A 72,089-nucleotide genomic window follows, 5' to 3' on the forward strand; every position below is an offset into this window, starting at 1 on the left:
ATGCTCTCCTGCAGAGCTGGTATATGTTGCCTATGGTGCAGGGCGTTTTGCAGGATGAATGCTCGGCGGGTTGTTTCACAGCACCGAGTTTCACTCTGTCCTGGGAGGTGCTCTTGCAGATGCTTTTTGTTCCCTGTGATTGCTCTGCTTCATTAGGGAGTGAGTTAGCTCAGGACGCCCCCAGTTGTACTTCCTGTTTACATTTGTTCTGTTGGCTCCCGTGGTGTTCAGTTTTCAGATCTTGGTCTCTCGACTCCGGACTGCTGTTTACCCGTCTCTTCCTGTCCTCTCCTGTTTCTGTTGTGACTTCCCGGCTTCTGACCTCGGACATCCTCCTGATCGCATCCTCGCCTGCTCTCTGTATCTTGTCTGTACTCTCCTGGAACCCTGACCTTCGGCTTCTCTCTCAACCTCATCTCTTTCTGCCCTCCATGTACTGTCATGCCCTTCTGGTTTATGATCTCGGCTTGCCTGACTACCTCTCCACACACTATAGTGTCTAGCGCCACCTTATGACAGTCATCACAAATATTAAGTTGGATTCATACTATTTATAATAGTCATGTGAAAAAGAATCAGCAACCCAAAATTTAGGTACATATTATAATAGATGAACTTTAAGAGCCAAGAATTCAAATGATTGTGGAATCATGGAAGCAATGTTGACAATGTCTGAAACTTGTTGGGTAAAATAGTGAAGCAAATAAATGAAATAACATTGCATATGTTCATTATTTCAAAGGAATTCTTCCTACTGTTTCCATATAAAATAACTGTATTGTCTTATTTATTTTCAGTCTTTTCCTATAACTGTTATTCGTGTTCCTCCCGCAATTCTACAACATGTAACGATACTGAGACAGAATGCCTTGGAGATCGATGTATGACCGCCTACCAATACGTTAACCTTTGTGAGTATAACTCAGTTCTTCCTTTTAACCAACATAATGTATCACGATCAGTTCTAGTTTTGTGATGTCCACTTACTATTTAACAGATGAAAAGAAGGTTAATTCAATATATAATGGTTGCGCCAATGAATCTTTGTGTGGAGCCAAGGGATCAGGAATGGTAGAACATGTGAAATTTAAGTTTTTTGCACATTGCTGCACTGGAAACTTGTGCAACAATCAAACATATGAACGTAAGTATCAGATTGATAATTATAAGGGATTAATTGTCTCGTTACCAAAAATTCATAATAAAGCCTCAGTCAGACAGTAGGGATTTTTATCGTAAGCAAAAGTTTTTACCAATTTTCATCAGTGTTTTGGATCAGCTTTGTATTAGTGTTCCGATAATGCGTCAGTTTTTACATCTTTATCCAGACTCCAAAGCATACCGTGTTTTTCCAAAAAATAAGACACAGTCTTGTATTGTTTTTGCCCCCCCAAAAAGCACTAGGGTTTATTTTTGGAGGAGGTCTTAATTTTAGAGAACCATGGTTGGGGTAAGTTTACCCCCCAAAAAAGCAGACACTCCCCCCAGGAGACTCATGCTTACCAGACCTGGACGTCTGTTTGGCTCCCAGGTCCTCCCTGTGATCTCCGGTGGGTGCTGCACACTGTCCTCCCCTGGTTCTGGCTGACTGACACACACACACACACACACACTCATTACATCCCACATTACAGAATACTTCTGGCCACAATTAATGATGGGAGAAAGTCACGTGTCCGACCTGCAGGTCCTGTAAGCTAGCATTGCAGCAGGTCCTTGCGCTCCAGTGCACAGCCTCTCAGGATTCTGCCAGCCAGAAGAAATCGGTGTCGCTGGATGTGGTGAGGATGTGTGTGATGCAATGTGTGTGTGATCCGATGTTTGTGTGTGCGATCTGATTGTGTGTGTGAGATCGGATGCGTGTGGGGAAGCGATCTGTTTGTGTGTGTGTGATATCGGATGTTTGTGTGTGCGATCTGATTGTGTGTGATCGGATGTGTGTGTGAGATCGGATGTGTGTGTGTGTGTGTGTGAGATCCGATGTTTGTGTGTGCAATCTGATTGTGTGTGTGAGATCCGATGTGTGTGTGAGATCCGATGTGTGTGGGGGTGCGATCACTGCAGGTCCTGCTGCTCGGTGTCTGGTGAGTGTGATTGCGGGGTGCCCGATGTCTATAATGAAGTGTCCTGCAGTATCTGTAACTTTTTTAGCTGCACGGACACTTCATTATTGAACCGCGACTAGGGCTTATTTTCGGGGGAGGGCTTATATTTAAGCCTTGTTCTGAAAATGCTGAAAATCCCTGCTAGGGCTCAGTTTTGGGGGAGGGCATATTTTTGGAAAAACACAGTAATTAAGATAGGGTTATATTCACCTCTTCCATACTCTGACATGATTCTACTCCTCAGCCCTCCATTCTTGTCTTTGGTTCTTACAGCTCTGTAGGCAGATTGCCCTCATGTGATCATGGGTTGGGTGTTATGGGAATGTACATCATTTATGTCTATATTTAAAGGGAACATGTCAGATCCTGTATGCACCCAGAACCAGGAACAGTTCTGGGTGCAAATTGCTAATTGCTGCCTAACTGCCCCAGCATCTAGTAGCATAGTTAAAGAGATCTTTAGAAAAAGTATTTCTAAAGATCTTTTATAATATTCTAATGTGTAAAGCGACTAGGGCGTTAGTTCCCTTGGCTAGTCGGCCCCCTTAGCATGTAATCACGTCCCTGTGGGCATGCTAACATGCTAATGAATGTGCAGTGTCAAAGCTATGGTTGCTCTCACCTCAGCTGACACCGCTGATTTTTGGTTCAGTGCACATGATCAGAACATCCCTGGACTTCTGGTCATGCGCACTATACCAGTTTGAAGCCAGGATGCGTACACCCGACTACATAGTAGGATGACCAAAAGTCTGGGACTTCTGATCATGTGCACTGACTCAAAATCCAGTGTCGGGTGCAGTGACAGCAGAGAGCGGTGAGATCGACCATGCATCTGACACTACACATTCATTAGCATGTAAGCATGCCCACAGGGGCGTTCTTATATGATAAGAGGGCCAACTAGCCAAAGGAACTAACCCCCTTGTGACTAGTCCCTGGCCTCATTATCAAATTATAAAGGATCTTTAGAAATACTTTTTCTAAGTATCTCTTTATCTATGCTACTAGATACAGGGACAGTTAGGCAGGGATTAGCAATATGCACCCAGAACTGCTCGTGGCTCTGAATGCATATTGCACCTGACAGGTTCTCTTTAAAACAATAATTATGCTTATTTCTCCAGCTCCTGAAGATGATTTAACACCAAATGGTCTAAAGTGTCCATATTCCTTCTGTATTGGCACGTTGAAGGAATGTAAGAGTGACAAGGAGATAAACTGTACTGGATCCATGAACCAATGTTTAGAGTATAGAGCAACATTGAGGAACCCAGGTGAGAAAATCTTTCTTAAACAGGTTTTCCACTACTTTTACATTGATGGCCTGTAATGTTTGGTGCAGGGGAGGATCCACGGGAGACTATCAGTAGCGAATCCCTAAATAGGGAATTGTCTGGCGGCCACCCCAGAGGGCCTAGATGCACAGCAGCCGGGACACGAGAGGAATATGGTTAGCGTCCTTAAGATATCCGTCCAGGATATGGAGGCTGGTCCAACGGTAGATGTGAGCTGAAGGAAATCAGGATGGAGGAGTGGAACCGGGTACAGGTGCCAACTGGTGGTAACAGATGGAGTCTGGGATTAGCGAGCGTACAGACTGATGATACCGGATGATTTCCAGAACCGGCGACAGGTACAGGCTGGCGGAAGATGATGGGATCCACAGCAGACTGTCACTGGGGAATCTCCTGGGAAACCGGTGGGCTGGACACACTCAAACTGGCAGTCGGGATCTGACAGGGTTAGCCTGGGTATGATACACAGGGGGACCTGAACACCTAGCGCAAGAAACAAAGCTACAAGTACACATTGAACAGGCACCGCCCACATGTAAAGGAAGTCTTATATACCCTGTACCTGTTATTAGCCATATCCTGTTTCTGGGAGGCTGATCCTTTAAGACAAGGTGAGAGAGCGCGCTCGCTCCCTAGTGCGCATTAACGGAGCCCGGGAGCCGGAGATCAGTACAGAATGCAGAGGAGGAGACGCAGGAGAGCCAGAGGCAGAGTCCTGTGCTGCAGCAAGATGGTGGGGTCGACAAGCAGGGAGCACAGAGGAGGCTGAGGAGGGAGAGCAGGAGCAGCGGCCTCGGTCAGAGCACACGGGGACCGGGTCGGTGAGTGAGAAGCGGCGCCCTGACAAGCGGCACCATGACAAGCGGCGCCGTTGCCCCGGCGGCATGACTTGGCCTTTCCTTACGATAGGTCATTAATGTCTGATTGGCTGGGGTCCGACACCACACACTCCTCCGATCAGCTGTTCCAGTTGCTGGCGGCAGCAGATGGCCAGAAAAACTGAGCCCAGTCTTCTGATAGTGACCGTTGCTGGCCTTTGCACATCCGGCTCTTATTGATATGAATTGGAGGCAGATGTTGAGTACCTGGCCATAGCCTTTTTCAGTTGATGGAGCAGCTAAACATTTCCAGCTGCCGGCTACCACCGTTGATCGGTGGGGATGTCGACTGTCGGACCCCGGCCAATCAGACTGTAATACTATTGTATGAACTGAGGATTTCGATTGCGTTAGGGCAATGACAACCAGAGACGGGTTCTTGGTGCAAAGACGTTTATAATATGCAACCAACAATATGTACACAGAAAAGAACATAAACACAGTAGAACATAAACACAGTAAATACCTGCCAGGTTCAGAGCAAAGGAGAATTCCCGGGACCGCGCACCGGACTTCCCCAGGGAGACCACCAGGAGCCAACCCCTATACAGGGACTTTCTGGCGATCACCCCAGAAGGCCTAAATGCGCAGCAGCCGGGACACAGAAGGGCAACAGGTATAGTCCAAAAATGTCCGTACATGATGTGAGTCCTAGGGTGGATATGAACGGAAGGAACCGGGCAGAAGTGCCGACCAGAGACAGCAGACGGAGTCCGGGCACAGCTTGATGAAACCAGGTGAAGTCCAGAGCCGGTGTCGGGTGTTTCAACAGGATCCAAATAGCAATCAGGAAGCAAGAGCAGCAGGGCAGGAGTAGACAGGAAGCAGTATACTCAAGCAACTAGACTAAGCTTAGGGGCGGGCTTTTAAACACATGAACAGGAAGTAGGGCAACAGAACAGAAAACTCCATGTTAACAAAGGGCAAGATCCTTCAGAAGAAAACTGGAAATCCCGGAACTCTGACACAGACATTGATAACGCATCCTAAGGATAGTCCGTCAGTGTAAAAGTAGTAGACAACTTCTTTAAATTTGCATAAATATTTTGTAACTAAATATTATTTTGCTCCCATGCACATAAAGCCAATTAATACTGTACTAAACAAAGCCTAGATACGTGCAGATTTTTTTTTTTGCCTAATGATATCATTTTTATGTCTACAGATGGTACAATTGCAAATTATTCTGCCAAAGGTTGTACTAATTCTGATGCCTGCCAATACAACTTTGACAGTAAGATTGCCTTTCAAGAAATACACAGGGCCTTACTGAAGTGTTGGTAACAGTTTCATCCATGCATCATCAATATATAAATAAATAAACACATTATCAATTCAAAATGATCATCTGGTCTGTCTTAGTTGTAAATATTATAGAAGATACAAAGTAAGTGCTGTGAAATCGCGAAACGGCCGTCGTCCGGCATGCCCACTCACCACTCTCTCCCCACATGCTTTAGCCTGCAACTCACAACAATTAATGCCGAAAAATCCCTATCTGAGTGCCACCAATCATTCCTTCCACTTGATGCTATCTGAAGATACAAAGTTTAATTCCTTGAATTGAGGGAATCTTATTAATTCTTGGCTTTTTTGTTATTTATGAGTTGTCACATTTAGACTTCACAATATTTTTTATTTAGTGGAAGATGTTTCATCCTAACTGCCAAAAAATGATGCACAGTTTTCTAGAGAAATATGTATCAACATATGGACTAATCATCAAAATGCTGGAAAGGAAAACAAATTTGATAATTTAGGATTGAAATTAATGTTTGACACTCTGAACAGTTCAATATTCATTAAGAAATGTCTTGTCTTGTTATGATACTATGATAAGTTAATAATTAGTGAATTCTGTTTGAAACATATCAGGTTTTCTGTACTTTTAACTTCACTATGTTTTAAATAATTGAACATAAAGACAAATGTTTGTGTTCCAATGCTGGATCCCACCTTCTTCTTCTTTGTTTAAAATCTAAGTCCCCCTGTCTTATACTTACCCTCCGGTGCCTTCATTCTTTTTCGGCGTCACTCCAGTCCATCTTATGCCCATGAATTCTGACTGGATGCAAGTCATAAGTTACATCACAAGAACTAAGTGCAACTTTTTAAGAGCCAGAACAAAGCTCTCATTGAGTTGAAATGATTTGTGACCTCCGCCACACTCCAAATAATGCAGGAGCATCCAGCAGGTCACAACTCATAGGAGACCAACCATAGAAACACTAGAAAAGATGAAGATGGGAGTCAGTTGATTATAAGACAAGGGTCAGGGGAAATTTTGCTCTGTATAATGATGGTCTTGACTATAAGAAGAGTCATATACCCTGAAACTGAAATGCAACATGGTGGCCAAGACCATAGAGAAGTTTAACAAGACAGGTTTCATTCAGATCAGACATTGGCATGGTTGACTAAAGAAGACAAGTGCATGTTATGAGTGTCATATTCAAAGGTTGTCTTCTCAAAATAGAAGTATGAGTTCTGCCAGCATTGCTGCAGAGGTTACAAGGCTGGTGGGTTAGCCAGTCAGTGCTCAGATGATAGGCTGCACACTGCATCATATTGGGCTGCTTGGCTATCATCCCAGAAGAAAGCCGCTTCTAAAGAGGATGCACAATTATGCCTTCAAACAGTTTGCTGCAGACAAGCAGACTAAATACATGGATTACTGGAACCTTCCTGTGGTCTGATGAGACCAAGATAAACTTATTTGGTTCACATGGTATCAGGCATGTGTGGCGGCAATTACAAAGATAAGTGCATCTTGCCTACAGTTAATCATGGTGGAGGGAATGATATGATTTGGGGCTGCATGAGTGCTGCCGGCTGTGAAGTGTAAAGGGGGCTTTACACGCTGCGACATCGCTAATGCGGAGTCATTGGGGTCACGGAATTTGTGACGCACATCCGGCCGTATTAGCGATGTTGCTGCGTGTGACACTGATGAGCGATTTTGCATCGTTGCAAAAACGTGCAAAATCGCTCATCGGTGACATGGGGGTCCATTCTCGATTATCGTTACTGCACCAGTAACGATGTAGTTCGTCGCTCCTGCGGCAGCACACATCGCTATGTGTGACGCCGCAGGAACGAGGAACCTCTCCTTACCTGCCTCCCGGCCGCTATGAGGAAGGAAGGAGGTGGGCGGGATGTTCCGGCCACTCCTCTCCGCCCCTCCGCTTTTATTGGGCGGCCACTCAGTGACGTCGCTGTGACGCCGCACATGAAGCAGAGCATGATCCCCTTCCTTCGTATTGCAACGACTTTAAACATACCTTTGGCCACTGCCTTGCTAGGGAAACTGAGGATAAAGGTGCTGGACTGCCCAACCAGGTCTCCATACTTAAACCCTTTTGAGCATCTTTGAGGCCTCCTCAAATAGAAGGTGATGGATAGCAAGGTCTGTAAGAATCCACCAGCTCCGTGATGTCGTCATGTAGGAGGCTGGAAAATCCAGCGGTTCCTGTTTAGCTCTAGTGCACTCCATACTCAAGAGATTTAAGTCAGTCCCTGAAAATAATGGTGGTCACATAAAATATTGACACTTTAAGCACAATTTGTCCATTTTTACATAGGGGTGTACTCACTTTTGTTGACAGCAGTTCATATGATAAAGGACTGGTTTTTATTTTCTGTCCAAAACGTGCAAGGAGCCCTTATGCGTATCCTTATCTTATGGATCTTTTTGAAGTTTTAGATGTCCAATAAAATTTTGATATTTTAAATTTGGATTTTTGATGCTGAGTCCAATTCTCCTAACCTTTCAGCCACAGGAGGCAGAAGCTGTGCTGGCAGTGGCGGCGGGTCAGTGGTGGCGGGTCAGTGGTGGCCGCAGTGGCAGCAGGTCAGTGGTAGCAGCGGCGGTGGTGGGTCAGTGGTGGTAGCGGTGGTCGTGGGTCAGTGGTAGCAGCAGAAGCTGCGGTGGTTGTGTGGTGGAGCAACCCGGTGCGGCAAGTATCCCAGTCTGTCCTTGGTCCAAGCTTCAAAGAAATGGTGCATGGAGCAGCGCGTGCACAGCTGAAGCTCTCATCCAAGAGCTCAATTTGCGCATGTGCTGTCTTCCAGCGCCATCATTTGAAGCCGGGACAGCGGACAGACTAGGATACCCACAGCACAGCCACCGCAGTCCGGACAGCCACCCTGCCACCCGCCCGGCTGCAAAGAGTGACCACCAGCAGGTCGCTTGCCCACCTGCACAGAGAGACAGCTGGCCCCTGGCACCGACAGGCACCCGACCGCCCGCACGCACCGACAGGCACCCGACCACACGCACCGACAGGCACCCGGCCAGCCCATGCACCAGGCCACCTGCACACAGAGTCGCACGGACAGCCCCCCCACTAATTTACCTCCTGGTAAGCTATATTCAGATTTTAAGACGCATCCCTCATTTTCCTCCCAAATTTTTGGGAGGAAAAGTACGTCTTATAATCTGAAAAATATGACAAATGAATTTTCTTGAGATATTGTTAGATGGTTACACATTCTCTTTCATACAATAACAAACTGACAGAATCATTCCTTGTAATTTATGGCATCTCAAGTCATCATTGTTTATATTGCCCCAGATTCTTCCTGGAAAAAATATAACATGATGCGGAGAAGAAAATGTCCTGCCTGAAAAAGTTGTGTGCCCTAGGATTATTGGAGAGATCTCATCCATCTCACGATTCAATGGTTTATTTAACCTTTTGAGAGTATTTTTAGGATCCCTATGTAGAGACAACAGGACGAGCAGAAGAGAATCCGAGAAGACGCCCAATCATCCACAATGAAGAACCTGATGGCTTTACTTTGCATGATCTCTTCTCTTGCCGGCTCAGGTAAGACGGGTGCCGTCACAAAGTATAACGAGGAACGTTGGCAACCTTTATTGCATTGTTTCTTCATAATTTTCAATAGAACTATGCAAATTCTAGTAAATGAGATGACATGAGGAGAGTCTGTAACTTTACTAAAATGTTGCTCAATCATTTTAATCAGTTTTAATTCAAATTCTTGTACTTTGCACTTTTTTGGTAAATGTGGTGACGTAAAACAGCATTTTCTAATGGGATAATGGGATATGCTATAACTGTGCTTTAAAACCCTACATAGACTAACCTACTATATAGGACAGAGATTAGTTCTTATGAACCCAGTTATTTCCTCTCCAGCTTGCTGACATACAAGCTGGAGAGGAATATTGTGCAGAATTATTAGGCAAGTTGTATTTTAGAGGATTATTTATTATTGATCAACACGTATGTTCTCAATCAACCCAAAAGACTCATAAATATCACAGCTTAATATTTTTGGCAGTTGGAGGTTTTTTTTTTAGATTTGGCTATCTTAGAAGGATATCTGTTTGTGCAGGTAACTATTACTGTGCAGAATTATTGGGCAACTTAATAAAAACCAAATCTATTCCCATCTCACTTGATTATTTTCACCAGGTAAACCAATATAACTGCACAAAATTTAGAAATAAACATTTCTGACATGCAAAAACAAAACCCAAAAAAATGAGTGCCCAATATAGCTCCCTTTCTTTCTAATGACACTCAGCAGCCGACCATCCATAGATTCTGTTATTGCTTGATCTGTTTACGATCAACATTGCGTGCAGCAGCCACCACAGCCTCCAGACACTGTTTCGAGAGGTGTACTGTTTTCCCTCCCTTTAGATCTCACATTTTATGAGGGACCACAGGTTCTCTATGGGGTTCAGGTCAGGTGAACAAGGGGGCCATGTCATTATTTTTTCATTTTTAGACCTTTACTGGCCAGCCACGCTGTGGAGTAGTTGGATGCATGTGATGGACCATTGTCCTTAATGAAAATCATGTTTTTCTGAAACAATACCGACTTCTTCCTTTACAACTGCTTAAAGAAGTTGTCTTCCAGAAACTGGCAGTAGGTCTAAGAGTTGAGCTTCACTCCATCCTCAACCCGAAAAGGTCCCACAAGTTGATATTTGATGATACCAGCCCATACCAGTACCCCACCTCCACCTTGCTGGCGTCTGAGTCGGAGTGGAGCTCTCTGCCCTTTACTGATCCAGCCTCTGGCCCATCCATCTGGCCCATCAAGAGTCACTCTCATTTCATTAGTCCATAAAACCTTTGAAGAATCAGTCTTAAGATATTTCTTGGCCCAGTCTTGACGTTTTATGTTATGTTTCTTGTTCAGAGGTGGTGGTTTTTCGGCCTTCCTTACCTTGGCCATATCCCTGAGTATGACACACCTCGTGCTTTTTGATACTCCAGTAACGTTACAGCTCTGAAATATGGCCAAACTGGTGGCAAATGGCATCTTGGCAGCTTCACACTTGATTTTCCTCAATTCATGGGCAGTTATTTTGCGCCTTTTTTGCCCAACACACTTCTTGTTACCCTGTTGGCTATTTGCCATGAAACACTTGATTGTTCGGTGATCATGCTTCAAAAGTTTGGCAATTTCAAGACTGCTGCGTCCATCTGCAAGACATTTCACAATTCTGGACTTTTCAGAGCCCGTCAAATCTCTCTTCTGACCCATTTTACCAAACAAAAGGAAGTTGCCTAATAATTAAGCACACCTTATATAGGGTGTTGATGTCATTATACCGCACCCCTCCTCATTACAGAGATGCACATCACCTGATTTACTTAATTGGTAGTTGGCGCTTTTTATACAACATGTATAAAAAGTATCATGTGTCATGATTCGCCTCCCTATCCACATGGCTAGGGGGCAGAGCCTTCTCTCGGGCCTCACTTCCGGCCCCTGGATGCCTTAAAAGATGACACTTCCAGTGAACTAGCGCCGGCTATAAGCTTAGCTCTGCTTTGCCTGTGATTGCTGGTCCTGTGAGTGATATCCTGATTCTTTCTGTTCCTGTGCCCCCGTGCCCTTGTCTGTGTTCTGTCCCCTGGTCGTCCCTCCTGTCCTGTGTCCCCCCTCCTATTCCCCACTCGGTTGCTTCCTCCGGTACTGACCTTAGCCTGACTTTGACTTCGCTTCTGCTTGCTCCTCCGGTCCTGCTTCTGCCCGTACGGTGTTTGACCCAGCCTGTGTGACTATTCCTCACATACCCTGCAGTTCTGCCTCTCAGCTGTGCTGATTAGGCAGTGCATGAGAACGCTGTGCATTTCCTTCCTGGTTCTCATTGCTCTGTGTAGTGTCGTCTGCTGCAGAGCTCTGGCTCCCCCTGGTGGCAGCATTACATCATGTGATCAAAATGCTCATTTGCCTAATAATTCTGCACACAGTGTATATTTTTGTCAGTATCATTCTTTATCCAGCAATATGCAAAGAAACAACCTTAAAATCGAAATGGTACAAATTTTGAATAGAAACCAATAGTAATTTTATTTTTTAGCAAAAACCCATTCAATATGTCTATTAAAATGAAAGACTAAAGGCCACTTTACACAATGCGACATAGCTAGCGATGTTGCTGGTGAAAGCACCCGCCCCCGTCGGTTGTGCGTCACAGGCAAATTGCTGCCTGTGGCGCACAATATCGTTAGGAGCCGTCACACTATACTTACCTGCCTAGCGACGTCATTATGGCCGGTGAACCGCCTCCTTTCTAAGGGGGCGGTTAGTTCGGCGTCACAGCGGTGTCACTAAGCGGCCGCCTAATAGAAGCAGAGGGGCAATGAGCGGGCCGAACATCCCGCCCACCTCCTTCCTTCCGCATTGCCGGCGGCCGCAGGTAAGCTTTAGATCGTCGTTCCCGAGGTGTCATACATAGCGATGTGTGTTGCCTCAGGAATGACGAACAACCTGCGTAATCAACAATCAATGATTTTTTTAAAAGGAACGGTGTGTCAACGATGGACGATTTGGTGACTATTTTCCATCATTAACAGTCGCTTGTTGGTGTCACACGCAGCGACGTCGCTAACGATGCCATTTGTGCGTCGCGGAATCTGTGAGCCCGGCGATATATCGTTAGATACGTCGTTGAGTGTAACGGGGCCTTAAGTTTTGTCAACATAATGAGCTTGGATAATATTGTTCATAATGGTCAAGTGTAAAATGAGTTAATGAACAAAAATGAGACACTTATCTTATGACAGAAGACACTGATGACCCAAGATGTTCAGTTTCTTCAGAATCAATGCAGCAGTGTTGGTAATGTTGGAATTGACCAATGTTCAACTCATTGTGGCTATAAATATGAAAAAATATAATGTAATCTTTTTGCTTATTTCCTTATATTATTATACCGTATTTTCTTTTTTTTAAGTCTTCTCCTACAAATGTTGTTCGTGTTGGTCCCGAAATTCTACAACATGTCAGCAGTCTGAGATTGAATGCCTTGGAGATCGATGCATGGTCGCCTGCCAATACGGTAATCTTAGTGGGTATAGCTCAGTTCTTCCCTTTCACAAACATAAGGGATCAGCATCTCTTTTCTGATCTTATTTTAGAGACGGAAACCTAAGTAAATCAATATATAAAGGTTGTGCCAATGAAACTATGTGCGGAACCAGGGGATCAGCAATAGCGGGAAATACAACATTAGAGATCTTTGCTCACTGTTGTACTGGAGACTTATGCAACAATGAATCATATGAACGTAAGTTTCACAATGGTAATGTTCAAATTGTCTCTTCGGGGAGGAAGGAGACAAACTCTGTTGCCACCTATTGGAAGTAGCAATCCTTAAAGTCAAAAGTGGCCCTTTAACAAGCCTTTTCATATAACCTAGGATTTATGCCAGATCAGAAACTAAATTTGCAGACATGGTGTTTTGGGATGGTTGTCCCTCGTCAATGCAAAGTATGAGATCTGATCTGGCTGAATGAGAAGCTCTACTGGGGTGTCAGGGGAAAACTTCTTCTTGCAGACACTGACAAACTAATCTGGCTGTCAGTGGTGAGGAGTCTTAAGGCCCAGTCACACAGAGAGATACATTTTTAGCAGATCTGTGGTTGCAGTGAAATCATGGACATATTGTTCCATTTGTACACAGCCACAAACCTGGCAATGATTGTCCACAATTTCACTGCAACCACAGATCTGCCGCAGATTTATCTCTGTGTGTGACAGGGCCTTTAGAGCTGCAATGCTCCTCTGGGTAATATTCAGATTGTCACTTCAGGGACGAAGGCGACAAACTCTAGTGCCACCTATTGGAAGTAACAATCCTTAAAGTCAAAAGTGGCCCTTTAACAAGCCTTTTCATATGACCTAGGATTTATGCCAGATCAAAAACTCAATTTGCAATGGTGTTTTGGGATGATTGTCCCTCGTCAGTGCAAAGTATGAGATCTGATCTGGCTGAATGAGAAGCTCTACTGGGGTCTCAGGGAAAAACTTCTCCTTGCAGTGACTGACAAACCAATCTGGCTGTCAGTTGTGAGGAGTCATACAGCTGCAATGCTCCTCTGGGTAATATTCAAATTGTCACTTCAGGGAGGAAGGACACAAACTCTAGTGCCACCTATTGGAAGTAGCAATCTAAAAGTGGCCCTTTAACAAGACTTTTCATATGACCTAGCATTTATACGAGATCAGAACCTCAATTTGCAGATGCAGTGTTTCGGGATGCTTGTCCCTCGTCCGTGCAAAGTATGAGATCTGATCTGGCTGTATGAGACAATGGTAATGGTAAGGGATTAACTGACTAATGACCAAAATTTCAGTCTCACGTACATGCAGATAAATAATGTACATTTCATCATTTGGGTTTTTTCTAAGTCACTTTTCTTTTTTGTGTTGTGTAGAGAGGAGCAAACCTTAGACTCGAGGTTCGGAAAATGACGTGAAAATCACACTGGTGAGTATCACACTGTGCTGGTGTCTGAGTGATGTGCAGAATTGTGCCTGCTGCGGGATGTGTGTGATCGGCTCAAATGTGGCTTACATGCAGCATTCTCAGATGTTTTCTTCATGTAGAATATGAAAAAGCAAACACTGCCCACCCACCTCCCGAAATGTTTTGCTTTTGGCTCATAGCAAAACATTTCTGGAGGTGGGTAGTGCCATATATCACTCAGACACCAGCAAAGCTCGATACTCACCAGCGTAATGTTCATGTCATTTTCCGAGCCCGAACCCCGAGCCTCGAACCTGAGGTTTACTCAGTTCTGGTTTTTGCATCAAATTCTTCAAAATGGTGCATGTAATTAATACATTTTGTGCTAAGGACAACATTATCTTTTGTTCTGTTTTTAACTGTTTTTTTCAACTATTTTAGCAAGAAAAGTCACAAGTCCTGTAAAATGCACTAAATTACTATTGAAGTTTGAAGCTTTGATTAATTTTCACAATTGCAGCTAATGGATCCACCATTAATTGTCATGGCTTTCAATACTATAAAGTCTTTCATTGCTTTGAAATAAGTACAGTTGCATCTCAATAAATTAGAATATCATCAAAATGTTAATTTATTTCAGTAATTCAATACAAAAATGGAAACACATTTATTATATAGAGTCATTACACACAGAGTGATCTGTTCCTATATATTATATAGAGTCATTACACACAGAGGGATCTATGCCTATATATTATATAGAGTCATTACACACAGAGTAATCTATTCCTATATATAATATAGAGTAATTACACACAAAGGGATCTATTCCTATATATTATATGGAGTCATTACACACAGAGGGATGTATTCCTATATATTATATAGAGTCATTACACACAGAGGTATCTATTCCTATATATTATATAGAGTCATTACACACAGAGGGAGCTATTCCTATATATTATATAGTCATTACACACAGAGGGAGCTATTCCTATATATTATATAGAGTCATTACACACAGAGGGATCTATTCCTATATATTATATAGAGTCCTTACACACAGAGGGATCTATTCCTATATATTATATAGAGTCATTATACACAGAGGGATCTATTCATATACATTATATAGAGTCATTACACACAGAGGTATCTATTTTTATATATTATATAGAGCCATTACACACAGAGGTATCTAGTCCTATATATTATATAGAGTCATTACACACAGAGGGATCTATTCCTATATATTATATAGAGTCATTAGACACAGAGGGATCTATTCCTATATATTATATAAAGTCATTAAACACAGAGTGATCTATTCCTATATATTATATAAAGTCATTACACACAGAGGGATCTATTCCTATATATTATATAAAGTCATTATACACAGAGTGATCTATTCCTATATATTATATAGAGTCATTACACACAGAGGGATCTATTCCTATATATTATATAGAGTTATTACACACATCATCCCTAGTATTAATCTCTTGCCAACCAAACGATCTTTTTCTCTAAAGTTTCTAACCTCTTCCCAACCTATGATGTACTTGTATGTCATATGTTGGGTTCTTCTCTTTTGAGTGGGCTTGCATGCATTGCTGAATATTTCCCTGCACATATCAGCTGTTCTGATGAGCTAACATGTGCCTCCAACAGCTGTGGGTGGATCCGAGGTTCACCTACCTCTTTTAACTAGTTAAATCCGGCTGTTAACCTCTGACAACGGGATTGAACATGCGCAAGGGGGAGTGCATCATTACTGGCTCCCATAAGCGGCCCTGTGACGTGATTGTGGGGTGCTGATGGGTTGTCATGACAGCCAGCGGTCAGTTGATGACCCCTTTCTCTGTCAATGCAAACGTTCTGAGAACCCCAGCTGAGAATCATAAAAAGCAAAAAAAGTTGTTAAAAATATGATAAAAAGAAAAAAAGAGCAATTCAAATCACCCCCCATTTTGCCCCATAGAAATTAAAATAATAAGAACCAAAAAAAAACACATACCCTATTTTTTGGATTATGACACACTTTTCCTCCCAAAAATTTGGGAGGAAAATGAGGGGTGCATCTTCAAATCCAAATATAGCTTACTGGGAGGTGGATTATTGGCGGAGGGCTGTCTGTGCATCTCTGTGTCAGTGATCAGGTGCATGTTGGCGCATGCTGGCGGCTGCCTCACTGTGCCGGTGGGCAGCTGCCTCTGTGTGCCAGCAGCCGGCTGCCTCTCTGTGCGGGTGGGCAGGCGGTCTGCTGGCTGCTACTCTGTGTGGGCGGCCGGCTAGCTCTGTGGACTGCGGTGGCTGAGCTGGCAGCGAAAGGTGCGGTGGTTGTGCAGCGAGTATCCCAAATGGTCTGTCCATGGTCCGGGCTTCAAATGATGGCGCCTGGAGTCAGCATATGTGCAGATCATGGATGAGAGCTCCATCTGCGCACGCGTGGCTCCAGGCCCCATTTCTTTGACACTCGCCGCACCGGGCTGCTCCACCACACAACCACCGCAGTTTCTGCTGCCAGCACTGACCCAACACTGCAGCCAGCACTGACCTGCCACCACTACCGCCAGTACTGACCCACTGCCGCTACTGCCAGCACTGACTCGACATCACTGCCATACAAACCCACCACCACTGCCAGCACAGCCTCTGCCTTCTGTGACCCTGCACCACTACCGCTGCCACCCCCCTCTGGTAAGACAACACCAGAGGATAAGAGAGTATAAGATGGACCCCATTTTTTTTTACCTATTTATCTCTAAATTTGGAGTGTGTCTTATAATCTGGTGCGTCTTATAAAACGAAAAATATGGTACTTAGTCTTGCTATATTTAGAAATAATAGTTTCATTCAAAAGTATAACTTGTTCTGCAAAAGAGAATCCCTCATTATGGCCAAGTTGAGAGAAAAATAAAAATAGTTATGGCTCTTGCCAACAAGGTAGGCAAAAAAATTGAAAAACGGAAACTCGCCGGGTGGTGAAGGGGTTCAAATAAATAACACTTTAGCATCTTGAGATGTAGTCTGGAACTAACTATGTTACTGTCTTGTGCTCATGTATATACTTTATCAATTTTAACCTTTCAGGGCACATTAAAGAAGTGGTTCACCCATATTTATTATTTTCTAGATCAATATTATGTTGAGAAACTATGTTTCTTTCGAATACCTTATGTTGACAATAGTGCCTGTGAGCGGCACTATTGCGGTCCGCTCTTCCCCATTGCTTGAAATTCGGGCTTCGTGTCCTTGGGGGTCCAGTGATGTCACGTCAAGTTCCTGATCACGTTACATCACTGCAGCCGATACCATTCTTATTGAGTCACTGGGCTGTGGGCGGTGTTTCACCTCTCGTCACTGCCCAGCTTTCTCCTGCTTGCAGCTCTTTGCTGTGAGGTAGGAGGGAGCAGGGAGCTGATGGGCTGTCACGCTGGGCTGTACTGAGCGATGAAACAGTGCCCACAGCCAATCACCCACGGAGACTGCGGCTGACCGCAGTGATGTCACATGATCAGGAAGTTGATGTGACATCACCGGATCCCAGAGGTCACGGAGCCCAGGGGTTAGGCAATGGGGAAAAGCGATCTGCAATAGCGCCTCTCACAGGCACCATTGCCAGCATAAGCTATTTGAGAGAAACATTATCGATCTAGCAAATAATAAATATGGGTGAACCACCCCTTTAATATTGTTTTGAATTAATGTAAAATACATATGTTTCCTGTCTAGTGATATCTGTTATTTCTGTCTACAGATGTGACATATAGAAATTATTCTGTCAAAGGTTGTATTAATTATGACCACTGCCATAACAACTTTGACTGCAAGATTGCCTTTGAAGAAATCCACAGGGCGTACTTAAAGTGTTAGATGTTACAGTAATACAACTTTAAATATACTAATGAATTATCAATTTAATTTCAATGGTCTTCTTCTGATGTGTCATAATTACAAAAAATAAAAAGGATACAATGAATAACACTTTCCATTTGTGCATTCTATTGTCTTCTCAGCTTTTCTGTTGGGATCTATGACTTTTTCTGTGCAGTTACACCAGAACATGGAAATGTTGTTGCCAACCTCAAAGGTGTAGGATCCCAGCAGCCATAAATTACTAATTAGTGATGAAGATACCCGGGATCAGCAGGTCCAACTGGATTTAAAAAAAGCCCCGATTCAGTCCAGGAATTGATCCTGGATATCTGCCCGGAGATGATCCCTATATACATCTATGGGGACCTGAATCAGGTGCTTAAAAATGGTGGGGGAAGGGATAGGGGGATTAGAGCAGGCGCATAATATTTACTAGTCTCCACGAGGCAATAAAACTTCTTCTAGTTAACCTCATGCATATGTGCTGCTTCCTCCACCCACTGGCAGTGTGACTAGTTTTAGTCAGAATGCACCGCCACCCTGTGTGACAGCATATCTGACTTCTTCAAATCGCAAATGCTGTGTGTGTCTCTATTGTGGTGTAAAAATAACTAAGTGTCCCCCATATTATGATACCTAGCACAGATAAAGCATATGGCTATAGGCTGCAGCCCGCAGCCCTGTGCTTATCTTGGCTGTGTATCAAAAAAATAACGGCCCCATGAGGCTTATTAAAAAAATATTTAAATAAATTTAATAACACATGTGGCTCCCCTCAAATTTTGATACCCAGCCATGATAAAGCTAACAGCTTGGGACTGGTATTCTTAGACTGGGAAGATCCATGCTTATTGACCCCCGCAGCCTAATTATAGCAGTTTGCAGCCGCCCAGAATTGTTTCATCTGGCGACAATCACAGCACTTTACCCGGCTCATCTCAATTGCACTGGTGCAGTTGAAATTGAGGTACTAAGGGGTTAATGACAGCTCACAGCAGCTACTAAGCCCTGGATTAGTATAGGGAGGCATCTATGAGACCCCCCCATTACTTATCTGTAATTAAATCTCTGGTAAGGTGCAGTATCTTGTGGCGCTACACATGTGAGAGTAGAGGTGTATTGTTACTAGCAAACGAATGGAAGAATATTTGATAGCCATGCTTTTAGTCTCTCGATTTAAAAATAAAAAGAGGGAACTTTTTTCGGTTTCAAAAAGGGAGTCGAAATGGCCATATTTTTAGAAAAATCTCTGTTATCTTCGCTATGAAATTTTTGATATGCGGATGCCTGTCTGCCCACACAACTTAGGGGTACTTTGCACGCTGCGACATCGCTAGCCGATTGTAGCGATGCCGAGCGCAATAGTCCCCGCCCCTGTCGCAGATTCGATATCTTGTGATAGCTGCCGTAGCGATCATTATCGCTACAGCAGCTTCACACGCACTTACCTGCCCTTCAATGTCACTGTGGCCGGCAACCCGCCTCCTTCCTAAGGGGGTGGGTCATGCGGCTTCACAGCGACATCACACGGCTGGTGGCCAATAGAAGCGGAGGGGCGGAGATGAGCGGGACGTAAACATCTCGACCACCTCCTTCATTCCTCATTGCAGGTGGGACGCAGGTAAGGAGATGTTCCTCGCTCCTGTTGCTTCATACACAGCGATGTGTGCTGCCGCAGGAATGAGGAACAACATTGTACCTGTCGCTGCAGCGAAATTATGGAAATGACCGACACTACACAGATCACCGATTTTCGCCGCTTTTGCGATTATTTATCGGTGCATCTAGGCTTTACACGTTGCGACGTCGTTACCGGTGCCAGATGTGCGTCACTTTCGATTTGACCCAGACGATATCGCAGTAGCAATGTCGCAACGTGCAAAGTACCCCTTACTCTGCAGTCCCCACAGATCTAATGCTTCCTTACTTTTGCAAGTGTCAGAGATTCGTCTCGAAGCCAAGGCATCTGCACAAATATCAGCTACATTATAATTAACATGATGGACCAGTTGATTTATCTGTCAGTTAAAAAACACCTGATGCACTTTAGCAAACATAGACACAACCACTAAACAAACAGATTTAATCATTCTTAGACTGTAAACTTGCTTGTGCTCCTGAAATAAGGCAAAAACTTTTGAATAACCTCTGAAAAGATATAGCTTCTTCATTTTGAAAAGAAAAAAACTCTTAATACTCCCAAAAGAGGACTAATTATTGCACTGCTCTTTCTGAAAAAGCCATGGTTTGTATGTACGGCATCAAAGCAGGCATCTGCTACTAAAATGGGTAATTTTTGGACCATTTTTACAATTTAAGTAGCCTTTACAGTTTGATACTGCAGTGTATTGGTAAATTGGCTGTTGATCTACTAGTTACATTTTCCCGCAGCCAGATCATTAGAGATTGCTTGAGCTCAAAAGGGGTTCAATACAGTTCTAGGAAACATGAAAGTTTTACATACACAGTAATGAGCAAAAGAGTAACAATGTTTTGAACTTTTGACTTTACGGCTCCATATCTCACCATGCTCTACAGCTTTGACCTTGAGATTTCCTTCATATCAAAGTCAATCATCTTGGCTATCTCATACATGAATTTGACTTGCAGCTATTTAGAATATGAATAATTAATTATGCAGATTCTTGTCATGTCACTGCATTATTGCATTGGTTTGGTCCTGGTGTTTGAAAAAATGTTTTCTTCCTGTATACTACAAATTAAGATGCAAAGGTCAATTAAAAGGTCACTGATTTGAATCAAGAAACAGCCATGAACAAGATTTCCCAAGGAAAGAGAAACAGCATTATACAGCTTAATGGTGTTTTCGCAAAAAAAAGTTGCCAAATTGCATCATGTGAGTGCCATGACAGTTGGAAAAATACAAAATGGAGTCCATGCATCTATTTAAAAGCCAAAAAGTGGATATTCAGGCCAAATATCAGAGACAACAAGTTGGATCATCACAAGTTCTATCAGGTCTGGAGCAACAAACACAGAAGTGGTAGTGGCTTGTATGCTTCGTAACAGTGAGATCACAGACGTCCATGAAGCACCATGCAACACATGTTACACAAGTCGGGAATGGTGGTCTGAAAAAGGTGAAGAAACCTCGACTTTAAGATCACCATAAGAAGCATCAGTTTGAGTTTAAAAAGAAGTACAAAAAGTAGAAATGGGCAATTTAAAGTCATGAGATGAATAGGCTCTGGGTGCAAATGCATCCAGAACAAACAACGGAAAAAGGGGCTAACGGATCGAGAAACTAAAGGAAGTCTCAAGTTTGGTTGAATAAGCCTGATTATATAGGGGTGTTACTCAGCCAAAGGCATTTGATACTTGACCAGGATCAATAGTGAACTCAGTGTGAGTATCTTCCAAGATGAGTTACTTTGTATTCTTGAGTACTATGGATATGGAAAGGATGATAAAGTGTTCCAGCTGGATAATGAACAGAAGCGTATGCCAAGATTGACAAAGAAATTGTTCAATCACAATGAAGTAGAGGTGCTGGATTGGCCATTTCACAAAATTCAGATGTCCCAGTGAATTAAAACAAATTGTAATTTCCCTCTTTGCAGCCTCTGGAGCAAAGCTGAGGATCATCGTGGACCTTAGTGGGGATTATGTCAGATCTGCAAAGATGTTTTTGGAGTTAATAAAGGGGTGAAAGAGGGTATGTTCATGTTATTTAAAATAAAGGACTTTTTTTAAGTGTTTGTGTTTTATTACTTTTCACCTATAGGATTAGTAATGAGAGTGTCTCATAGACACCTCCCATTAGTAATTCAGGGATTATGACAACTGTTTTTGACAAATTACAGCTGTTATTAATCCCTTATATTACCCCAATTGCCACCGCACCAGGGCAATCGGGATGAGCCAGGTGAAGGGCCAGAATTGCACATCTAATGTGATGTGCAATTCCAGGCAGCTGTGGGCTGGTATTTTAAGGCTTGGGGGGGGCAATATCCTTGACTCCTCCCATCCAATAATACCAGCCCCTTCCTGTCTGCTTTACTGTGTCTGGTTATCAAAATGGGGGGACCCTACTTTCTTTTTTTTAATTATCAGTTTAAATAATTTAAAAAAATGGCTTCTGATTCCCCCCTATTTTGATATCCAGCCATGGTAAAGCTGACCGGTGGGGGGTGCAGCCAGTAGCTGTTGTTTTACCCATGCTGGCTATCAAAATATGGCAGGAGCCCTAATCATTTTTTAAATTTATTTATTTATTTCCTTTTACACTACCATACAGCAAATCAACTGCAACCATCACAGATATGGGCACACTTTAGGGGCATGTATAGCAGTCTGCAACCAATCACATAGGAAGAGGAGGAAAGAAAGGATTAATTGCGCTGCCATGGTTATAAGCAGGAGATGAATCCAAGGGTTAATATTTGTGATTTTTAGTATTCAATGCGTTTCAGAGTCCAAATGACTCCTTCATCAGGAAACAAAAAATGTTTTTTGATTCCTGATGAATGAGTCATTTGGACTCTGAAACGCGATGAATAATAAAAATCATGAAGATTAACCCTTGATTCATCTCCTGCTTATAACCACGGCAGCATTAGTAACCCTTTCTTTCCTTCTATTACTATTTTAATCTACTGGGTTCTCGGCAGCCAACGTGGTTTGTCATCATGCTCTAACGGCAGTTGTGACTCTCACAACCTCCCAAGGTGCGTTTTTCCAAATCTCCTTTTTCCCGCTTCACTAGATATTACACCATTTGCGTCATTTTGTCTCCTCCAGATTTTATTCTACAGTTGCAACCAATCACAGACACTGGCACAGAGCGTGGGTAGGAAAAGCAGTGAATATTGATGAACCTTAATAAGCGGGCCCGGAAAAGAGTCTGACTGCAATTTTATACTCCAGGAAACATGGTATGTATAACTATCCTGCTCTTACTACCTTTTAAGTTCCACTTGTAACCACCAAATGCTTTCTACATCCATTTTATAGCCCACAAAATCTTGTTCCCATTGACTTTTATGGGGTTTGTTGTCCAGGGGGGAAGTTCGGCTGCCAAACCCGATTTTATTTTTAGTTTGTGCTGGTTCAGCGAAGCCAAATAAACCCGGGTTCGCTCATCACTAATTTTAACATACTTGTCTTTTTTTCCCCATGCTTTTCCCATTGCTTTCTTATGCGCCACATTATAAAATGAATAGTGCCATTCAAAAGTACAACTTGTCCTGCAAAAAAACAAACCCCATATGGCTATGTGTACTAAAAAATTAAAAAGTAATGGCTTTTGGAAAGAGAGGAGGAAACAATAAATGGAAAGTATCCATGTTGTAGAGGGGTAAAGTAAGTAATTAAGAAAATAAGTGGAAAACTAAGGATAAAGTCGCAGGTAGGGTTCAAAGTGCGTTGGTTGATAATAAAGCTTGTTTTACTATTTTATTTTGGATTTTAATATTTCATAAAGAGGTTGTTTAAAAACAAAACTTTAAAATTGGAAAAACACAATTTTTCTCTTCAACAGTTGAACATGTCAAGCAACGTTAAAGTGTCGGGATCTCCCGGTTTGAAAATATTAAAGTCGGTGAGCTGGTGTGTTTTTGCCATATATTCTATATTTTTTCTATATTTATTTAGTACTTTATCAGAAATACAGAAATTCAACCAACCCAAATAAATTTGATAAATTAATTGGATCAGGAATTAGATCATAAATTTGTATACACGTTGCATCAAGTGTTATAAAAGTTACAGGGTAAAAAAACAAGAATAAGCTTGTGCCCTCCAACTATATGAAGCCACCAAAATTCCTCAGGGATCGTAAATACATATTTTAAAGGTATTTTGAGATAATTAAACATTTTCTTGTAGACATGAACAAATTGCCAAATATGATGGACTCATTGTACTGCCCTAGGACCTTATCTGGACGTAACCGTCAATTTTGGAGAGAAGAGAATGTACTGCCAGGGATACTTGGAAACTGTCATGCATCACGTTGCTATAAAGTGATAACATCTATCCCATAATACAACAGTTTCTTTACATTCGAAAATAGTATTTATTTGGTCCCTGTGTACAGACGAGGACAAGCAGAAGAGAATCTGAGAAGGCACCCATCATCTAAGATGAAGAACCTGGTTGTTTTGCTTTGCACGATCTCTACTCTTGCCATCTCAGGTAAGAACACTGCAGTCAATTGTCAGTATATGTATTTTTTTTTCAGCACGTTTACAAATATTGAAATTAAATTGAAGAAAATGAAAGTCACTCACCGGTCTTGCATTGAAAAAGGAATTTATTCTGACATCAAAAATGCGGGTGCAGGTAGAGAAGGAGGGGCAGCACACAACATGCTGGACTACAGCTGTTTCGTGTCTCACACAGCCCCCACCACAGCCAGCAAAGCACCCACGACAGCCAGCACAGTGCCCATTCTCCACCCAACAGTAAACTAGATTTGCATTATAAGACGCACCCCACTGCAGCCAGCACAGCACCCACCACAGCCAGCAAAGCACCAACCAAAGCCAGCACAACCCCCACCACAGCCAGCAAAGCGCCCACTACATCCAGCACAGCTCCCACCGCAGCCAGTACAGCACCCACCACAGCCAGCAAAGCCCCCACCACAGCCAGTACACAACACCCACCACAGCCAGCACAGCCTCCACTGCAGTCAGCACAGTGCCCATTCTCCACCTAACAGTAAACTACATTTGCATTATAAGACGCACCCCACTGCAGCCAGCACAGCACCCACCACAGCCAGCAAAGCACCCACCAAAGCCAGCACAGCCCCCACCACAGTCAGCAAAGCACCCACCACAGCCAGTAGAGCACCCACCACAGCCAGCACAGCCTCCACCACAGCCAGCATAGCTCCACCGCAGCCATCAAAGCACCCACCAAAGCTAGCACAGCCCCCACCACAGCCAGCACAGCCCCCTCCACAGCCAGCACAGCCCCCACCACAGCCAGCAAAGCCCCCACCACAGCCAGCACAGCCCCCACCACAGCCAGCACAGCCCCCACCACAGCCAGCACAGCACCCACCAAAGCCAGCACATCCCCCACCACAGCCAGCACAGCCCCAACCACAGCCAGCACAGCACCCACCACAGCCAGCACAGCCCCCACCACAGCCAGCAAAGCCCCCACCACAGCCAGTACAGCCCCCTCCACAGCCAGTACAGCATCCATTACTGCCAACACAGCCTCCACTGCAGTCAGCACAGTGCCCATTCTCCACCTAACAGTAAACTACATTTGTATTATAAGACGCACTCCTCATTTTCCTCCCAAACTTTTGGGAGTAAAAGTGTGTTTTATTATCCAAAAAATACAGGTAAATTAGTTTTTTTGTAAGAATTCTCATTCACTATCATCTCCCAGTGTAAATGTAGCTTAGCTTTCTTATGAGTCTTTCATTGAGCTTCTCTAATCTGATTTATGATCACTTGAAAGTTCAGCTCTGCTTTGTTGTGATCATAAAACAACCTAAAAGATATACAAACTCCCAGTTGGGACAATTTTTAGTCAACCTCATTCTGCAGTCAGCAATGTGAAAGGAAACACTCAGCCTTAAAAGCCAAGTGGTGCAAAATTTTTAATGAAACCCAATTGCAAATATATTTTTTAGTCCCAAATAAATGTAATGTGCTTTTTGAAGCCCACATCAAGTTACTGATCTTGGATAATGATCTTAGTAATAGTTTTGTGAACAAGGAATTTATGAACCAAAAAATTAAGCACTTTTCATGAGAAAAGATTTTAATAAAGAATTCAAGTTGATAAATTCAAATTCAAAATTCAAATTCCAAAATAACTTTATTGTAGATGAGAAACTGTGGAAAGAAAAGCGGAATAGGGTCTTACCCCAAAAAGGGAGGAAGATATGTAATAAAAACACACTCACCTATAATGGTTGTGCCAGTCACAACCACTATACAGGCATATATAAGATCCAGGTCCAGGCAGCAGTCCCAAAGTTGGCTGATAACAGAGAGTGATAGAAGAAGGGTCTTAATTCCGCGCCAAGGACTCAATGGATCCAGGAAGAGATTAATGCTTCTTTAATAGCATGCACAAGTCTACGCGTTTCTGGAGACACAGCTCCCTTCATCAGGACATTGGCAAGAGAACATCAAATCTTTATTGACAGAAACAAGTACATGTTGACACTGCCAAAGCAAGTGGTAAAATGGGGTTGGGGATAGGGGTATAAAGGCCCTTTCAGGGTGAGGTTTAGAGGTCCTTTTAGGGTGGGGTTTGGAGGCCCATTCAGAGTGGGGTATAGAGGCTTATCCATGGTGGGGTATAGAGACTCTTCCAGGGTGGGGGATAGAGGCTTATCCAGGGTGGGATATGGAAGTCCATGACACAGCAAGCTCCTCTTGGTCTATGACAGGCACTGACATATTGTGCCACTATGGCTGCTGCACTTTCCTCTTCCTCCAATAGTATCGGCAGTTTCTCTTCTTCCTCCATGGAGTTGAAGTCTGGGAAAAGATCAGACAGTCTCATGAAATGAGTGACCCTCACTACAGAATATTTAGGGCACCTCAACAAGAAGTGGGCCTCATCCATCATGGCTCAGGGGCACTGCTGAGCTGACACAGTCTGGTTTCTCGGGGCTTTTAATTCTGTCAGTGCCGCCCGGATTCGATGAGTAGACTGTAGGTGCTTAGTTTGTACCAGCTCAGGATTTGTCACTCTTTAGGGTTTGCTAGTTTTTCCAGATATGGGGCCAGATTGTACTCCCTCTGTAGGTTCTGGTATATTGTCAGTTTCTGTGATTTGTTGATGTCATTCTTTAAGATGCTGAAATATTCCTCCTTGCCTTTGTACACCATCTTCTGGATTTCCCCTTTTGTCAGGCCATGTAGGTTCATGACTTGGTCAGGCTGGCGTTTGGTTCTTTGTGTTGAGGGACTTTGTTCTCCAGGGTTTTCCTGATGTATCAAATCTTTGTGATGGTAGGAGCTGGGAAATTCTTGTTAGCTATGTTGGCTAAGTCTTGTTGGCTATGATTATGAAAACGATAAATCTAATGGCAATCAATATATTTATCATTTCACCTGAATATCTGTTTTATAGTTTACTTATAAGGCCTAAGGCACACGGCGAGAAAAACAGTGCGAGTGGAGTGCGATAAAACATCGCATTCCCCTCGGACCAATTCTAGCCTGTGTGTCAGCAAACATGAGCGATTATTTTCTCAGCCCTAATCGGACTGAGAAAACAATCGCAGCATGCTGCGATTGTAAGCTGAGACTCTTTCTCTCGCACCCATTCAAGTGAATGGGGCGAGAGAAAAATCGCACTGCACTCACGGTACACCGGTGTACTGCCAGTGCAGTGCAAGAATGGCAACAGCCGGCTACGCAGGAGAGAGGGAGAGAAATCCCTCCCTCCCCTCCTGAGTGCTGGCCTGCCCCCCGCAGCTGAGGTCTGCTCGCACGAACGGACCTCAGTTGCAAGGACACACGCATGACACTCGGCTCGGCTGTACTGCCAGCATGAGCCGATTGTCATGCAAGGGGATCGCAGTAGTCTCCGTGTGGCCCCAGCCTAATACTACTAGATTGTCTTCTGTTTGTTTTTCCAGTGTTTTCTTATAGATGTTACTCGTGTTCGTCCACCAATTCTACTGAATGTAAGGCATCTGACACTGAATGCCTTGGACATGACTGTATGACCGCCTTTCAACACGTTAACCTTGGTAAGTACACATTAACAAAAAAGAAAGTATGATCCTTTAATCTTTGATTTTGTGATATACATATTTACTTATTTTGAAGATGGAAAGAAGTATATTTCAATGTATAAAGGTTGTGCCAATGAAACTTTGTGCGGAGCCTTGGAGTCATTGAAAGTGGGAAATACAACATTTGAATTCCTTGCACATTGCTGCACTGGTGATTTATGCAACGAAGAAGGATATAAACGTAAGTGTCCCAATGGTTTTAAGGGATTGATTGATTGACTGATTGATAACTAATACTCAAGTTTCATGTATGATGCATTTTGCAATGAATGAATTTTACAAATTACCGTATTTTCCGGATTATAAGATGCACTTTTTTCCCCAAAAAAACTGGGTGTAAAATGGGGATGCGTCTTATAATCCAGATATGGTTTACCGAAACAGTGGTGGTGGAGCAGGGTCACAGGAGGCAGGGTCGGTAATACTGAGGGCTCGGAGGATGGGGTGTCACTGCAGTGGAGTACCTCAGGAGGGTCACAAGATGGAGGGTCGGCGATGCGGTGGGTGCCATTGATCTGACAGTGGACTGCGGGCTCCATTTATGCAATAAACTTTAACAAAATGGTTGCGGAGGTGGCACGTGCACAGATTGATGTTTCAAGAAAGTGGCCACGGAGTCCTATCTGCACATGCCTTCATGGCCATTTTCTTGAAGTCAATCCCATCAACTGCAGGCAATTCAATAGAGCCCGCAGTCCGCTGGCAGATAAATAGCGCCCATCGCCATGATACCCCTGAGCCCACAGTAACGTCAACCCTTCATCCACTGACCCTACTGAGCCACGACACCCCCTCCTCCGAGCCCGCAGCATCACCTACCCTGCCTCCTGTGACCCTCTTGTGCCGCAACACCACCACCGCTCCCCACTGGTGAGATATTATAAGATGCTCTAGGATTGTAAGATGGACTCTCATTTTAACATTAAAACTACGTCTTCCTTTTTTCCGCCTCTAAATTTGGGGTGCGTCTTATAATCCAGTGCGTCTTTTAAAACAAAAAATACAGTAAATTGTTCAAAAATGGTGGTGTGATTTTTGGTGATGAACAAAAATCAAATTGCTAGTTTTTTAATTTTAGGTCCAGCATATTTGCACAAAATTTACACAAATTTGATTTGCAATAACTTCTTCTAGTAACATGATTTCTCAACCAAAAATCATTATTCTATTTGACACATTAATTCTGCTTCTCTTCTCTAGTTCCTCCAGAAGATCAAACACCAAATGGTGTACAATGTCCATCTGCCTTCTGCACCCACTCTTTGAAGGAATGTCAGACTAACAACATAATGAACTGCACCGGCTCCATGGTCAGATGTATGGACTATAGGGCGACAGTGAGGAACCCAGGTGGGCAAATCTTTCTTAAAGGTGTATAAATCTTTTAAAACACAGGTATGCAAAATTTGGGTTCATTAATTTTTTTTTTAAAATAAACTACTGATTCTTATGTTTTCTTATGTCTTGATTAAAAAAAACACTTTTACTTTAAACCATCGCATATGGATTTTGTACAAAATGGGAGTGACGCTATGTACACGTGAGAAAAATCTTATAGATCCCTGCGGATCTTCTCTGTGAAGCATCCAGTAGTCTTCTCCCGTCATGTTCGCGTTCCATCTACCTTGGTATGGTGGGTCCATCTCCTTGATATTATGATCAAATCTTTTTCCTTGCTCTTCACTAATAGTAGAAAAGGTTTTCAGAAAAAAAGTCCAAATGCGAACGCAAAAAGGTAACTTCAAATTTATCAGACAACTCAAGGCTTGGAAACATTTTAACATTTTTTCCATGATAGACTTCAATTTTGGTTCTTTATTGTTACCTAGAAATGAGTTCACAACTTCTTTAAAGAAATCCAAAGCCCTTTTCTCAACAGCTTTCTTTCAAACACATTGTCCTTCATGAGTTTTCGAATTTCCAGACTCACAAAAATGCCTTCCTTGAGTTTGGCTTTGGATAATCCCTGAAACTTCATACAAAGGTAGTTAAAAGTCTTTCATTCTTTTGGTAGAACTTTCTCAAATATCTTCATCAGTCCAAGCTTGTGAAGTGATGGCCGGAGAACTTTAGTGGGATAAACAAAACTTTCTTCAACTATGTTCTTGAGTCCAGGTGGCAAAGATATTCTTGTTGGCCAACTTTTTTGGCTACAGTGATGAATCATATCCCGGCTGTCCCATTCACACAAAAGCATGAATAATTTGTGTATCCTCCTCGCTGCCCAAGAAGTAAGGAGTGAACTTTTCTATCACCACATGTTGACCATACTTGATCCTTGTAGTTAAGTTTCCTGAGAATAAAGACTAAATTCTCAAAGCTTTCCTTCAAGTACACAGAATGCCCTACAGGCACTGATGCATACTTGCTGCCATTGTGTAGAAGCCCAGCATTCAGACTTTATTTTGATGATTCAATAAAGAGTCTCCTCTCGCTAACATTGTACTCAATGTTAAATTTTTCCATCAGTCCAGAAAAATTAGAAAAAGGCACTAGAGCAAGTGTTGAAAAAGTATAAAAGGAATTCTTCTGTTCTGTCCATGAAAAACAGGTACCAAGAGCTTGCAGATTCTTTTCCTTTAGTCTAGAGCGTAAATGTTCTGCAGAATGTTTAGGAAGCTTTAAGTCATCCACCAACGGTCATGTAAAGGGGTCAAAGATTAGTTGTCATGCTGGTAGCTATGATATGACTGCATAGGGATCCCTAAGCTGGCCCTCATACTAGGTGGGACCCTCATCTGACCTTCAATACAGAGGTACACTCAATGGTAGTGAGGTCTGGGCCCCCACCATGTCCCTATCTCCTGTAAAAGACAGAGATGTAACACCCTCCACACCCAAAACCCAAGAGTCGGACCGGGACAGTAGTCACAAAACCCCACCAACAATCAACACAAACTAGGGGGTAAAAGAAAACTCCCCCACCCCAAAAAAAAAAATCAGGGGGACTATAAGAAGGTATACAGAAGTAAAAAAGGTAAAGGGAAGATAGCTAAACAGGGTACATCCACATTAAACAACTGAAGATGACAGCAGCAGCGGCAACAAACACCTCCTTCCAGCTCAAGAATAAGTTTCAAAATTAATTCTAAATAACCGGCACCCCTTGCTGGAAGCAGAGGTGATTTATCCAGGTTGGGAGTGGTTATCAAGGAAAACACCTGAGCAGGGGTGCCTGCCAAAAGGAAAATGCTTTGCATGCCAAAAGTAAAAAACATATTTAATGTGTAGCGTCTCACATGGTGATAAGAGACTCAGAGCCTGAGGCCATCAAAAGAAAATGACCGTAACATTAATGCAAGGAAAAACCTCACTGTACATGATAGAATTTTTTTGATACTTTTCCTTTTTTCAGCAATGGAAAGAACTGTATTTTTCAGTTGATAAGACGCACCGGATTATAAGATGCACCCCAAATTCAGAGCAAAAAAAGGTGAAAAAAACGGGGTCCATCTTATAATCCGGTGGTGCCTTACCAGAGGGGGCTGCAGCGGTGGTGAAGCGGAGTCACAGGAGGCAGGGGCGGTGGGTGTCCCAGAAAACTGTCAGCTGTTCTGTGGCTGGAGCTCGGGCTGCGGCGGAGGTGGCGGCTGCGGGCTGTGAAGGCTTCAAAGAAATGGTGCCTGCAGTAAGCACAGATTGAGCTCTCGGCTCAATGGCAAGCCAATATCACATCTGCACAAGCGCCACCTCCGGGTGTCATTTTCCTTAAGTCTGCTGCTTGGAGATCAATGGGCAAGAAGCGCCATATGTGCAGATGAGAGCTTGAGCCAAGAGCGGCATTATTTGAAGTCCTCACCACCCACCCTGCAGTGCCAGTCAAGCCACCAGAGAACCCATGCAGCCGCACTAGCACCAGCCACCGGAGACCCTGCACAGCCTCCACAGCACAGTGCATTCCCCAGCTTCTTGCAACCCCTCTCCACGACCCCGGTAAGCTACATTCAGATTATAAGACGCACCTCTCACTTTCTTTCCAAATTTTTGGGAGGAAAAGTGCTTCTTATAATCCGAAAAATATGGTATATAAAAACCAGCTCTTCCTTTTCAAACAATTTTACCCTTGTTGACCTGTGTAATCAAATGTGCTGTTTTCTCCACAGTATGCAAAATTAAAAAAAAAATAAAGGAAGTTCACATATTGTCTGAATTTAAATATTTTAACAATTTATGCTTATAGCTCCTTTGTATATTTCATTATTTATAACATTTAAGGCCCCATTACACACAATGAGATTGCTAACGAGATCGTTGCTGAGTCACCGTTTCAGTGATGTAGCAACGATCTCACCAGCGATCTCGTTATGTGTGATACCTACCAGCGATCAGGCCTCTGCTGTGAGATCACTAGTCGTTGCTGAATGGTCCAGACCATTTTTTACAAAGGCGATATCCTGCTGGGCAGGACTCATCGCTTTGCTTGACGCCTACCAACGACCTCCTAACAGGGTCCCCCCGCCGCCGAGATCGTTATACAGATCTCTCATCGTTACTGCATCGTTGTTAAGGTCTGACTGTGTGACATCTCACCAGTGACCTCCCAGCGACTTACCAGCGATCCTTATCAGGTCATATCGTTGTCGGGAACTCTGGTAAGTCGTGTGTGACTGGGCCTGTAAGCAAAGTCCCATTAGTACTATATTAAAAGATTGTGGTGCATGCGCATACATTTTGTTGTCTAATTTTAATTTTTGGGTTTTTTTGTCTGTAGATGGGACAAATACAAACTATTCTGTCAAAGGTTGTACTAATGTTGATTCCTGCCGATACAGCTCTGACAGCAAGATTGCTTTCGAAGAAATACACAGGGAGTACCTGAAGTGTTAAATATAACAACTCGTATAACCCAGGAACCTTCAATAAATTAATTAATTAATCAATTCTCACCCTTCAGTTTTAATGCTTCCATTTGGGCTTCTAGAATACTTCTTGGCTTTTCAATTGTGATCAAGTCTTTTTTTCTATACAGTGACATCAAAACCTAGCAATGTTGTTGTCATACTAAGAAGTAGTACACCAATAAACATCAATTGCAAATCATTCATCTAGCTGAAAACCAAAGGCTGACTAAAACACTGCAAATAAAACATAATTCTGTTCTTTTATTATTGAAATTAACATGTGATTATATGAACACTTCAATAAATATTCACTAAGCAATGTGTTGTCTCTAGTTTCCGTACTATCCCCTGGGTTCTTATATTTTGCCACCATTCAAAATATAAATGGATAAGTCGGCACTATGCACCCCCCGTAACTATCAGTAGAAATGAACGAACCCGAGGCTCGAGGTTTGGGTTCGAAAACCTAGCTCCAAAAAACAAGGTCTGGGTTAGACGTTCGAGCAAGTTGAGTATGAACCACTCAAGTGACCAGCGTTGTGCTTGGGTTTGACTAATGCGGAATCACACGGTACGATATATCAGGCGATATGTCGTCGGGGTCACGTCATTAGTGACGCACATCTGGCATCGTCAGAGATGTCGTACCATGTGACACCTCCGAACGACTGTGAACGAGCAAAAATACTCACCTTATCGTTGCTCGCTGACACGTCATTCATTTTCATAATCTCGTTCCTCCTTCTGCGCGCTGGTTGTTCGTCGCTCCCGTGGCAGCACATGTCGCTCCGTGTGACACCCCGAGAGCGACGAACACAGCTTACCTGCATCCCGCCGGCAATGCGCAGGATGGAATTGGGCGGGATGTTACGTCCCGCTCATCTCCGCCCCTCCGCTTCTATTGACCGGCTGCCGTGTGACGTCGCTGTGACGCCGAACGTCCCTCCCCCTTCAGGAAGAGGATGTTCGCCGCCCACAGCGATGTCACCCGGGAAGTAAGTACGTGTGACAGGGGGTTAACGACTTTGTGCGCCACGGGCAACTAATTGCCCGTGATACACAAACGACGGGGGCGGGTGCGATCGCTTATGCAATCGCACGATTTATTGTCCCGTGTAACGCCTGCATAACACGCAGCCCTGTGTGAGCCATGTGCAGTGTTTGATCAGCTCACATTTGCGGTAAAATCAGCGTGATCGGATGTAGTTTACATATACAACCCCCTCAAAAAATATATAAACCTTTCCCACCCTGCCCCGGAACTGTTTTGCTAATGGCCCATAAATAAGACGCTTACGGGGCAGAGTGGGTGAAGTTTATATATATATAATTTTTGGGGAGTTTGTGTGTGTACAATACATCTGATCACGGTGATTTTACCCCAAATGATAGCAGATCAAACACTGCACATGGCTTGCAGAGGACTGTTCATCTCTCATACCCAAGCACAACGCTGCTCGTTTCAGTGGTTTGTACTCATTACTTGCTCAAACCTTTAACCGGAACCTTGCTTTTAGGAGCTCAGTTTCTGAATAGGAACCTCGAACCTCGAACCTTAGGTTTGCTCATCTCTAACTATCATTTCTGCCACCCGATAAATATAAACTATTCTGACTCTATGACTCACCCTCCCCCCAAATTCATTTGAAGATTATGTGCACACATGACATTTTTCTTGCATGTTTTCACCATGGATTTGTTGCTGAAAATATGACGAGTTTTAAAGTACAAGTAAAGTAAATGAGATATCTGAAGTCTCATGCACATGTTGTGGTCCCCTTCGTGGAATAATGTGCCCCATTCTGGTCCCCATCCTGGAATAATATTCCCCATACTAGCATATTGTGTCTTATCAAGATCCGCTTTTTGGTATAATATGCCTCCTCCTGGAGTATTCTGCCCTATTATGGTACCCTTTTTGTATAATGTGGCCCATCCTAGCTCCATCCCTGGTATGATGGGCCCTTTCCAGATATAATGTGGCCTATCATGGTCCAGATTCTGAATTAATGTCCTTGACTCTGATACATTGTTCCCCCATTGTGGTCCCATTTTTGGTATAATGTTCTCCATCCTGTTATATTGTGCCTAATCCTGGTCCTCTTTTAGTAAAATTTGACCCATCATGGTCCATCTCTGTTATATTGGGCCCCATCCTTGTCCACTTTTTGGTATAATTTGTAACATTTATATTTATATAAATATTTATATTTATACAGGGTGGGCCATAAGTATGGATACACCCTGATAAAAAAAGAGCAAAGTTGAATTCAAAATGACGGCTTTGCATATGGCCGCCATGGACGTCACCCGGCCTCAAATGTTTTGATCCTCCCATGTACTAATATGCCACAAATGGTAAGATGATATCAGGAACCAACCACTTCCATTTTTTCAGGGTGTAGCTATACTTATGACCCACCCTGTAGATTTATTTATATTTTATCACCTGGAGGCCTATGCAACAGTAAAATAGTGCCTGAAAAACATTCCATTATGGAGGACACTCCATAACTTACATGGTGCTTCTTAATTTCTAAAGCTTATATTTAACTAAAGTTGCTCAATAGAGGCACAAATGTAAAAATAAAAAAAATGCTAAATAATGGTAATAAAAATTGAGTTGTGTTTCTCTTCGACATCCACCATTTGACAGAGAATAAAAAATGTAACACCAACACCACAATATCAACAATTGCTTGCTACATAAAGTAACACCAATCTTACAGCCAAAACAAGCAATATACACAGTATAAACTTCAAATTGCTTTATTAACAATAGATTTAGGTAAAATGAATCAAATGGAACCACCCAGATGACTGATGGAATAATACACATTGGGGACACGGCACTAGTGGTGAAAAATGCACACCAGCATATACCAGCAGGATAGTAAGACAGATAGTTATTAAATATGTGCTTAGCAGTAAGAGTCAGTCAGTCTATTACAAGATATATAGATAAGAAGTTATTATGTATAAGGACGGTGAGGTTAAGATTGCAAGGCACAATTCATATTATCAAAGAGTAAAAAATCCAAGAAGGTATCAGTGCAGCAGCCCCCACGAACGTTTTTCGCAGGTGCTTCAACGGGAGACCGGACGGTCTCCCGTTGAAGCACCTGCGAAACACGTGTTGGGACCAGGTCCACATGTCAGGCTGACAGACTCCCCTCCTTGGGTGCTATACATACCACAGGAAGGTACTTCAGGTGCCAATCTCCACCATTGTATGATTTTTTTTTCTTTTCTTTATTTGAGATTATGCTATGTACTCGCTGGTGGTGTTACATACTATTGTGTTCAGGCCCTGATTTGGACCTTATCCTGTTGGTTACTTTTCATGTATAAACACTCCATTATTCTACTATCTTAGGGGATATACCTATGTTTCTCTGGTTATTTATATGGCCATCTAGAATATAATCAAACTATCCTGTTCACCGTACAGAAATTAAGGGGTAGCCTGTCTCCCTTCCTGTGACCTTCTTTTCTCTGTCTCATTTAATTGGATTTTAACTATGTTTGTCTAATCACTAACTGCAATCACATGTGATTTCCAGCATTTTGTATTTTTTGTATTAATAAAAACTGTATACTTTTTTCACAATTGTGGTACAGTAGTTCTTACTCCAAAAAAACATGGTAAATACCCCCCCTCATTCACAAGTTTTGGTATGTATTCTATGGGGTTCATGTACACTACCATCATTATGAGGTTTGCTGTACTTGGTCTTTGTTTTTCTAATATCGTTAGCGATGTTGTTGCGTGTAACGGGGGCCTTAGGGCGGCTTTGCACACTACGACATCGCAGGTGCGATGTCGGTGGGGTCAAATTGAAAGTGACGCACATCCGGCATCGCATGCGATATCGTAGTGTGTAAAGCCTTGATGATACGATTAACGAGCGAAAAATCGTCGTAATCGTATCATCATTGCAGCGTCGGCGTAATTCATAATTACGCTGACGCAACGGTCCGATGTTGTTCCCCGTTCCTGCGACAGCACACATCGCTGTGTGTGAGCCGCAGGAGCGAGGAACATCTCCTACCGGTGTCACCGCGGCTTCCGTAGGATATGCGGAAGGAAGGAGCTGGGCAGGATGTTTACATCCTGCTCATCTCCGCCCCTCCGCTCCTATTGGCCGCCTGCCGTGTGACGTCGCTGTGACGCCGCACGACCCGCCCCCTTAGGAAGGAGGTGGGTCGCCGGCCAGAGCGACGGTCGCAGGGTGGGTGAGTGCGTGTGAAGCTGACGTAGCGATAATTTTCGCTACGCCAGCTATCACATGATATCGTACCTGCGACGGGGGCGGGGACTATCGCGTGCGACATCGCAGCATCGGCCTGCGATGTCGCAACGTGCAAAGCCCGCCTTAAGTTGTATTTACAAGGCAGCTGACCAGTTACAATTGAAGTATTTTATTAATATAGAAGAAATTTAAAAAAAATTGGATTGGGTTAAACCTATTTTTTCTCTTTTGCACTTGTAAAACTAAACAATGGTAGAGTCTCATGATCTTTAGCATTGAAGTTATAAAAGTGGGTAGGCTGGTGTGTTGTGTTTTGTATCCATTTAATACTTTAACTAAAAAATAGATATCAACCCTCCTAGGGATATATTATAAATAACTTAGACTGAGACATTGGATATACATTTCATTCAGTGTTGGAAATTTACCCAGAAACAAACACAAAGTACCGTAGTTTGTGCACACCAACAACGTGAATCCACCCATGGTTCCTCAGGGAAGGTAAATATCTTTTGTTTAGATTATTTAAACATATTCTATTTTAGGCAAGAACAAATTGACAGATATTCTAATGGATTTTATGTAATTTAGGTCATTATTTCATTGTTTTATTGCCCCAGAACCTTATCTGGAAAAACCTTAAACTTTGTAGAGAAGAAAATGTCCTGCCAGGGATACTCAGGAATTGTGATGTGCCATGCTGTTTTAGGAATGGTCTCATCCATCCTATGATACAATTATTTCTTTACCTTCTCAAATTGTATTTATATGAATCCTGTGTTCAGAAATAAGGACGAGCAGAAGAGAATTCGAGAAGACGCCCATCATCCGCCATGAAGAACCTGGTGGCTTTACTTTGCATGGTCTCCACTCTTGCCGGATAAGGTAAGAACAGTGCAGTCAATTCACAGCATGTACTCATCATCCTCAATGATATTTGACAGATGTATATAAATAATAAAAACACATTATTGTATATCTTGTATGTTTTTGTTAAATACAGCAACATTATACCACATTTTCTAATTAGAAAATGGGACCTTTAATGAATGTGCCCCAAAAACTTTCATAGACTCAACTCTTTTATGTCCAATAGCGGGTTCACAAGCAACCATTTCCTCTCCAGTGATTGTATTATATAAACACATATTTTATACTAAATTGATAATATAATGGAGTTGATTTTGTCCCTCAAAAATTTAATCTTATTAACTCCTTATTGACCCAATCTCAAAGAACCTTAAAATATATGAATAACTTATTTGCCTCTGTTTATTATTAACTGCATCAATTTAGTTTTGGGGCTAAAAACATTTTTATAATGGTACTAGCTGTAGTATCTGGCATTTCCCAGGATAGTAACTGTCTCTCTCCCACTCTGTGTCTGTCACACTCTCTGTCTGTCTCTATCTGTGTCTGTCTGTCCCTCTTTATCTGTGTCTGTCTGTCTCTCCCTCTATCTCTTTGTTTGTCTGTCTGTCTCTTTCCCTGTCTGTCTCTCTATCTCCTTCCCTGTCTGTCTGTCTCTTTCCCTGTCTGTCTCTTTCCATGTCTGTCTGTCTCTTTCCCTATCTGTCTCTTTGTTTGTGTCTATCTGTGTCTGTCTCTTTATCTGTCTGTCTCTGCCTCTGTCTGTCTTTTTACTTTCCCTGTCTGTGTCTTTCCCTGTCTGTCTGTGTCTATCTGTCTCTTTGTCTGTCTCTGTCTCTTTCTCTGTCTGTCTCTGTCTCTTTCCCTGTCTGTCTCTGTCTTTTTCCCTGTCTGTCTCTGTCTATTTCCCTGTCTGTCTCTGTCTCTTTCCCTCTCTGTCTGTGTCTGTCTCTTTCCCTGCATTGTAACATGCCAACATTCTTCTGAAGTTCTGGCTGCACTGTGGCTCCCAGCTCCATTGAGTTTAATGGAGGCAGGTTTTTTGGCGAATAACTGCAAACCTCAGGGTTACAATTCCCCCTCAAAACATAGTCTATGATGTTCTCTGTGTCAAATAGTGGGTCTGTGCAAAATTTTGTGATTGTAAATGCGATTGTGCGGATTCCTTTACCGGACACACACACACACACACACACACACACACATTCAGCTTTATATATTAGATTTCTTTAAAATGTTTGCACTATTTGTCCTTTAAAGCTGTCTGTTTCCGCTCAGGTTGCTGGTAACAGAATGAGCTTATGATCCGGTTCTGATGGAAAGTTTGTATCTCCCTTTTCTGTCTAGTGCTGTGCTCCTCTTAACTGATTTATGACCACACGAGAGTTGAGCTCTTCTCTTATGTATTCTTTATACAGTGAAAAGGAGCTTATTGAAGAAGAGAAAAAAGATTTACAAGCTCCCATTAAAAATGAGATCACTGACAGATTCTTAGTCACTCTCATTCCGTAGTCGGCATTGTGCAGGGAAAATAATTGCGCAAAAATGAAATTTAGCACATTTTTAAAATATAACTCAATGAAAAAAACATAAAATAAATACAATGTATGTATTACAGAGAACTTGTCACTCGACTACTGCTCTTCAAATCATAGAAAGTGTGAATCAGAGCCTGGCAGTAAGCTTGCAGCCAGGTATATGTCTCTGAAGCATTGTATATGTCAAAGAAAATATATAAAATCTAATATAAAAAGCTGAGTGTATGTATGTGTGTGTGTGTATGTGTGTATGTCCGTTAAAGGAATCTTCACTGTCACATTTACAATCACAAAATTTTGCACAGACACTCCATGTGACTCAGGGAATGTCATAGACTATGTTTTGACAGGAAAATTTAATCCTGCGCTTTACAGTTACTCTCCAAAAATCCTGTCTCAATTAAAGTCAATGGAGATAGGAGCTACAGGTTATTAACCCCTTCAGCCCCCAGCCTGTTTTCACCTTAAAGACCCGGCCATTTTTTGCAATTTTGACCAGTGTCACTTTGACAGGTTATAACTCTGGAACACTTCAACGGATCCTGGCGATTCTGAGATTGTTTTTTCGTGACATATTGTACTTCATGTCAGTGGTAAATTTAGGCCGATATGTTTTGCGTTTATTTGTGAAAATTTCGGAAATTTGGCGAAAATTTTGAAAATTTTGCAATTTTCAAAATTTGAAATTTGATGCCCATAAATCTGAGAGATATGTCACACAAAAAAGTTACTAAATAACATTTCCCACATGTCTACTTTACACCAGCGCAATTTTTGAAAAAAAAAAAAATTCCGTTAGGAAGTTAGAAGGGTTCAAAGTTCATCACCAATTTCTCATTTTTCCAACAAAATTTACAAAAAAAAATTTTTTAGGTACCACATCACATTTGGAGTGATTTGAGAAACCTAGGCGACAGAAAATACCCAAAAGTGACCCAATTCTAAAATCTGCACCCCTCACTCTGCTCAAAACCACATCCAAGAAGTTTATTAACCCTTTAGGAGCTTCACAGCAACCAAAGCAATGTAGACAAAAAAATGAAAATTTTACTTTTTTAACACAAAAATGTTACTTTAGCCATAAAAATTAGTATTTTCACAAGGGTATCAGGAAAAATGCATCATAAAATGTATCGTGCATTTTCTCCTGAGTACGCAGATACCCCATATGTGGTGGTAATCAAATGTTTGGGCACACAGCAGGACTCGGAAGGCAAGGAGCGCCATTTGAATTTTTGAGTGCAAAATTAGCTGCACTCATTAGCGGACAGCATGTCGGGTTTGAAGACTCCCTGAGGTGCCTAAACAATGGAGCTCCCCCACAAATGACCCCATTTTGGAAACTAGAGCCCTCAAATATTTTTTCTAGATGTTTGATGTGCACTTTGAACCCCTGGGGGCTTCACAGAAGTTTATAACGTTGAGCCGTGAAAAGAAAAAAAAAATTTTTTACCACAAAACTGTTGCTTCAACCAGGTAGCTTTTTTTATCACAAGGGTATCAGGAAAAAATGCACCATAAAATGTATTGTGCATTTTCTCCTGAGTACGCAGATACCCCATATGTGGTGGAAATCAAATGTTTGGGTACACAGCAGGACTCGGAAGGCAAGGAGCGCCATTTGAATTTTTGAATGCAAAATTAGCTGCACTCATTAGCGGACGCCATGTCGGGTTTGAAGACTCCCCGAGGTGCCTAAACAATGGAGCTCCCCCATAAGTGACCCCATTTTGGAAACTAGAGCCCTCAAATATTTTTTCTAGATGTTTGATGTGCACTTTGAACCCCTGGGGGCTTCACAGAAGTTTATAACGTTGAGCCGTGAAAAGAAAAAACATTTTTTTACCACAAAACTGTTGCTTCAACCAGGTAGCTTTTTTTATCACAAGGGTATCAGGAAAAAATGCACCATAAAATGTATTGTGCATTTTCTCCTGAGTACGCAGATACCCCATATGTGGTGGAAATCAAATGTTTGGGCGCACGGCAGGACTCGGAAGGCAAGGAGCGCCATTTCACAGCAAAATTGGTTGGAATTATTAGCGGACGCCATGTTGCGTTTGGAGACCCCCCTGAAGTGCCTAAACAATGGAGCTCCCCCACAATTGACCCCATTTTGGAAACTAGACCCCTCATGGAATTTATCTAGCTGTTTAGGGAGCACTTTGAACCCCTGGAGGCTTCACAAACGTTTGTAATGTTCAGCCGTGAAAATATTTTATTTTTTTTACCACAAAATTGTTTTTTCAAACAGGTAGCTTTTTTTTCCACAAGGGTATCAGGAAAAAATGCACCATAAAATGTATTGTGCAATTTCTCCTGAGTACGACGATACCTTATATGTGGTGGAAATCAATTGTTTGGGCGTACGGCGGGGCTCAGAAGAGAAGGAGCGCCATTTCACAGTAAAATTGATTGGAATTATTAGCAGACGCCATGTTTCATTTGGAGACCCCCTGAGGTGCCTAAACAATGGAGCTCCCCCACATGTGATCCCATTTTGGAAACTAGACCCCCCCCATACAAAAAAAATTAGTTTGGCGAAATAAAAAATACAGACATCAGTAGAAAAAAAAAAAAATGAGCGCCTGCCAAGACCAGTGCCAAACGTGAGAGCAATGCACGAGTCTCGCATCGCATCATCCACTGCAGTCTGGAAGCGAGCAACTGCGCTGGATAATGCGATGCGAGAGGGCGGGGCGGCAGATGAGAAAGGGCGCAGCGGATGGAAGATGGGAAAGGGCGCAGCGGGTGGAGGAGCGGCAGAGGATGGGAAAGGGCGCAGCGGATGGATGATGGGAAATGGCGCAGCGGATGGATGGGAAATGGCGCAGCGGATGGAGGAGCGGCAGAGGATGGGGGGAGGTGAGATGGGGATACCTACCTTACAGGATGGATCTAGGCAGCAGGATCACAGCAGACAGAAGAGGCAGCAGATGAAGGAGGCAACAGATCGAGGAGGGTGAGAGGGGGCAGTAGATGGAAAATGGGAGAGAGCAGGCAGCAGATCGGGGAGGGGGGCAGAGTCTGATGGGAGAGAGAGAAGGCACATGGAGGAGGGGGGGCCCCGGGGGGAGGGTGGCTTGCAGCACATGTGCTGCAAGCCAGCCACCCTCCCCCCACATGTGCTGCAAGCCAGCCACCCTCCCCCCACATGTGCTGCAAGCCAGCCACCCTCCCCCCACATGTGCTGCAAGCCACCCTCCCCCCACATGTGCTGCAAGCCACCCTCCCCCCACATGTGCTGCAAGCCACCCTCCCCCCACGTGGGGGGAGGGTGGCTTGCAGCACATGGAGGGATAGGAGGTGTGGCGATGGAGAAGGGGCAGCCGATGAAGGAGGCGGCGGCGGCGGCCGCCGATCGGGAACAGTGGGGGCCGATTCGGGGGCAGCAGCAGCTGAAAAAGGTGGGTGCGACGGCGGCGGGGACAGTGGCGAGCATGGCGGCGGGGACAGCGGTGGATCGGGAGCATGGCGCCGGGGACAGCGGTGGATCAGGAGCGGCGGCGGGGACAGCGGTGGATCGGGAGCGGCGGCGGGGACAGCGGTGGAGCGGGAGCAGCGGCGGGGCGATTGGAGACAGCGGCGGGGACAGCGGTGGAGCGGGAGCATGGTGGGGCGATCGGAGACAGCGGCGGGGACAGCGGTGGAGCGGGAGCATGGCGCCGGGGCGATCGGAGACAGCGGCGGGGACAGCGGTGGAGCGGGAGCATGGCGAGGCGATCGGAGACAGCGGCGGGGACAGTGGTGGAGCGGGAGCATGGCGCCGGGGCGATCGGAGACAGCGGCGGGGACAGCGGTGGAGCGGGAGCATGGCGGGGCGATCGGAGACAGCGGCGGGGACAGCGGTGGAGCGGGAGCATGGCGCCGGGGCGATCGGAGACAGCGGCGGGGACAGCGGTGAAGCGGGAGCATGGCGCCGGGGCGATCGGAGACAGCGGCGGGGACAGCGGTGGAGCGGGAGCATGGCGGGGAGATCAGAGACAGCGGCGGGGACAGCGGTGGAGCGGGAGCATGGCGCCGGGGCGATCGGAGACAGCGGCGGGGACAGTGGTGGAGCGGGAGCATGGCGCCGGGGCGATCGGAGACAGCGGCGGGGACAGCGGTGGAGCGGGAGCATGGCGGGGCGATCGGAGACAGCGGCGGGGACAGCGGGAGCATGGCGCCGGGGCGATCGGAGACAGCGTCGGGGACAGCGGGAGCATGGCGCCGGGGCGATCGGAGACAGCGTCGGGGACAGCGGTGGAGCGGGAGCATGGCGGGGCGATCGGAGACAGAGGCGGGGACAGCGGTGCATCGGGAGCAGCGGCGGGGACAGCGGTGGAGCGGGAGCATGGCGCCGGGGACAGCGGTGGATCAGGAGCGTGGCGCCGGGGACAGCGGTGGATCGGGAGCAGCGTCGGGGCGATCGGAGACAGCGGCGGGGACAGCGGTGGATCGGGAGCAGCGGCGGGGCGATCGGGGACAGGGGCGGGCGGCAGGGACAGGGGCGAGCGGGCGGCGGGGACAGCAACTTACCGCTCTCCTCGGCTTCCAGGGACGGTCACAGGCCGCAGATCCACATTGATTGGAGAGAGCGGTCACAAGACCGGTCTCTCCAATCAGAGCTGGGGGCGGGTGAAGCATCGATCACCCAGCTCCAGCCAATGGCCAGTGCTACAGCAGCACTGATCAGGGCTGGATTTCAATGTTCCAGCCATTTTCAATGGCTGGAACATTACAGTGGCTGTAATTGGCTGAGCGGCGTTCGTCAGCCAATCACAGCCTCTGCAGGTTCGGGGAGGAGGCACCACCCCTCCTGAGGTCAGGCAGAGGTCCCCTCCTTCCCGAATCTACCGTTTAAGTAAACAAATTTCACTCCCCGGGGCTCCGGGACCGCGATTTCGCCATGACGTACTGAGTACGTCATGGGTCGTTTAGCACCATGTCACCATAACGTACTCAGTACGTCCAAGGTCGTTAAGGGGTTAATAGGAGCTGTGAGTGGTTGCTATAGGAACAAAATAAATTGTTAGTATAAGAAGCTTCTGTGTGATGTAATAAGATGTCGGTGGAGAGACGGAAAGAGACAAAAAGAGACAGAGAAAGACATAAGCACAGACAGACAGACCGGGGAAAGATAGAGGGGTAAAAGAGACAGAGGGGGAAAGATACAGACAGAGGGGGAAAAAGTCAGAGGGGAAAAGAGAGAGGGGAAAAGAGAGAGGGAGAAAAAGAGAGGGTGAAAGAGACAGAGAAAAAAAGAGACAGATGGGGAAAAGAGACAGAGGAGGAAAGAGACAGAGGGGGGAAGAGACAGAGGGGGAATGATACAGACAGAGGGGGGAAAAGTCAGAGGGGAAAAGAGAGAGGGGAAAAGAGAGAGGGAGAAAAAGAGAGGGTGAAAGAGACAGAAAAAAAGAGACAGAGGGGGAAAAGAGACAGAGGAGGAAAGAGACAGAGGGGGGAAGAGACAGAGGGGGAAAGATACAGACAGAGGGGGAAAAGTCAGAGGGGAAAAGAGAGAGGGGTAAAGAGAGAGGGAGAAAAAGAGAGGGTGAAAGAGACAGAGGGAAAAAGAGACAGAGGGGGAAAAGAGACAGATGGGGAAAGAGACAGACTGGAAAGAGACAGAGACAGAGGAGGGAAACAGACAGAGGGGGAAAAGAGACAGAGGGGGAAAAAGACAAGGGCAAAAGAGACAGAGAGGGAAAATAGACAGACGGGGAAAGAGACAGACTGGAAAGAGACAGAGTGAAAAAAATGCATATATATATATATATATATATGTGAGAATCGGGTTTTAGCCGCGCTAAGAAGCCACTGTTGCCAGGATGTATCCTGGCAACAGTGGCTTCTTAGCGCGGCTAAAACCCGATTCTCACATATATATATATATATATATGCATTTTTTTCACTAAGTCTTCACGGGGCTGCTGCTGGAACCACGCGGACACTCATATGCTTTACAAGGGGTTGTGACTGGCACAACCGCTCCAGGTGAGTGTATCTTTCTACATCCTTACACGGTTAATACCGGGTAAAACCCTATTTGCGCCTTTTTTTCCCCCCTTTCAGCAGTTTGGAAAGAGACAGAGACAGAGGGGGAAAAGAGACAGAGGGGGAAAAGAGACAGAGGGGGAAAAGAGACAGAGGGGGAAAAGAGACAGAGGGGGAAAAGAGACAGAGGGGGAAAGAGACAGAGGGGGAAAGAGACAGAAGAGGAAAGAGACAGAGACAGAGGGGGAAAACAGACCGAGGGGGAAAGGACAGAGGGGAGAAAAAGACAGAGGGGGAAAGAGACAGACTGGAAAGAGACAGAGGGGGAAAGAGACAGAGGGGGAAAAGAGATAGAGGGGAAAAGAGCATACAGACATAGAGATAGAGAGACAGACAGAGAGACTGATACAGAGACAGACAGAGATATACACAGACAGACAGACATGGATAGAGACTGACACACAGACAGACAGGGAAAGAGACAGACACATAGGCAGAGCCACACACACAGACAGAGACAGACACACAGACAGAAAGAGATAGACAAACAGACACAGACAGAGACTGGGAGAGAGACAAAGGGACAGTTAGTATCCAGGGCAATGCCCGGGTACTACAACCAGTAAATAAATAAAAATAAATAAAATAAATAAAAAATATAGTGTGATGAATGTTCAGGGAACCATAGACAAAGATTTCACTAATTCGGCACTGCACCCTTGCTACTCCAGGTGATCGACAGGTTTCCAACGTGAGATACCTGTGATTCACCCATAGGGGCACTAGTAGAAGCCAGCCGGGGGAGGCACTGGATTACCCATGAACCCCACAACCCTAAGATCTATAAATACTCCCTAGGAAAGAAAGGGATTCATGTAAAGAGTTTATTATTAAGGGGGTTGTTCACTACTAGAACAACCTCTTTTGATTCCACATGTTTCCTCCAGGTAAAATAAAAAAAAAGTCATAATAAATAAATACCACTAATGCTCAAAGTATGAGACTTATTTCATCCTTTTAACCAAACAAAAGTATCACCAGCACATCTCTGGTTCTGTGATGTCTATTTACATATATTGCAGATAGAAATCTATACAATGAAATTTATAAAGGTTGTGCCAATGAATCTATGTGTGGAACCAATGGCTCAGTAGCAGTGAGAAATGCAATGTTTCGATTCTCTGCTTTTCCTAAAAAATTTTTGGGGTTGCACACTACATGTAGATGTGGCGCCTTTTGCCTAGTCACTACAGATCACAATTTTTTATGTATATTTTCATCTGTATGACATGTATTGTTAGCCTTAAAGAGAATTGGTTTTCTCTGTTGTTTACAAAAAAACATACATTTACATACACTCCTTTGCTGGGATTCTGGGATTTTCACTTGAGAGAAAACCAACTCTTGAGTGATGAGCCCTAAAAGGAAAAAGGGGAGGAGCTTAGTTGTGAGGCAAATTTCAGTCTGAGCCGGTGTGAGGGGAAGTGAGGAGCATACTGAGGAGAGGTCCTGTCTTGAGGTGATTTCTAGAAATATCTGCAGGGGCAGCTATACTTGTCAGAGTATCAGTCCCTAGGTCGTCGGTGCCTTCAAGGTCGGTGACAAAACGGAGAGACTACAGCCTTCTTATAAGAGGCAGTGCAATTCCTGGGAGCTCAGTGGCACATGTGAGTTTGGAAGCTTCTAGAAGAAACAGAGAGTCTTCCTTCAGGATTCCAGTCACCTGCTCAACAGAAGGGATCAAAAGTCCAAATTATTCTTGTCTTGTGAATCCCAGGATACCAAGATACCTATTCCCAGGTAGGGAGATAGTAGCAAGAGAAGTTCATTACCACCACTAAGCAGAAAAGCCAAACTCCCATTCCCATCGGGGCAGGGAAAACCACCATCATTGTAAGGCTGAAAGAACATTCCAGACTGTTATACAGAGCTTCAGTAATAAGTAAAAGCTCCATATCCTGTTTGTGTTTGATGTATTCCCTGCTGCACCATCCCTACCTCAACACATCCCCAGGGAGCCAGCCCTAGTTGGGGGGACAAGATGACAACCATCTGGCACTGCGCATCACCACCTAATTCCTGGAGCCCACCAGCAGTGCCACAGCTGAACATCCTAGCTGGAGTCACAATCGTTTTATTTATTTTATTTTTCCTTCTCATCTTTTTAAATATTATCTTTACTCCCCATTACAAAATGCCTGTTGCTCGTACCCAGTACGGCCACATCACCGCTCAGAGCCACCACCGTGACATCAGAGGCCTCCGGGGCCATTGTTACCCCCAGTATGAGCCATTCGAACACAAGCAGCTTGCACTAGGCTGATAACCAAATGTACCTGAGTACAGCATTGCTCGCACAAGTTTCGTTCGCCCGTAAAGCATCTGGTCCCTGAACCCCAATCTTGATTTTTAAATTTGGTGCTCAGTTCGAAAGCTGAACCTTGGGTTTTCTCATCTCTAATCCTGGTGTATTGTTTTCTGTAACCAATTAATACTTTTTCAAAATTACATCTATTCAACCCTCCTAGGAGAACAATATTCATGAATCAAACTTGGACATTGGATACACATTTCGTTCAGTGTTGGAACTTTACCCAGAAACAAACATTGAAAAGTTTGTGCACATCAAAAACATGAAACCACCCATGGTTCCTCAGGGAAGGTAAATATATATATTTAGATGATTTAAGCATTATATTTCAGGCAAGAAGAATTTGACAGATATTCTGCTGGATTCCTTGTAACATTAGTCATCACGCCATTGTTTTATTGATCTAGAACCTTACTTTAACAAACCTTAAACTTTCAGAGAAGAGAATGTCCTGCCACGAATACTCAGAAATTGTGATGTACAATGTTGTTATAAGAGTGATCTCATCCATCCCATTATACAATAACTTCTTTGCCTTCCCAAATTGTATTTATTTGATCCCTGTGTACAGAAAACAGGACGAGCAGAAGAGAATCCGAGAAGAGGACCACTTCATCCACAATGAAGAACCTGGTGGCTTTGCTTTTCATGATCTCCGCTCTTGTCTTCTCAGGTAAGACTAACGCAGACACTTCCCATACTTGACACACAGTGCAATGAGGAGCATCAGCATAATTTATTGACAGATTAATGCAAATACTAAAAACATTTTTTTGGATATCTTGCAAGTTTCTAGAAAATGTGGTGACATTGGGTTTTCTAATTGGGAATATGGGATCTTTAATAAATCTGCCCCAAATCTTACATGGACTCACCTCTTTTATATCCAGTGGTTGTTCAAATCCAACTATTTCTTCTACAGTGATTGTATTATATAGACCCATCACTTACACTAAATTGATAATATTATGGGATCAATCCTTAGGTTAAAAAAATGAATATCAATAACTCCTCATTGACCAAATCTGAAAGAACCTTAAAAGATATTATGACTACATGACAGTTCAACTTTTCTGTTATGTGTTTCTTTAGTTGAGGGAAGTTCTGTAAAGAACAGATAAAAGCTTTACAAATGTTCAATCAGAATTAGCTCATTGATAGATTCTTAGTCACTCTCGATCTGTAGTCAACATTATTCAGGGAGAAAATTGTTTTAAACCAAATAGTGCACATTGTATTAATAGAAGAGAATAAAAAATGTCTAAAATACATGCAATGTATGAATTAAAGGTAACTTCTAAGTTGACTTGTTATCAAATCATGGACACTGTGAATCAGTGCTTAGCAGCATTATTGCAGTCTAGTATGTCTATCACTGAAATGCACTGGTATTTTAGAGAAAACACAGTCTGAAGAATCTGCCATGGACTATAGACAAAGATCTTAGTCCGACGTTGCCCTGACTGGCTCTTTCCATTGCAACCCCAGTTGATTGATAGGCATTCATAATGAGATACCTGTCATTCACCTAGAGTTAAGGTCCAGTCACACTAAGCAACTTACCAGCGATCCCAACAACGATAGGGATCGCTGGTAAGTTGCTAGGAGGTTGCTGGTGAGATGTCACACTGCGACGCTCCAGCGATCCCACCAGCAACCTGACCTGGCAGGGATCGCTGGAGCGTCGCTACACGAGTTGCTGGTGAGCTCACCAGCAACCAGTGACCAGCCCCCAGCGCCGCGTGGAAGATGCTGCGCTTGGTAACTAAGGTAAATATCGGGTAACCAACCCGATATTTACCTTGGTTACCAGCGCACGGAGCTACACGAGCAGAGAGCAGGGAGCAGCGCACACTGAGTGCTGGCTCCCTGCTCTCCTAGTTACAGCACACATCGGCTTAATTACCCAATGTGTGCTGCAGCTACATGTGCACAGAGCAGGGAGCAGAGCACACCGCTTAGCGCTGGCTCCTTGCTCTACAAGCTACAGCACACATCGGGTTAATTACCCGATGTGTACTGCAGCTAAATGTGCACAGAGCAGGGAGCAGCGCACAATGCTTATCGCTGGATCCCTGCTCTCCTAGCTACAGCACACATCGGGTTAATTAACCCGATGTGTCCTGCAGCTACATGTGCACAGAGCAGGAGCCGGCACTGACAGTGAGAGCGGCGAAGGCTGGTAACAAAGGTAAATATCGGGTAACCAAGGACAGGGCTTCTTGGTTACCCGATGTTTACTGTGGTTACCAGCCTCCGCAGAAGCCGGCTCCTGCTGCCTGCACATTTAGTTGTTGCTGTCTCGCTGTCACACACAGCGATCTGCGCTTCACAGCGGGACAGCAACAACTAAAAAATGGCCCAGGACATTCAGCAACAACCAACGACCTCACAGCAGGGGCCAGGTTGTTCTGGATGTCACACACAGCAACATCGCTAGCAACGTCACAAAAGTTGTTCGTTAGCAGCGATGTTGCTAGCGATGTTGCTTAGTGTGACGGGGCCTTTACAGTGATGAGGCTGAACAGACAAAAGGTGCAAAACCGACAACTTATCCTAGTTGGAACCAGTGTAAGGAGGGGCAGGGAACACTTGATTGGGTAAGTTGTGCAAGTGACAACTTCTGTAATATGCTTGTTAGCATGAAAAAATGGCTGCAGACCCACGAGGTACAATATCAATCAGTAGAAAAGAAGAAATGGGATGTTATGCCGCACTGCAATCGATATGATCAGTACATTATATTCATAATTCTATGCATTTCGAAGCTTGGATCCTGTTTTTTTAGGAACCAACAATAGTAGATTAATATTGTTTGTTCCTGCAGAAGTAGCATGCTAGCTCTGAAATGCGTAGAACTATGTACAATAAAATCTGCTGATCATATTGATTGCTCTCTTGACTCTATCCAGCAGCGTGGCACGACAACCCATTTCTTCTTTTCTACTGATTGATGATGCACCTGGAGTGGCATTGGTAGATAAATCCAAAACCAGAAATAGAGATCCATATTATATCTATAAATGCATATCTACCAAACTGAACATATTTAACCTACATTAGACCTGCATCTTAGTACAAATATATCAAGGAGACACCAAAGATCCAAAAATATATACATCTTTATTGACATGATACAAAAAACACCATTTAGTTTACCACAATTGGTAGATATCAGCCAGGATTAGTCATGTCTCAAGCTTTGGTCTTCAGCAGGATGTTCTCAATACAATATCTCCGACACGCTTGAGAATCTCAGAGAAGATTATCTCCGGCTGCAATCATGGTGCCAGGCTCTGATTCACATTACCAGTGGTTTGAGCAGCTTGAGACATTTGACAGGTCCCCTTTAAAGCCCATAAAAAAGCATCACAAACATACTGAGCTTAGGGTCAAGTGAAAATGTATCAACAAACAAAAAGAAGACAACTATCCTAATCTAGCATAAAAAAAGGGAAGGTCTGGCTCTTACCGGAAATTAAAAATTCTTCTTTATTTTAACCATGAACAAGAGTTAAAATGTGGTTCCAAAGCACACACCACACGTGACTCTCAAGTGTGTCCGATGTACACAGCGCCCGTATTCTCCGGAAATGCATTAGGGTCATGTGTTGTATGTGCTTCGGCACAATGTGTTAACTCGTATTCATGGTTTGAATGAAGAAGAAGATTTTTTAATGTCCAGGATGTGCCAGATCTGCTCTCTTTTACGGTAGATCAGGATAGGTGTCTTCTTTTTGTTTGTTGATAGGTTTTCATTAGACCCTAAAAGTGGTGTCACACACAGCGACGATGACAACAACATCGCTGCTAAGTCGCCATTTTCTGTGACATAGCATCGACCTCAATAGCGACGTTGCTGTGGGTGACAGATAACAACAATCAGACCCCTGATGTGAAATCGCTGCTCGCTCCTGAATATTCCGGGTCATTTTTTGATCACTGCTATCCCAGTGTATTTTGCAATGCCCCTACGACTCCGATTGGTGGTTACAACAGCATTCCGATTGGGTACCTTGCCGAAGGCGTTACAGTGATTTCATTCTTTAAGTTCCATTCTTTGTTCCACGTAGTAGATTCTCTGTCTGGTGTCGCTAGTGTGTCATTCTTTGTGGATCTGAATGAAATGAAACAGAATGAATGAAAGCACTACTGCATCTTCCTTTGTTTGGCTCGGTCACCCAATCACGCGCCGCTGTAGTGATCACCAATCAGAATAAAGGGGCATGAAAAAATGCAACACAAAGGCCCTGTAGCGATCACCAATCGGAACACGGGGGCGTGAAAAGAGGCAACGCAAAACATGTCTAAGGGTAAACACCACGCCTCTATCAAGGTCTGAGTCATCGCATAGCGACGCATGTGACACCGCACAACGACCGTCGAGGTCGCTATGATCGCTGCTCCGTCGCTGCTTAAAATTACATGTTTGACAGCTTACTAGCGATCATGTAAGGTCGCTGTTACGTCACAGGAAATGGTGACGTAACAGCAACGTTATTGTCGTTGTGTGTGAACCCAGCTAAAGTTCAGTATGTTTGGTAACTTGAGTCTTCCATGGCGGACTATTATCTGAGCGCTCCAAAGAATATTCAACAACAATCTCATAAATTTTGAAACGTCAGTAGTAGAGTTGAGCGCGGTTCGTGGTTCGTGGTTCTCCAGTTCGCGGCTCGAGTGATTTTGGGGCATGTTCTAGATCGAACTAGAACTCGAGCTTTTTGCAAAAGCTCGGTAGTTCTAGAAACGTTCGAGAACGGTTCTAGCAGCCAAAAAACAGCTAAATCATAGCTTGGTTTCTGCTGTAATAGTGTAAGTCACTCTGTGAATCAAACTATTATGACATTTCAGTGTATAGTGTGCGTGAACAGCGCCTTCAGATCACTGCTGTTTCTATAATGGCGATCGCCATTTTTTTTTTTTTTTTTTCTTGTCTTCCTTCCCTAAGTGCGCGCGTCTTTTGGGGCGGGCCAGCATGTCAGCCAATCCCAGACACACACACAGCTAAGTGGACTTTGAGCCAGAGAAGCAACGGCATGTGTGATAGGATCTGCATGTCACATGTCCCTGCATTATAAAACCGGACATTTTCTTCACGGACGCCATTATCTGCCTTCTGCGTCTTTGGTGTCAGACATCACTGTCGCAGCTCCGTCTTCCTGAGTCCTATAGCCGATACAGCTGTATGCGCTGCATACACAGCGTTAGACAGCTTAGGGAGAGCACTTTATAGCAGTCCTTTTAAGGGCTCCAACCGGCAGGGTCAGAGAGCCATAGGTGACAGGTCCTGCAAACAGCAACAGCGTCTGTGTAGCCCAGGTCAGGGATTTCCTACCTGCATTTCACCATTAGGAGGGAATAGAAAGGCAGGCTTCCATTCCTCTACCCAGAGCACCACAATCCTGCCACTGTACCCTCTTGTCCTCTGCACACTCCAACTGATAACTAAGCCATTATACTAGCAAACACTCAGTGTACCTAGTGGCATCCTATACGTGGCTATTGGACTTTGCTATAGTCCCACTAGTGCAAAGACATTTGCAGAGCGCGTCTGCCTGCATTGCACACTACAACTCATTCTAAACAAGCCATTATACTAGCAAACACTCAGTGTACCTAGTGGCATCCTATACGTGGCTATTGGACTTTGCTATAGTCCCACTAGTGCAAAGACATTTGCAGAGCGCGTCTGCCTGCATTGCACACTACAACTCATTCTAACCAAGCCATTATACTAGCAAACACTCAGTGTACCTAGTGGCATCCTATACGTGGCTATTGGACTTTGCTATAGTCCCACTAGTGCAAAGACATTTGCAGAGCGCGTCTGCCTGCATTGCACACTCCAACTCATTAAAACCAAGCCATTATACTAGCAAACACTCAGTGTACCTAGTGGCATCCTATACGTGGCTATTGGACTTTGCTATAGTCCCACTAGTGCAAAGACATTTGCATAGCGCGTCTGCCGGCATTGCACACTCAAACTCATTTTAACTAAGCCATTATACTAGCAAACACTCAGTGTACCTAGTGGCATCCTATACGTGGCTATTGGACTTTGCTATAGTCCCACTAGTGCAAAGACATTAGCAGAGCACATCTGCCTGCATTGCACACTACAACTCATTCTAACCAAGCCATTAGACTAGCAAACACTCAGTGTACCTAGTGGCATCCTATACGTGGCTATTGGACTTTGCTATAGTCCCACTAGTGCAAAGACATTTGCATAGCGCGTCTGCCTGCATTGCACACTCAAACTCATTTTAACTAAGCCATTATACTAGCAAACACTCAGTGTACCTAGTGGCATCCTATACGTGGCTATTGGACTTTGCTATAGTCCCACTAGTGCAAAGACATTAGCAGAGCACATCTGCCTGCATTGCACACTACAACTCATTCTAACCAAGCCATTATACTAGCAAACACTCAGTGTACCTAGTGGCATCCTATACGTGGCTATTGGACTTTGCTATAGTCCCACTAGTGCAAAGACATTTGCAGAGCGCGTCTGCCTGCATTGCACACTCCAACTCATTAAAACCAAGCCATTATACTAGCAAACACTCAGTGTACCTAGTGGCATCCTATACGTGGCTATTGGACTTTGCTATAGTCCCACTAGTGCAAAGACATTTGCATAGCGCGTCTGCCTGCATTGCACACTCAAACTCATTTTAACTAAGCCATTATACTAGCAAACACTCACTGTACCTAGTTGTATCCTAAACGTGGCTTTTGTACTTTTGTCAATTCACAGTATTGGAACGTTATTTGCAGCACGTCTGCCTGCATTGCACACTCAAACTTTTTTAAACTCAGCCATTATACTAGCAAACACTCACTGTACCTAGTTGTATCCTAAACGTGGCTATTGTACTTTTGTCAATTCACAGTATTGGAACGTTATTTGCAGCACGTCTGCCTGCATTGCACACTCAAACTTTTTTAAACTCAGCCATTTATAGTAGCAAACACTCAGTGTACCTAGTTGTATCGTAAACGTGGCTATTGTACTTTTGTCTATTCACAGTATTGGAACGATATTTGCAGCACGTCTGCCTGCATTGCACACTCTAACTTTTTTAACCTCAGCCATTATACTAGCAAACACTCAGTGTACCTAGTTGTATCCTAAACGTGGCTATTGTACTTTTGTCAATTCACAGTATTGGAACGTTATTTGCAGCACGTCTGCCTGCATTGCACACTCAAACTTTTTTAAACTCAGCCATTTATAGTAGCAAACACTCAGTGTACCTAGTTGTATCCTAAACGTGGCTATTGTACTTTTGTCTATTCACAGTATTGGAACGATATTTGCAGCACGTCTGCCTGCATTGCACACTCTAACTTTTTTAAACTCAGCCATTTATAGTAGCAAACACTCAGTGTACCTAGTTGTATCCTAAACGTGGCTATTGTACTTTTGTCAATTCACAGTATTGGAACGTTATTTGCAGCACGTCTGCCTGCATTGCACACTCAAACTTTTTTAAACTCAGCCATTTATAGTAGCAAACACTCAGTGTACCTAGTTGTATCCTAAACGTGGCTATTGTACTTTTGTCAATTCACAGTATTGGAACGTTATTTGCAGCACGTCTGCCTGCATTGCACACTCAAACTTTTTTAAACTCAGCCATTTATAGTAGCAAACACTCAGTGTACCTAGTTGTATCCTAAACGTGGCTATTGTACTTTTGTCTATTCACAGTATTGGAACGATATTTGCAGCACGTCTGCCTGCATTGCACACTCTAACTTTTTTAAACTCAGCCATTTATAGTAGCAAACACTCAGTGTACCTAGTTGTATCCTAAACGTGGCTATTGTACTTTTGTCAATTCACAGTATTGGAACGTTATTTGCAGCACGTTTGCCTGCATTGCACACTCAAACTTTTTTAAACTCAGCCATTTATAGTAGCAAACACTCAGTGTACCTAGTTGTATCCTAAACGTGGCTATTGTACTTTTGTCAATTCACAGTATTGGAACGTTATTTGCAGCACGTCTGCCTGCATTGCACACTCAAACTTTTTTAAACTCAGCCATTTATAGTAGCAAACACTCAGTGTACCTAGTTGTATCCTAAACGTGGCTATTGTACTTTTGTCAATTCACAGTATTGGAACGTTATTTGCAGCACGTCTGCCTGCATTGCACACTCAAACTTTTTTAAACTCAGCCATTTATAGTAGCAAACACTCAGTGTACCTAGTTGTATCCTAAACGTGGCTATTGTACTTTTGTCAATTCACAGTATTGGAACGTTATTTGCAGCACGTCTGCCTGCATTGCACACTCAAACTTTTTTAAACTCAGCCATTTATAGTAGCAAACACTCAGTGTACCTAGTTGTATCCTAAACGTGGCTATTGTACTTTTGTCTATTCACAGTATTGGAACGATATTTGCAGCACGTCTGCCTGCATTGCACACTCTAACTTTTTTAAACTCAGCCATTTATAGTAGCAAACACTCAGTGTACCTAGTTGTATCCTAAACGTGGCTATTGTACTTTTGTCAATTCACAGTATTGGAACGTTATTTGCAGCACGTCTGCCTGCATTGCACACTCAAACTTTTTTAAACTCAGCCATTTATAGTAGAAAACACTCAGTGTACCTAGTTGTATCCTAAACGTGGCTATTGTACTTTTGTCTATTCACAGTATTGGAACGATATTTGCAGCACGTCTGCCTGCATTGCACACTCTAACTTTTTTAAACTCAGCCATTTATAGTAGCAAACACTCAGTGTACCTAGTTGTATCCTAAACGTGGCTATTGTACTTTTGTCTATTCACAGTATTGGAACGTTATTTGCAGCACGTCTGCCTGCATTGCACACTCAAACTTTTTTAAACTCAGCCATTTATAGTAGCAAACACTCAGTGTACCTAGTTGTATCCTAAACGTGGCTATTGTACTTTTGTCTATTCACAGTATTGGAACGATATTTGCAGCACGTCTGCCTGCATTGCACACTCTAACTTTTTTAAACTCAGCCATTATACTAGCAAACACTCACTGTACCTAGTTGTATCCTAAACGTGGCTATTGTACTTTTGTCAATTCACAGTATTGGAACGTTATTTGCAGCACGTCTGCCTGCATTGCACACTCTAACTTTTTTAAACTCAGCCATTTATAGTAGCAAACACTCAGTGTACCTAGTTGTATCCTAAACGTGGCTATTGTACTTTTGTCAATTCACAGTATTGGAACGTTATTTGCAGCACGTCTGCCTGCATTGCACACTCAAACTTTTTTAAACTCAGCCATTTATAGTAGCAAACACTCAGTGTACCTAGTTGTATCCTAAACGTGGCTATTGTACTTTTGTCTATTCACAGTATTGGAACGTTATTTGCAGCACGTCTGCCTGCATTGCACACTCTAACTTTTTTAAACTCAGCCATTATACTAGCAAACACTCACTGTACCTAGTTGTATCCTAAACGTGGCTATTGTACTTTTGTCAATTCACAGTATTGGAACGTTATTTGCAGCACGTCTGCCTGCATTGCACACTCAAACTTTTTTAAACTCAGCCATTATACTAGCAAACACTCACTGTACCTAGTTGTATCCTAAACGTGGCTATTGTACTTTTGTAAATTCACAGTATTGGAACGTTATTTGCAGCACGTCTGCCTGCATTGCACACTCAAACTTTTTTAAACTCAGCCATTATACTAGCAAACACTCACTGTACCTAGTTGTATCCTAAACGTGGCTATTGTACTTTTGTCTATTCACACTACTGCAAATCTATGTGCAGCACCTCTGCATGACAACCTCGTGCTCTGTTTTTAATAAGCTATAATGATAGCACAAAATACTGCCATTTTGTGGCATCATAGAACTGGCTGTTGTATTCCATTAGTGCCCCACTGGTGACAAGCTATTTCTAGCACCTCTACATCACACCCTCATGCACATTTAGCTACGCTAATGTTATAGCAAACTCATGGAATTCATTGCTGCATTTCATAATTCGGAGGGATAGAAAGTCAGGCTTCCTTTAGCTTTTCCTTCTGTTCATAGACAGCATCTCCAAGACAAATTTCCCCTCCACGTCTAAGTGTGGAGAGGCAGCTAGTGCGCATGCGTGTGCCGATGTACCCCAGCTGCAGCATAATTACAGTGTTTCGCCTAGTGAGTATGCTCAGCCTGACTGTGCCATTCCTGACGCTAAGTCTTCATTTCGGGATACAGCGCATGCTCCCACACTAAGTGTGAAAAGCCTCTTTGCACAGGTGCTTGCATTCTGTGCCGGGTCTAAGTCCTGTTTTGTGCCTAGACACCATGCTAAAGCTGATAGTCTTTTTTCAGAGACTGTATTTCATGCTACTGAGCATGCTCAGGCACTTCCTGCATCAGAGACTAGGTCCGGTAATGAACTCTTTGGCCCTGGCCCTGATGTGGGGGTCCCATATAGACCACAGGGCATCAGGTGTCCTCCCAAATGGCTTGCAGAGGCCCACACCTATGACTTGTCACCGCATTATTGATGGTCAGACGATGACTGGTGAGGTGTTTGGGTCATGGCAGCCATGAGGTCATCATTGAAGTTGCGTTTCCAAATAGGACGCTAGTTATGCCACTCATGACGTGTCACTCTGCTTTTGTCTCCAGGAGGTGCATTGTGGTTCACCCTGGTTTGGGGCGGACCCAGGTTATAAAAGGGGCTGGAGCCAACAAGGAGGTGCGCAGTCTTCTATTATGCTCCGAAAGAGCACACCTCCATGTGTTGAACCCATTGCGGCTTTAGGCCAGAGGTAGGCAGGGATAGGGTGGTGGATGCAGGCCACCACCACAGTTGGTAACGCAGAACGGTTAAGACCAGCTCCTGTCCTAACAGTCCTGCTTGTGCAGCCCAGTGGCATTAACAGGCCTGCTGCTGCTGATGCGCCTGCTGTCCACAGGTGTGGCCCCTACGCACACGGTCAGCGTACTCAATGGCCCCTGTGTTGTTAACAGGGAGTTCCTGGGCTGGGTGGGCATGTGGACCCTGTGACGCTAACAGGGCTCACAGTCTCCAGATCCGAATGGCGTCTAACTCGGTTCAGGCTACTATTAGTTTCATAGCCACACAGCTCTGTATCCTCCACCAAACCTTCAAGTTGCCAACCTCTCCTTTTCCAACTGGGAGCACGGTGGACACTGACTGCTGAAGGTGATATATACCTTTCTCTTTCTTTTCTTATTAATTTTTGTTATATAGCGGTCACAGATTATATACCACTTTATCCAAATCTGCCAGTCCCACTGTAACAGATGTTGTTTCTTCAGCAAATGTTACAGTTGTTTAACCACCAAATCCACGGACCCAAATTTTTTTCCCCTTTCCAACACACCTGTTCCCCTTTCCAACAGCATCTGTCCTTTTTCAACTCATTTTGGGATATGACCAAAAGTGCAACTGTGCAGGGACACCGTACTCAACGCCATCTCAGCACAGCAGCCATCCCTCGGTCCCTCCGATGTGGACAAGTAAAAGACCATTTCCTCCTATCCATGACAAAGTGTTGAGATTCACTCTGTGCAGCACTGGTGTTTAGTGGAAAAGTAGATCTAAGATTGCGTACCACATTCTGCAGATACTCCTGTATACGTGCGTCTATTTCTATGGCAGGAATTAGTTCGCCAAATTTTGTCTTGTACCGGGGATCTAACAGTGTGGCAACCCAGTATTCAGGATTACTTCAAATTCATACAATCCGAGGGTCATGTAGGTAGTGCAGCAAGAAGGCGCTCATGTGTCTTGTGCATCCAGGAGGACCAAGTCCTTGGTGTGTTGGTGGCAGAGAGGTGAGAATCGTGCATCCTTCCTCTGCCCTCTACCCACAACCTCGCACAACCGAAATGTGAGCAAGCTCTCACTCATCTGCTGAGTCTTCCATGCCCATCGCCAGTTCGTCCTCCATTTCTTCATGGGCTCCTGCACTTTCATCAACACTTTTTGCTGATACTATGCGCCCTTGTTAATCCCTCTCCCTCACCATGACTGCCGCATAGGTGCCGCTGACCATCTGGACCTCGTAGATCTTGTTATCCCTTCCGCATATGACTCCTCCTGTACTTCCTCCCCTTCCTCTTGTCCCAACACCTGACTCCGAATAATAATTACAGTGTGCTCCATCATGTAGATGACCAGAATTGTCACGCTGAGAATGACATTGCCAGTGCTAAACATCTTCGTCGACATTTCAAAACTGTGTAGCAGGGTGCATAGGTCCTTGATCTGACACCACTCCAGCAGCGTGATCTGCACCACCTCTGGATCAACTTATCCCAGGCTATATGTCTTACCGTATTTCAGCAGGGCTCTGCGGTGCTGCCACACACGCTGCAACATGTGCAGATTCCAATTCCTGCGTGTCGGAACATCGCATTTACGGCGTTTAACTGCCAGACCCTAAGACTTCCGGAGTGATGAAAGTTGTTGAGCTGCTGTGTGCGCACGATGGAAGTGAGCACATAGCGAGCGTGCCCGCTGCACAAGGACATGTAGGCCGTGATGGTGTTTTAAAAATTGCTGGAGAATTCGGATCAACACGTGAGCCATAAAAGGCACGTGTGTCACATTGCCCTGAGGATGGCCCGCAGCCAGGTTTGCATCATTGCCGCACACGGCTGTTAAGTCACCAACGGAGTCCGCTCCGTCAATTTGTACTCCGGTCGCCAGGTGACAACGTGTTCCTTTCATGAATAGTGCTGATGATGGGAGAGTAGTCGATGCCAGCGGCGCAGGTGGACGCAGGTTATGCTCACCCACTGGGCTGCATTACCTTGACAGATGCAGAATCTCTGGCTGAATGTAGCTGGTGGGTATCTCACAGATGAAATACCATCATTCAGCTACAACCAATGGGAAGACACCACACCCTTTTTTATGCCCATCCTGTCTGCAGACCACTGCCAGACATAGCTATGAACCTCTGGTTAATTTTACCCCCAGTTCAGTTTTATGATTTTGTGTGCTTGTTACCTGACTACTTTTCCTGCTTGCTGTTTATGTACCTTGTTGGCCGATACGCATTTCACCTCTGCTTGTTTTCTGATTAAGTCCTGGCCGTCCCATTCTGTTCCTGTTCCTCAATTAATGTTTTGACCCTGCCTGACTACTATTCTCTGTAATAGCGGTGTGACTCACATTTCCCATACATTTCAAAGTAAAACTTTGACCGCCTGATGGCATTGAGCTCTGCTGCCAGCATAGTAAGGAGGTGTGTGGTAGTCCTTGTGCGCAGTTGCAAGGAAGGGTGGCCTGACCACACAGGGTTTGCGCAAAGGTAGAGGACCCACACGAGGTTGAAGAGGCAGAAGCAGTGTATTAACTTCTACATACAGAACAAGGATTGAAACAACTCGTGGGGACGGCAAGACTTGTACAGCAGACCCTTCTCCATCTCTCACCATAGTTTGCCAGTGCCCAGTCAGTGACATGTAATGACCCTGTCTATGCTTACTGGTCCAAGTATCTGTGTTGAAATGCACCCTGTCGCACACAGATTTTCTCAAGGAAGTGGTGATGTTGTGTGCGACATGCCGGTGTAGCGCGGGCATGCTTTTCTTGGAGAAGCAGTGGTGATTGGGCATCTGGTACTGGGGCACAGCGACAGACATAAGGTCTGTAAAATCCTGTGTGTCCACTACGCGTAAAGGCAGCATTTCGGTAGCCAACAGCTTACAGAGGGATAGAGTCAACCACTTAGCTTTGTCATGGGTCGCAGTAAGTGGCCTTTTATTTGACCACATCTGAGGGACAGAGATCTGGCTGCTGTCTGTAGACGGTGTTGAGTAGGGTGTCCCTGGAAAAATGCAGGTTTGTGAGAAAAGTGCAGGCGGAGACATGATGTTGGCTTCATCTTGCCTTCAGATCTGTTCATCTTGTATCATTTTTAAAAAACACAGCAAGCAAGGGTTACTCCAAGCGGAGTCTCCCTTTTTTTCCAAAAATTGGGCCCCACACAGACACCTTATCAGTGGCAGCACTTGTGCCCTAGTTGCAAACAGGATGTTTTGATTTGCATCAAGCACATTCCAAATCCACAAGCATTTACTCTCCCCAGGATGACACAGGGGTAGTAAATTCCTTCTGGATCCATGACTTGTTCATTTTGATGAACGTCAGTCTGTCCACATTGTCACTGGACAGACGCGTGCGCTTATCTGTCAGCACACACCCAGCAGCACTGAAGACACGTTCAGAGACAACGCTGGCAGCTGGACACGACAAAATCTTCGAGGCGTAACTGGAGAGCTCTTGACATTTTTCTAGATTTGAAGCACAAAAGGAGCAAGGCTCCATTTGCAAAGTCATTGCATCGATGTTCATTTGGAGATACTCCTGTATCATCCTCTCCATCCGTTGACTATGTGTCAGACTTGTTGTCTCTGGTGGCCTTGCAAAGGAGGGTCTAAAAAAATTATGAAAAGATTCCATAAAATTGCTGTTACCAGCACCAGATACGGTCCTACTGGTACGGGTAGACTGTTGAAGATGACGAGGCCGTCCCATGTTTGTCAAGTTACAACTGGGAGAATCACTCCCTTCACCTGCACGGTTGTTTGGTGGAAAAGCCGAGCTAAGATCGAGTAACAGCTTCTGCTGATACTCCTGCATACGTGCGTCCCTTTCTATGGGTGGAATTATGTCACAAAATTTGGACTTGTCCCGGGGATCTAATAGTGTGGCAAGCCAGTAGTCATCATCACTTCTAATTTTGACAATACGAGGGTCATGTTGGAGGTAGTGCAACAAGAAGGCACTCATGTGTCTTGCGCAGCCATGCGCACCAAGTCCACGCTGTGTTTGTGGCATAGAGGTGCTAACCGTTCTTTCTTCCTCTGTCATCTCCCCCCAACCTCTTTCAACTGAAATTTGACCAAGGTCCCCCTCATCTGCTGAGTCTTCCATGTCCATGGACAGTTCGTCCTCCATATCTTCATGTCCTCCTGCACCTTCCTCAACATCTCACCTGCTACCATGCGCCCTTGTTGATCCCTGTCCCCCATGGTCCCATGCCTGCCGCGTTGGTGATGATGAACGTCTGGACCTTGGTGATGTTGTTGTGTCTTGCGCATATGAATCCTCCTGTAGTTCCTCCCCTTCCTGTTGTCCCACCCCCTGACTACGAATAGTGTTTAGCGTGTGCTCCAGCATGTAAATGACTGTAATCGTCATGCTGATAATGGCATTGTCAGCGCTAAACATATTCGTCGCCATGTCGAAACTGTGCAGAAGGGTGCATAGGTCCTTGATCTGAGATCACTCCATCAGGGTGATCTGCCCCACTTCTGCATCTCGTTGGCCCAGGCTATACATCATGACGTATTGCACCAGGGCTCGCCGGTGCTGCCACAGTCGCTGTAACATGTGGAGAGTTGAATTCCAGCGTGTCGCCACATCGCATTTCAGGCGATGAACCGGCAGGCCGAAAGACTTCTGGAGCGATGCAAGTCGCTCAGGTGCGGCGGTTGAACGGCGGAAGTGAGCACTGCAGACAGTTTCCGTGCCCTGGTCAGAAGGCCATCTAGGCCGGGATAGTGTGTTAAAAATTGCTGGACAACAAGGTTAAACACGTGAGCCATACAAGGCACGTGTGTCACCTTGCCCAGGCGAAGGGCCGCACCCAGGTTTGCAGCATTGTCGCACACGGCCTTACCAGGCTGCAGGTTGAGTGGAGACAACCATTTATCAAAATCAGTCTCCAGAGCTGCCCACAACTCAGTCGCTGTGTGACTCCTATTTCAAAGACATGTCAAGCTAAAGACCGCCTGATGCCGTTGCGCTCTGCTACCAGCATAGTAATGAGGGGTGCGTGATTCCTTCTGCGCAGTGAGAACGCTGGTGGCCTGACCAGGCAGGCTTGGGGCGGAGGTGGAGGACCCAGATGAGGTGGAGGATGCAGAAGCAGTGGCGGAACTTGGACAGACAGAGGATTGACACACAAGTCGTGGGGACGGCAAGACTTGTGCAGCAGACCCTTCACCATCTATCACCATAGTTACCCAGTGGCCAGTCAGCGACATGTAACGTCCCTGTCCATGCTTACTGGTCCAAGTATCGGTGGTGAAATGCACCCGTTCACACACAGAGTTTCTCAAGGAAGCGGTGATGTTGTGTGCGACATGCTGGTGTAGCGCGGGCACACCTTTCTTAGAGAAGTAGTGGCGACTAGGCATCTGGTACTGGGGCACAGCGACAGACATAAGGTCTCTAAAATCCTGTGTGTCCACTAGGCGGAAAGGCAGCATTTCTGTAGTCAACAGCTTACAGAGGGATAGAGTCAACCTCTTCGCTTTGTCATGGGTCGCAGGAAGTGGCCTTTTATTTGACCACATCTGAGGGACAGAGATCTGGCTGCTGTGTGTAGACGGTGTTGAGTCGGGTGTCCCTGGAAAAATGCAGCTTTGTGAGGAAAGTGCAGGCGGAGACATGATGTTGCCTTCATCCAAAGTTGGTGCTATCGATGTCTGAGAGAGCTGTACACACTCACTTGTTTCCCCTTCCAAACCAACTGACGACCTACCAAGCAAACTGCCTGTTGCGGTTACAGTGGTGGAAGTTGTGGGTGGAAAAACAGGTGTGACAGCTGTCCCCACAGTCCTAGAAGATGACGAGCGCGCGGATGCACTGGAAGGGGCAGGCGGTGGATGGTTCGCTCCGCTAGGCCGCATTGCAGCACGGTGAGCTTCCCATCGGGCCATATGATATTTATTCATGTGACGATTCATGGAAGAAGTTGTCAAACTGCTGAGGTTTTGACCTCTACTAAGAGAACCATGACAAATTTTACAGATCACATAATTTGGGCGATCTTTTTCTATGTCAAAAAAGGACCTGGCTAGGCAAGGCTTAGAGGCCATGCGACCTGTTGATCCACCCCGAATAATGCTCAGAGGCAGAGTGGTGGCTGAGGATGCAGTTGTAGACGTGCTACCAGTGCTCCGACTGTGTCCAGGAAGGCGCCAGGTTACTTCGACGTCGGTTGCATCCTCCTCCACCGCCTCTGTAGACCTCCTCGAGTGTCTGACTGTGGGTTGACAGTAGGTGTGATCTAGAACTTAATCATCAATTGTTGTGTTTGCACTCCCCTACCCCTCAGACCGAGTTTCTTCTTGCCCTGACCGAATATTTAAGTTGTCATCCCAATCGGGTATCTGCGTCTCATCTTCATCAGTATGTTCCTCATTGCCTATAACCACAGTTGTTGGAAAGGCAGCATTTTGGTAGCCAACAGTTTGCATATGATGAAAGTCAACCTCCAAGCCATTTCATGCCCTTCTAAAAGCATGTAAAACACAGCGAGGGGACTCCAACCACAGTCTCCCTCGTTGCCACTAACTGGGCCACACACACCCCACTTGACTGGCATCGGTTGAGCCCCCCTTTTGACAAAGAAAAAGATGCTTTGCATGAAGCACTCTCAAAAATACGCGTGCCTTTCCCGTCCCCTGGCTGACCCAGGGGAAGAAAAGTCCTCTGAGAGCCATGACTTGTTCATCTTGGTTCTTTTAGAGACACAGCGAGGGGACTCCAACCACAGTCTCCCTCGTTGCCACTAACTGGGCCACACACACCCCACTTGACTGGCATCGGTTGAGCCCCCCTTTTGACAAAGAAAAAGATGCTTTGCATGAAGCACTCTCAAAAATACGCGTGCCTTTCCCGTCCCCTGGCTGACCCAGGGGAAGAAAAGTCCTCTGAGAGCCATGACTTGTTCATCTTGGTTCTTTTAGAGACACAGCGAGGGGACTCCAACCACAGTCTCCCTCGTTGCCACTAACTGGGCCACACACACCCCACTTGACTGGCATCGGTTGACCCCCCCTTTTGACAAAGAAAAAGATGCTTTGCATGAAGCACTCTCAAAAATACGCGTGCCTTTCCCGTCCCCTGGCTGACCCAGGGGAAGAAAAGTCCTCTGAGAGCCATGACTTGTTCATCTTGGTTCTTTTAGAGACACAGCGAGGGGACTCCAACCACAGTCTCCCTCGTTGCCACTAACTGGGCCACACACACCCCACTTGACTGGCATCGGTTGAGCCCCCTTTTGAAAAAGAAAAAGATGCTTTGCATGAAGCACTCTCAAAAATACGCGTGCCTTTCCCGTCCCCTGGCTGACCCAGGGGAAGAAAAGTCCTCTGAGAGCCATGACTTGTTCATCTTGGTTCTTTTAGAGACACAGCGAGGGGACTCCAACCACAGTCTCCCTCGTTGCCACTAACTGGGCCACACACACCCCACTTGACTGGCATCGGTTGAGCCCCCCTTTTGACAAAGAAAAAGATGCTTTGCATGAAGCACTCTCAAAAATACGCGTGCCTTTCCCGTCCCCTGGCTGACCCAGGGGAAGAAAAGTCCTCTGAGAGCCATGACTTGTTCATCTTGGTTCTTTTAGAGACACAGCGAGGGGACTCCAACCACAGTCTCCCTCGTTGCCACTAACTGGGCCACACACACCCCACTTGACTGGCATCGGTTGAGCCCCCTTTTGAAAAAGAAAAAGATGCTTTGCATGAAGCACTCTCAAAAATACGCGTGCCTTTCCCGTCCCCTGGCTGACCCAGGGGAAGAAAAGTCCTCTGAGAGCCATGACTTGTTCATCTTGGTTCTTTTAGAGACACAGCGAGGGGACTCCAACCACAGTCTCCCTCGTTGCCACTAACTGGGCCACACACACCCCACTTGACTGGCATCGGTTGAGCACCCTTTTGAAAAAGAAAAAGATGCTTTGCATGAAGCACTCTCAAAAATACGCGTGCCTTTCCCGTCCCCTGGCTGACCCAGGGGAAGAAAAGTCCTCTGAGAGCCATGACTTGTTCATCTTGGTTCTTTTAGAGACACAGCGAGGGGACTCCAACCACAGTCTCCCTCGTTGCCACTAACTGGGCCACACACACCCCACTTGACTGGCATCGGTTGAGCCCCCCTTTTGACAAAGAAAAAGATGCTTTGCATGAAGCACTCTCAAAAATACGCGTGCCTTTCCCGTCCCCTGGCTGACCCAGGGGAAGAAAAGTCCTCTGAGAGCCATGACTTGTTCATCTTGGTTCTTTTAGAGACACAGCGAGGGGACTCCAACCACAGTCTCCCTCGTTGCCACTAACTGGGCCACACACACCCCACTTGACTGGCATCGGTTGAGCCCCCCTTTTGACAAAGAAAAAGATGCTTTGCATGAAGCACTCTCAAAAATACGCGTGCCTTTCCCGTCCCCTGGCTGACCCAGGGGAAGAAAAGTCCTCTGAGAGCCATGACTTGTTCATCTTGGTTCTTTTAGAGACACAGCGAGGGGACTCCAACCACAGTCTCCCTCGTTGCCACTAACTGGGCCACACACACCCCACTTGACTGGCATCGGTTGACCCCCCCTTTTGACAAAGAAAAAGATGCTTTGCATGAAGCACTCTCAAAAATACGCGTGCCTTTCCCGTCCCCTGGCTGACCCAGGGGAAGAAAAGTCCTCTGAGAGCCATGACTTGTTCATCTTGGTTCTTTTAGAGACACAGCGAGGGGACTCCAACCACAGTCTCCCTCGTTGCCACTAACTGGGCCACACACACCCCACTTGACTGGCATCGGTTGAGCCCCCTTTTGAAAAAGAAAAAGATGCTTTGCATGAAGCACTCTCAAAAATACGCGTGCCTTTCCCGTCCCCTGGCTGACCCAGGGGAAGAAAAGTCCTCTGAGAGCCATGACTTGTTCATCTTGGTTCTTTTAGAGACACAGCGAGGGGACTCCAACCACAGTCTCCCTCGTTGCCACTAACTGGGCCACACACACCCCACTTGACTGGCATCGGTTGAGCCCCCCTTTTGACAAAGAAAAAGATGCTTTGCATGAAGCACTCTCAAAAATACGCGTGCCTTTCCCGTCCCCTGGCTGACCCAGGGGAAGAAAAGTCCTCTGAGAGCCATGACTTGTTCATCTTGGTTCTTTTAGAGACACAGCGAGGGGACTCCAACCACAGTCTCCCTCGTTGCCACTAACTGGGCCACACACACCCCACTTGACTGGCATCGGTTGAGCCCCCTTTTGAAAAAGAAAAAGATGCTTTGCATGAAGCACTCTCAAAAATACGCGTGCCTTTCCCGTCCCCTGGCTGACCCAGGGGAAGAAAAGTCCTCTGAGAGCCATGACTTGTTCATCTTGGTTCTTTTAGAGACACAGCGAGGGGACTCCAACCACAGTCTCCCTCGTTGCCACTAACTGGGCCACACACACCCCACTTGACTGGCATCGGTTGAGCCCCCTTTTGAAAAAGAAAAAGATGCTTTGCATGAAGCACTCTCAAAAATACGCGTGCCTTTCCCGTCCCCTGGCTGACCCAGGGGAAGAAAAGTCCTCTGAGAGCCATGACTTGTTCATCTTGGTTCTTTTAGAGACACAGCGAGGGGACTCCAACCACAGTCTCCCTCGTTGCCACTAACTGGGCCACACACACCCCACTTGACTGGCATCGGTTGAGCCCCCCTTTTGACAAAGAAAAAGATGCTTTGCATGAAGCACTCTCAAAAATACGCGTGCCTTTCCCGTCCCCTGGCTGACCCAGGGGAAGAAAAGTCCTCTGAGAGCCATGACTTGTTCATCTTGGTTCTTTTAGAGACACAGCGAGGGGACTCCAACCACAGTCTCCCTCGTTGCCACTAACTGGGCCACACACACCCCACTTGACTGGCATCGGTTGAGCCCCCCTTTTGACAAAGAAAAAGATGCTTTGCATGAAGCACTCTCAAAAATACGCGTGCCTTTCCCGTCCCCTGGCTGACCCAGGGGAAGAAAAGTCCTCTGAGAGCCATGACTTGTTCATCTTGGTTCTTTTAGAGACACAGCGAGGGGACTCCAACCACAGTCTCCCTCGTTGCCACTAACTGGGCCACACACACCCCACTTGACTGGCATCGGTTGACCCCCCCTTTTGACAAAGAAAAAGATGCTTTGCATGAAGCACTCTCAAAAATACGCGTGCCTTTCCCGTCCCCTGGCTGACCCAGGGGAAGAAAAGTCCTCTGAGAGCCATGACTTGTTCATCTTGGTTCTTTTAGAGACACAGCGAGGGGACTCCAACCACAGTCTCCCTCGTTGCCACTAACTGGGCCACACACACCCCACTTGACTGGCATCGGTTGACCCCCCCTTTTGACAAAGAAAAAGATGCTTTGCATGAAGCACTCTCAAAAATACGCGTGCCTTTCCCGTCCCCTGGCTGACCCAGGGGAAGAAAAGTCCTCTGAGAGCCATGACTTGTTCATCTTGGTTCTTTTAGAGACACAGCGAGGGGACTCCAACCACAGTCTCCCTCGTTGCCACTAACTGGGCCACACACACCCCACTTGACTGGCATCGGTTGAGCCCCCTTTTGAAAAAGAAAAAGATGCTTTGCATGAAGCACTCTCAAAAATACGCGTGCCTTTCCCGTCCCCTGGCTGACCCAGGGGAAGAAAAGTCCTCTGAGAGCCATGACTTGTTCATCTTGGTTCTTTTAGAGACACAGCGAGGGGACTCCAACCACAGTCTCCCTCGTTGCCACTAACTGGGCCACACACACCCCACTTGACTGGCATCGGTTGAGCCCCCTTTTGAAAAAGAAAAAGATGCTTTGCATGAAGCACTCTCAAAAATACGCATGCCTTTCCCGTCCCCTGGCTGACCCAGGGGAAGAAAAGTCCTCTGAGAGCCATGACTTGTTCATCTTGGTTCTTTTAGAGACACAGCGAGGGGACTCCAACCACAGTCTCCCTCGTTGCCACTAACTGGGCCACACACACCCCACTTGACTGGCATCGGTTGAGCACCCTTTTGAAAAAGAAAAAGATGCTTTGCATGAAGCACTCTCAAAAATACGCGTGCCTTTCCCGTCCCCTGGCTGACCCAGGGGAAGAAAAGTCCTCTGAGAGCCAGGTCCACATTGTCAGTGGACAGACACGTGTGCTTATCTGCCAGCAGACCCCCAGCAGCACTGAAGACAGGTTCCGAGAGAACGCTGGCTGCAGGACACGACAAGATCCTCAAGGCGTACGTGGCGAGCTCAGGCAATTTATCCAGATTGGAAGCCTAAAATGAGCAGGGCTCAAGTTGCACAATAATGGAATCGATGTTTCTTTGCATATACTCATATATCTGTGTGTCTCCCTCTTTTTCCTTGTCCAGCTGTTTTGTTTTCACATGAGTATATGTCCTTGTCACTTTCCCATGTGTTTGTGTTATGTTGTGAGTTGTTTGTCACCTTTTGGACACCTTTCAGGGTGTTTTCTAGGTGTTTTACTGTGTTTGTGATTGCCTGCCATTGTTTCCTATGGGCTCGAGTTCGGTTCGTCGAACGTTCGACGAGCCGAACTCGAGCCAGACCCCCCGTTCGGCGAACCGCCTCGAGCCGAACCGGGACCGGTTCGCTCATCTCTAGTCAGTAGCTTATTCTCCTGCATAGTTATCCTGATTTACGACACTTATGAGCCTTGAATTTAAGTCACAGTGAAATTAAAGCAACAATATTGGCAATAAAAAGTTGGATTCTTGTTGCCTACGATTCTAAAATAGATAAATAGAATGACAATACATTTTTCCAGAAAAATTAATCTTTCTGATTGTCACAATAATATAATCTGGATTTGGATTTTTTTTCCTAGTCTTTTCCTATAAATGCAATTCGTGCATGTGCCACAATACTACAACATGTAAAGAGACTCAGATTGAATGCCTTGGAGATCGATGTATGAGCGCCTCGCAACACATTAGAATGAGTGAGTAGAATTCAGTTTATTCTTTTAACTAACCTAAACAATCACCATCTCACCTCTGGTTCTGTGATGTTGACCTGTTTTATAGATGGAGAATTGCAAATTCAAATGTATAAAAGTTGTGCCAATGAAACATTGTGTGGAACCAAGGGCGCAATGGTAGTGGGAAATACAACATTTCGATTTTATGCGAGTTGCTGCGATGGAGACTTATGCAACAATAAAGGGTATGAACGTAAGTGTGAAAATGGTAGTAATTATTATTGACTGCTAAAAAAGCGTAATTTTTAAGTATATGATGTTTTGTACAACTTATCTTCTCTTATAACTTACTTATGTTTTAAATATTTGCTTTAAATAATATATTAATTATAAAAGCGCCTAAACAATATGTCTTTGTTTCCCCACTATAGTTGTGAAGGTTCAATTAGCTACAAGTCACACCATAGTCTGAATGAGGCATTCAGACCAATGAAGCTTAAGAAATCAAAATAATTGAAAATATTTGTTTTTATTCAAAATTCATTATGTTAAAAAATTTAAGTAATAATTCTACAGTATAATAACCAGGGACATGGGAAATAGCAAGCCAGAAGATATATAATATATAAAACCTTTGGTACTAACACAAGGTGCAATATATCATGTAGTATCTCTAAAAGCATAAATATATTATACATAAATCACAGTGTCATCCTAATTCAGGCAAATATAAAAAAAAATATATATGATGATAAGGTGCTCCATGTTGCATAATGTCACTAATTAATATGAATCATCTAGAAAGCACAATGAACATGTCTAATTCTGCTCTATACTTGTGACCAAATAAACCTAGTCACCCAGAACCGAATGAGTATGGGAGCCAAATAGACAATAATAGTAAATAATACTGGCAGCTGAATCCATGTACCTTTACCCCAACGTACGTTTCGACTCTTATTCTTCAAGGATTTTTACTTACATTTTTTAACATATTGAATTTTGAATAAAAATCAATATTTTAAATTAATTTGATTTCTTAAGCTTCATTTGCTTAATACCTCATTCAGACATAATATATGCATACATTCCTTTAGCACCAATAGAAGATCAAATACTAAAATTTGTAGAATGTCTTTCTGTCTTGACACTTTGAAGGAATTATCAAAAATTCGACAATTTTTATCAAATCGGTTTATTCATTTTTAATTTAATTACATGCCATTTCCTACCATAAGTTCTGGTATATTTTAAATATTTAAAATAAAGTTTATTATTTAAAGTAAAATTTTGGCTTAATTCTCCAGTTCCCCCAGAAAATCAAACACAAAATGGTGTAATATGTCCATCATATCTGTGTTTTAACACCTTGAATGAATGTAAAACTGACAAAATGATGAACTGCACTGGATCCATGAACAGATGCATCGAATATAGGGGTTCAATGGTAAATCCAGGTGAGAAAATCTTTCTTAAAGTTGTATATATTTTCTATAACCAAATTCTCTTTTTGCTTTAAAGCATCTAAAATAAAAAAATAAAGGAAATTCATAAATATAGTCTGAAGTTAAATATTTTAGCGTTTCTTTTATATAGCTCCAGTGCTTACTGTATTTGGAACCTTTCAGGTCCTACTAATATTATGTTAAGGAAATGTAAAATTTATACAAATGTTTTGTTGTAAAATGATGTCTGTTGTTTTTGTATCTACAGATAAAACATATACAAATTATTCTGCCAAAGGTTGTATTAATGATGATGCCTGCCGAAACAACGTTGACAGCAAGATTGCCTATGAAGAAACGCGCAGGGTATACGTCAAGTGTTAGAAGTTACAGTT

The 72,089-nt window shown here is 44.5% G+C and overlaps 3 protein-coding genes across 3 annotated transcripts in view; all 3 read left to right on the forward strand.

Annotated features, from left to right (window-relative positions):
- Positions 1-5,602, forward strand: part of LOC142256694 (phospholipase A2 inhibitor gamma subunit B-like) — a 19,623-nt gene extending 14,021 nt beyond the window's left edge. Inside the window, exons 2-5 of the mRNA XM_075328539.1 lie at positions 798-911; positions 998-1,144; positions 3,233-3,382; positions 5,447-5,602. Of these exons, the coding sequence (XP_075184654.1) occupies positions 798-911; positions 998-1,144; positions 3,233-3,382; positions 5,447-5,565 (530 nt within the window). The 3' untranslated portion in view covers positions 5,566-5,602. The remainder of the gene's footprint in view (positions 1-797; positions 912-997; positions 1,145-3,232; positions 3,383-5,446) is intronic.
- Positions 5,603-23,972: 18,370 nt separating this feature from the next.
- Positions 23,973-32,864, forward strand: LOC142256586 (phospholipase A2 inhibitor and Ly6/PLAUR domain-containing protein-like). The gene is made up of 5 exons (XM_075328342.1): positions 23,973-24,061; positions 27,492-27,605; positions 27,685-27,831; positions 28,851-29,000; positions 32,362-32,864. The coding sequence occupies exons 1-5, from the start codon at positions 24,010-24,012 to the stop codon at positions 32,475-32,477; spliced, it is 579 nt and encodes a 192-aa protein (XP_075184457.1). The 5' UTR covers positions 23,973-24,009; the 3' UTR covers positions 32,478-32,864.
- Positions 32,865-48,076: 15,212 nt separating this feature from the next.
- The window catches only part of LOC142255980 (uncharacterized), a 26,213-nt gene continuing 2,200 nt past the window's right edge, over positions 48,077-72,089 (forward strand). The window contains exons 1-5 of the mRNA XM_075327447.1: positions 48,077-48,175; positions 70,157-70,270; positions 70,356-70,502; positions 71,557-71,706; positions 71,963-72,060. Coding sequence (XP_075183562.1) covers positions 48,124-48,175; positions 70,157-70,270; positions 70,356-70,502; positions 71,557-71,706; positions 71,963-72,060 — 561 coding nt within the window. The 5' untranslated portion in view covers positions 48,077-48,123. The remainder of the gene's footprint in view (positions 48,176-70,156; positions 70,271-70,355; positions 70,503-71,556; positions 71,707-71,962; positions 72,061-72,089) is intronic.

This window comes from Anomaloglossus baeobatrachus, chromosome 11, assembly GCF_048569485.1.
Source record: "Anomaloglossus baeobatrachus isolate aAnoBae1 chromosome 11, aAnoBae1.hap1, whole genome shotgun sequence".
In the NCBI taxonomy this organism is placed as follows: Eukaryota; Metazoa; Chordata; class Amphibia; order Anura; family Aromobatidae; genus Anomaloglossus; species Anomaloglossus baeobatrachus.

Coding starts and splice junctions, on each gene's coding strand:
- LOC142256586 (XM_075328342.1), top strand. CDS start 24,010: ATGAAGAACCTGGTTGTTTTGCTTTGCACGATCTCTACTCTTGCCATC. Junction 27,832..28,850: donor CAACGAAGAAGGATATAAAC/GTAAGTGTCCCA, acceptor TCTCTTCTCTAG/TTCCTCCAGAAGATCAAACA. Junction 29,001..32,361: donor GGCGACAGTGAGGAACCCAG/GTGGGCAAATCT, acceptor TTTTGTCTGTAG/ATGGGACAAATACAAACTAT.